This window comes from Chiloscyllium plagiosum, unplaced genomic scaffold (assembly GCF_037043375.1).
Source record: "Chiloscyllium plagiosum isolate Xiang-an unplaced genomic scaffold, Cpla_swu_hap1 HiC_scaffold_17, whole genome shotgun sequence".
In the NCBI taxonomy this organism is placed as follows: Eukaryota; Metazoa; Chordata; class Chondrichthyes; order Orectolobiformes; family Hemiscylliidae; genus Chiloscyllium; species Chiloscyllium plagiosum.
The window spans coordinates 19961611-20026000 of NW_028270155.1; the positions used below are offsets into that span (position 1 = coordinate 19961611).

The 64390-nt window shown below is 39.3% G+C and overlaps 1 protein-coding gene and 2 long non-coding RNA genes across 3 annotated transcripts; 2 read left to right on the forward strand and 1 right to left on the reverse strand.

The window, feature by feature from the left end:
- The first annotated feature begins 12523 nt into the window (after positions 1 to 12523).
- Positions 12524 to 31489, forward strand: LOC122558247 (uncharacterized). Its single transcript, XR_006314083.2, has 4 exons — positions 12524 to 12654; positions 17754 to 17808; positions 22277 to 22446; positions 25971 to 31489. It is a non-coding gene; the product is annotated as an uncharacterized LOC122558247 (long non-coding RNA).
- Positions 28071 to 53109, reverse strand: LOC148147288 (uncharacterized). The gene is made up of 3 exons (XR_015759917.1): positions 52247 to 53109; positions 31869 to 32366; positions 28071 to 28194 (listed from the first exon to the last, which is right to left on the reverse strand). It is a non-coding gene; the product is annotated as an uncharacterized LOC148147288 (long non-coding RNA).
- Positions 53110 to 53324: 215 nt separating this feature from the next.
- foxf1 (forkhead box F1) lies at positions 53325 to 58872 on the forward strand. The gene is made up of 2 exons (XM_043706618.2): positions 53325 to 54611; positions 57023 to 58872. Exons 1-2 carry the CDS (start codon positions 53630 to 53632, stop codon positions 57181 to 57183), a joined length of 1143 nt encoding a protein of 380 aa, XP_043562553.1. The 5' UTR covers positions 53325 to 53629; the 3' UTR covers positions 57184 to 58872.
- The last annotated feature ends 5518 nt before the right edge of the window (positions 58873 to 64390 follow it).

Below are 64390 nucleotides of genomic sequence, written 5' to 3' on the forward strand. Positions count from 1 at the left end.
TTTAAGTTTATTACCAGTCCTGCTTCTCGTAGTTGTTTAACTATACCATGTGATCTTTCCAGGATCACTATATCGTCCAAGTAGACTGCACAGTTTCTTAACACAGCCACAATTCTGTCATGAGTCTTTGGAATGTGGCAGGTGCATTCTTTATTGCAAAGGGCATCACTTTGAATTGATATAGCCCATTTGAGGTTACAAACACAGAAATTTATTTTGCCATCTCTGATAAAAGTACCTGCCAGTAACCAAGCAGTCAGACAACTTGGTGACGTAACTGGCTTGTCCAACTTTCTCGATACAATCCTCTAATCTCGGTATTATATATGAGTCCAATTTTGTAATGTTGACCTTCCGATAATCCACGCAGAATCATTGAGTCCTATCCGGTTTGGGAACTAAGACGATTGGTGAACTCCACTCAGTCTGGTTTGGTTCAATAATATCCTCATTGAGCATGGCCTCCACCTCCTTCTGGACCTGTCTGGCTTTGAAAGGATTAAGCCAACAGTGGTATTGTTTTATTGGAGAAGTATTCCCTACGTCTACTTTATGTACAACAGCATTAATTCTCCCCATCTGGTTCCTACATATGTCCTCATACTGCAGCAACAAATCTTTTAAATGCGTTCTATGCTCCTGAGACAGATAGTTTACTAACCTATCCCACTCCTCAAGGACTTCTTCATTTTTAACGTATTTTGAGGCACATCAAAATCCACCTGTATTTGATTCCTCTCTCTGTGGGGCAGTAACTAATACTTGGTTCTCCAATTCTTTCTCTCCTCTGGTTCTCTGGAGGGGACCTACAGTCTCATTTATAAGCCATGTGAAAAGTCCTTCAAATGTGGGAATTGGCAACAAAGGTGCTGGCTTTATTACCACCTGTGGCTTACCTACCATTTGGCATGCATAGCACATACAGCAAAGGTTAGCCACATCCCTGCATTCCAGGCCAGTAAAAATGTTTTTGTACCTCAGCCTGAATCTTTCATATCCCTAGGTGACCTCCTAGAGGTAGTAGGTATGTGCTACCTGTAACACTTTCTGTCTGCATGCTATTGGCAACACAATCTGGTGGAGTTCAGCCCATTTCTCCTCTGCAGTAACCTGCCATGGTCTCCATTTCCATCTGAGAATTCTACCTTTCAGGTAATAACCCTCCGGAATATTCTCTGCCTCCTTTTTGGAGTACGCATTCATATATCTTTTAATATCTTGTCTTTCTGTTGCAAGTCCCTTAGCCTTTCAGGACTAAGCACTTCTGTCTGACCCTCTATCTGTTCAGGTTTTTCCTGCACCATTACATCAAACAGGGTGTCTGCTAATTGAACCTCAAATCCTTCAGCTTTCTCTTTAGTTTTGGCTTCATGTGTGAGTTATGATGGTGGGTTCTGGTTACTGCACAGTCTGGAAAAATACCAAGTTATTTTTGTTTTATCTCCTCAGTTCCTTGGTCTTCCTTGGGCTTTTCCACAACAAAGGGTGTCACTCCCACTTTGGATCCTGTTAAATCATTCTCAAGAACAAATTGAATTCCTGGAATTGACACTCTGTCAAGCACTCTTATTGTTACTTCACCAGTCTTGAGGTGGCACTCCAAACTGATCTTACATAGGAGAATGCTGAACCGTTATTCCACAAATTACCACACTCTCAAGTTACAGATCAGAAAGAGTGCAAATTCACTCATCTCTTACTATTAGAGACTGGTTAGATCTTGAACTTCTCAAAATTATAACTTCTTGTCCTTTTTCCCCCTGTTCTTTCTGAATAAGCTTTATTCACAGAGGCACATTCTTTGTAGAGATCAGGCACTAACTCCATACCCAGTCCCTGCCTAGGCTGTGCACTCTCCTGCAGCTCCTCGGCTCTTCTTGGGGTCTCCTTTACTACCTTCACTAATGCCACTGGCTTAGCTTCTTTTCCCACGTCTTTTCCCACAGTGCCTTTCTTTAACGACCAGCACTGTGTCTTTACATGTCCCACCTTCTGTCAGCAAAAGCACCTTTTTCCAGTGTCCTTCTGAAACTCCTGGCACTGTAAGTTTCTGTTTCCTATTCCATTACAGTGAAAACACCTGACCCTTTTCACCTCATTTCTACGCTCTTGGGCTTCTTTAACCTGTGGTAAACACTTATCAGTGCTCTCTACTCTTTCTTTCATAGTGTAGGATTTCCTCTTCTCCCAACTTCTATCCCTCACAGGAAGAAATTCTGGCTGGAAGCTTGTCTTACACACTATCATGTCATCATCTGCTAATTCTGCTGCCCTTCTCACTTCCTGAACTTACTGTTCCTTCACGTGAATTCTTATCATCTCTGGAAGTGAGTTTTTAAACTCCTCTAGCAGAGTAATCTCTCTTAGAGCCTCATTGGTCCTATCTATCTTTAAAGCCCATATCCATCTATAAAAACGACAATGTTTAATTCTTTTGAACTCAACATAATTCTGACCTGGTTCCTTCTTTATGTTTCTGAACTGCTGTCTATACACTTCTGGTACCAATTCATAAGCACTTAAAATAGCCTGTTGTGGTGAAACGGTTAAAAATTATGTCCCAATACATGTGTGAATCTAACCGGAATGGAGGTGTTGCTTAGTCCCGTGTGAATCTTATTACACACCTCCCCGTGTGAATCTTCTTATCTGTATGTAACCAGAATGGAATGTGTTTTTTAGCCTTGCTCTGCTGTTCACATGAATGTTTATATCTGGAAAAGAGTATATCAGCTGGAAAAGTCTCCAGTTCGGTGAGTCTGCTCCGGGGTTACGTTTAACCGCCGAGCGTGGGTTGTTGGCAACCGCTCTACGAGAACTGACGGCTCCCAGTTCCGGTAACATGTAGAGTGAGTATAAGCCAGACCCGTTGGTTGTGGCGACGCTGCGGGGAATAAAATGCCCATATTCTAGCAGACTCGCCTCTTGGTCGTTTGTTCTGTGTCAGACTACTCTCCTACGAACCTGACCTTGAGAATTTTTTAAAACATTTGGCGCTGCGAGCAGGGTCAATCGCAATTGAGGAGAGATTTTGATACAGAACAATGTTTTGGAAAAAGACTAAGAAACCAGAAGAACAAACTGTGGAGGTCCCGACCGTCCCGGGATGGCATGGATGTGGGCATGTACGTGGCAGTTTGTTTGAGAGAGGATCCCAGTCCTGCCGAAGAACCCCTTGCCTGGGGTACAGCGGAGGATGTGGGCATGTCCAAAAAGCTGAAGCGGAGTTAACAGAATTGAATGGGATTGAACTGAACTGAACTGAGTGGAACTGAAGTGAATCAAATTGAACGGAACAAAATGGAACTGAGCTAAATTGAATTGAAATGGACGGAACTGAATTGAACACAATTGAATTGAACTGAACAGACCTGAACTGAGCTGAATTGAACTACACTGAATTGACTGAACTGAAATTAACTGAAACGAATTGAACTGAATTAAGCATAATGTAACACATGTATTGGGCCAAGCAGTGGAATGTGGTGTAAAATTATGTCCCAATACATGTGTGAATCATAATGTAACACATGTATTGGGCCAAGCAGTGGAATGTGGTGAAACGGTTAAAAATTATGTCCCAATACATGTGTGAATCTAACCGGAATGGAGGTGTTGCTTAGTCCCGTGTGAATCTTATTACACACCTCCCCGTGTGAATCTTCTTATCTGTATGTAACCAGAATGGAATGTGTTTTTTAGCCTTGCTCTGCTGTTCACATGAATGTTTATATCTGGAAAAGAGTATATCAGCTGGAAAAGTCTCCAGTTCGGTGAGTCTGCTCCGGGGTTACGTTTAACCGCCGAGCGTGGGTTGTTGGCAACCGCTCTACGAGAACTGACGGCTCCCAGTTCCGGTAACATGTAGAGTGAGTATAAGCCAGACCCGTTGGTTGTGGCGACGCTGCGGGGAATAAAATGCCCATATTCTAGCAGACTCGCCTCTTGGTCGTTTGTTCTGTGTCAGACTACTCTCCTACGAACCTGACCTTGAGAATTTTTTAAAACACCTGTTTAACCTCTTCATAATCTCTTGTCCCCTCATCTGACAGCACGGCAAATACCTCACTAGCTCTGCTGACCAGTTTAGTCTGAACTAGCATTACCCAGAAATCCTCGGATCACTCCATCTGCCTAGCCGCTTGTTCAAATGAAATAAAGAAGGCTTCAACATCATTCTCATCAAAATGTGGCAGAGTTTTGACATATTTGTATATATCACCATCTCCTCTTTTAATCTCCATCTTATTAACTTGACTTTGCTGACTATGTCACAACTTCTCAAGTTCAAATTTTCTCTCGTTTTGCGCAGTTAATAACCATCGCTCTCTTTCCTTTTCCTCTCTCTCTCTTCTCTCTCTCTTTCTCTGTTCATTTCTTCAGCTAAGAACCTTCTCTCTCTCTCTTTTTCCTCTCTTTCTCTTCTCTCTCTCTTTCTCTTTCTCTCCCTTTGTTTATCTTCTAACTCCATTTTCCTCAATTGTAATTTAAGTTTTTCTACCTCTACAGCACTTGTCTGTTTCTCTGATGCACTTAAGCATTAGAGTAACTCTCTTACAATTTCAGCTTTACTTTTGTCATTGGTTAAACCCAAATCTAACTTGTTTGCTAATTCTAAAAGTATGGCCTTTTTCTTTCCTTCTAAACTTGTTTGGCAAATTTGAGAATCATCTTCAAACCCAGAACCTCTTTAGCAATTTTAAGAACCATTTCTCTCACTTTTAATTTAACCAACCACAAGTCACTGAAATTAAACAAATTTTATTTGATAATTACATTTAAATTGCATTAAATTACATTTTATTTGAAGTTCTAGGACACTAACCTGCAACCTAAATCTACTGGGCTTTTACATACCACAAAGCTATTCAAATTTGTCCAAATCTCAGGCTGGATCTGCCTCAACCTGTTCAAATCATGGGCAAAAGACCCCAAGGTATTCAAATCCTGGCAACAAAACCCCAAACTGTTACAACATGGGCAACCTCCCCCCCCCCCGCTAATTTAAACTAGCCACACAGAAAAAAATTCACCTCATGCCGTAATCTGTTAAAATTTGAGAGGCAAAGGACTATCCCAGAGGTCACTATTTAAAGTAAAAATTAACAATTTTATTCTCTAGGTCCAACAGAGAATATTAAAACCAACAACTATATCCAGCTCCTTTCTCTTAAAACTATCTTTTACCTTCCCGTCTACAATACTGGTCCCATAAAAATCCCGATTATGATTTACAAAAAAAAAATCATGTTTCACAAAACCAATCAGCTTTATTGATTCTTCTTTGTAGATTTTCCTCTGTAGATTTCCTCTAGGTCGGTTTCGATGTTCTGCTGCACAACCATTTTATAGACAGGTACCTTTCAGAGAGCTCTTTAACTAGCAGTCTATATTTGTGGATGACCTTGGCTGTTCTTCTTCTAATTGTTCAAAATGTCTGGTTTTATAACCCAAAACATTGAATCATTTCATTTATTTAAATATTACCAAAGTATTAAATTCAAATTTGATTCGATTTTGGTATCTTGGGGCATAATTTCAACTGATTGGCTAAATTTGAATTTGTTTTTGCTTCATGGCAACCCAGCTGCTGCTATTTGTTTCAACCATGTGTTACATTTTACTTTCTTCGGGATTCTCTGTGCTTTGTCTGTCCTTGCGAGCTTTTCAACTCTCTTAAAGGTACAGTACACCTCTACACTTTCACAACACTTTCAGTACTATTGTTGACTATTGTTGAAATGTTGTCAGAACCCATAGCACAAGGCCCTAGCAATATCCAGTAGATCCAACTATTTTTGATATCACAGGGAGTGAATCAAATTGGGCGAAAACTGGTATCTGTGATGCTGGGGACCACAAGAGGAGGCTGAGATGGATTGTCCACTCAGCACTTCTAGCTGGAGTATGCTGTGAATATTTCAGTTTTACCTGTATCCAAAAGGAAGGAAATATTTCGGAGAGAAGATTGGAGCAGAGAAGATTAAGAAGTGACTTTATTGAGGTGTTCAAAATTATGAAGAATTTTGACAGGATTAAAAAAGGATATTCTGTTTCTACTAGTTGGAATGTCAGTAGCTAGGAGTCACAATTTCAAGATTGTCAGCAAGAAAGCTAGGAATGAGGATGAGGAGTAAAGTCTTTGCTGTTTTGGATTTGCTTGGGAGAATAATGGTGGCAAATTCCATCAGAGGTTTTAGAAGAGAGCTGGATATATATGGAAAGTGATAGATTCACATGGCTATGGAGATAAGTGAGACTCGCTGGGTAGCTCATTTGGAAGCTGGTACAAACATTATGGGTCAAATGGACTCTCTGGTGCTGTTAAATTCTGTTTATTCCATGATCTTTTGCACTGATATACTGGGCCCTTCCATCTTTGTGGAGCCTCCTCCTCCAGTGAGTTGTTAATTGTCCACTGCGATTTATGACTGGTTGATGCAAGAATAAAGAGCTTAGAATTCATCCTTTACTTGTGGGGGTGCTTAGCTGTGTTTATCACTTGCAGCGTATGCTGTTTGGCATGCAAGTTGCCCCATTTGGCAGCTTCACCAGGTTGACACCTCATCTTTAGGTATGCCGGTTCTGCTTCTGGCATGGCCTCCCGCACTTTCCATTGATCCAGGGTTGATTCTCTGAGTTGATTGTAATGGTTGAGTGGGAATGTGTCAGGCCATGATGTTGAAAATTGTGTTGGAGTACAATTCAGCTGTTATTGATGGCCCACAGCACCTAAGGGATACCCAGGCTTGAGTTGTTAGATCTGTTCGAAGTTTGTTCCATATAGCTTCGTGATACTGCCACGCAACATGATGGAGGGTATTCTTAATATGAAGGTCAGAATTCAGCTGCCCAAGTCTGTGCGGTGGCCACTCTTCCCAATATTGTCATGGGCAAATGCATCTGCAGCTGGCAGATTGTTGAGGATGAGGTCAAGTATGATTTTTCCTCATGTGGGTTTCTTCACCACCTGCTGGAGACGCAGTCTAGCAGCTATGTCCTTTTGAACCAACCAGCTCAATCAGTAATACTACCTCCGAGCCACTGTTGGGAGTGGCCATTGAAATCTCCTGAGTACATTTTGTGCCATTGCAATCCTCAGTATTTCCTCCAAGTGTTGATCAATAGCTAAGGGGCTATGGTACTTGGTAATCAGCAAGGGGTTTCCTTACCCTTGTTTAAGCTGATACTATGAGACTTCATGGGGTCCGGACTCAATCTTGAGGAGTCCAAGGGCAATTCCTTCCCGATTATATAGAACTGTGCTGCCACCTCTACTGGGTTTGTCCTGCCGATGGGACAGGACATATCCAGGAATGGTGATGGTGATGTCTGGGATATTGTTCGTAAAGTAGGGTTCCATGAATATGACTATGTCAGGCGCTTACTTGACCACTCTGAGACAGCTCTCCAAATTTTTGCACTAGGCCCTAGATGTGATTAAATAGGACTTTGAAGGGTCAACAAGGCTATTGTTGTCATGGGACGGAGGTGGATACTGCAGATGTTGGAGGTTAGAGTCAAGATTAGAGTGTGCTGGAAAAGCACAGCAGGTCAGGCACCTGCTTAAAGGCCATTTGCCCGAAACATTGATTTTCCTGATCCTTGGATGCTGCCTGACCTGCTGTGCCTTTCCAGCACCACTCTAGTTTTGCCATTGTCATTTCCTGTGCCAAGATTGATGCCAGGTGATCTGCCTGGTTTCATTTGCTTTTTTTTTTGAGACTTTGTTACGATTGACACAACTGAATGGCTGGCTAGGCCATTTCAGAGAGCAGCTGAGAGTCATCCACATTCTCACCTGGTCTGGAGCCACATGTAGGCCACACCAGGTGAGAGTGGCAAATTTCCTTCCCTGAGGACATTAGGGAGCTGGATGTTTTTTTTCTCCTGATAATAGTTTCATAATCATCAGTAGATTCTTAATTCCAGACATTTTAATTGAAATCAAATTCCACCATCTGCCATGGTGGGATTTGACCCTGGGTCCCCACAACATGATCTGAATTTCTGCATTGATAGTTTAACAATAATACCACCAGGCTAACGCCTCCCACAGCACCTCTTCATTCCACCTTTAACAATTCTGTGACTTAACAATTTGACTGTCATTATTGTAAAATAATGTAATAAGAATCACCAGCATTTCTTTTTTCATATTAGTGGGTATTTCTGAATGGAAACACACTTAGCCTGCATCATCCAGACCAACTTTGAAATGGTATTAGTGTCAAGCACAAATTATTTTGTACGGCAACACACATTCAAATAAATGTGCCCCTGCGTGACTATATGCATGTTTTGTTCCTGGATAAATAAAGCAAGTTTATTTCTCTCTCGACCTAGATTGCTCTTAAGACATTTTTCCAGTGGAGAATGCGTTGGTGTATTTATGGAACCCAATGCTTGATACTCGTTACTCATGCGTTCTTGAGGTCTGTGTGTACTTTCATTATGTGCTTTTGTATAATCAGTTTCAAATGAGTAAACCACTCTCATACCTTCATCAGTTTCAGTAGTGTCCTTGACATTGAATAACTGAACTGAAAATGTGCAAATCCTGACCTCCAAATGCACTGAAGTATGCATTAGGGAACTCTAAATGAGTAACCATTTCTTCTTCTTGCCAGGAAGCAATTTGAAGCTGTAAAACAGAGATTTATTTTTCAAAAGCATTGAGCTTACCTCAAAATAATCAAATTATGAAATCTTATAAAAAATCTAAAAAATAAGGCATCTATGCTTTAGTTCTGGATTAGAGGTGCTGGAAAAGCACAGCAGTTCAGGCAGCATCCAAGAAGCAGTAAAATTGACGTTTCGAGCAAAAGCCCTTCATCAGACTTTTGCCCGAAACGTCAATTTTACTGCTCCTCGGAAGCTGCCTGAACTGCTGTGCTTTTCCAGCACCTCTAATCCAGAATGTGGTTTCCAGCATCTGCAGTCATTGTTTTTACCATCTATGCTTTAGTTCCAACTATATTAATTAATGTTTTAAAGGAAAGCATTGTGTTGAATTTGCATTAATATTCATAAAGGCTTAGATTCATCAAAACATAATTGCAGTATTGCTTTCTACATCAACTCAACATGCTGAGTCAACTAAGAATTGTAAAACACTTTGGGACTTCCTCTGGTCATGAAAGGTGTTATATAAATACTGCAGATGTCTTTCTTTTTATACTGTTTCAAGCATTTTCTAGACTTTAAAATGGCATTACCTCCAAATGTGCTATGGATGTACTCAGAGCTGTCTCATTCTAAGATGTGTGAAAGATCTTTAAGGTGCTTCAGGATACTTCTTGTGAAATTGCCATGATCACATTAGGTCAAGGTAAATTTTAGATGAGCTAACCATGTAAATATTCATCAAGATTGGACAATCATTTTTGCATTCAAAAACAATTTTGTGTTGACAAATATCACTGTGCCAATGTGAGGTTATGGGAATGCAACTAATAGCAGGCTCCTCTGGTTCCTATTAGCAGCTATTGATTCACCCAGGCTGACCTTTACCCATTCCTTTGTCTGCTCAACTACTGTTCTTTTTCTCTGGGCTCCATCTCCACCTACCATTACTCCTCCCTACCATGCATCTTCCACATGTACATTCCTGATGAAGGGCTTTTGCCTGAAACATCAATTTTCCTGCTCCTCAGATGCTGCCTGATCTACTGTGCTTTTCCAGCACCACACTCTTGACTCTAATCGCCAGCATCTGCCATCCTCACTCTCACCACATGTGCAATATACCAACCTTTTCCTAGCTACAATCAGTTCTGAGGAATCACAGGACCTGAAAGGTTAATTCTGCTCTGTCTCTACATGTGCTGCTCGACACGCCGAATTTCGTCAGTAATTCCTGTTTTTGTTTTAGATTTGCATCATCTGCAGATTTTTGGGCTCCTTTTTCCCCTCTGATTCTTTATTTTCCTCATAATAAGTTTTCAATCTTTTAAGTAAAGAGAGGGGTTGATTTAAACGCATACACCTCACTTTAACCTAAAATTATTATTAGAAGATTTTTTTCCCATTTATGTTTTAAAAGATGCTTGCACAATGTTGTCACAAACATAGAAAATGCAGTTGGAAATAACATTGTGAATGTATGCATACTGCCGAAGGATTGTCTCAAACACTCTCAATCCATTGCAAGTACATATCTTTATTTTCTATGATTGATTGCTTGTGACTCCTATCATTCAGCATTTTTCTTCTATTGAAATAAATTTATGATGAAAGATACTCAAAATTTGACCTCCCTGGTGGAAAAATATTTGATCCTGATCCTACAAATGCAAGCTTTTTAAATTGCATGTCCTTCAATTACTCTTTCAGGTTTTGGAATATTTAAAATTTACTTCTGTAGATTTTGGACACTTGACCTGAAAGTAGTTGGATGTATTTGTGAAATACACTTCACAGAGGCATAACAGTCAACATTTTTATGAGCTGAATAATAGATGGTAAATAAAATTATTCCAGATTCAATATTATTGTGTAATAAGAACATGCAAATTTATTTTAATTTGGATTGATGACAGAGGTGATCACTGCCTCCATGTACTCATGAAGGACAAAATATGTCATCCCCAAACATCCCTCAGGAAAATCAAACAAAACAAGTAAATCTTCAAGAATTAGTGGTATTTATCCTGCAGTGCTGAGAGAGGTCATGGAGATTTATGAAGCATTGACAATTATTGCAAGTGAGTTACTGGATACTGATAAAGTGCAGTCAGATTGCAAACAAGATAATGTGGTATCCATACTCTAAAAGGATAACAAAATAGAGACAGCCAATGACAGAATATTAAACATATCATGTAAACCGAAGGAATTTATAAGAGGGTTAAAATTAAAGCTTGTCTATGAAATGATACCTTATAAACAGCATTAACATTAATTTAGCAGGATTATACAAGGCTTGATCAACTTTCTTGAGACTGTAGAAACGAAAACACATGGTGTACCTAGATACACAAAGATATTTAACAAATTTCTTCACTAAAGGTTATTAGTTAAACTTAATGGCCATGGTAAATCTATGATCATATTACAAAGCACAAGTGAGTTGGATTCAGCAGCTTGAACCAAATTGATCAGATTTTCCAATGATAAAATGGAAACAGGAATGGAATCACACAAAATTATAGAACAAGCTGGCTAAAACATACAAGTGAGCACTGAATTGAGCCAGGAAGTTGAAAATTAGCACAGATAAATATAAATTCCACACATAAGAAGTCATGATTTGGAGATGCCGGTGTTGGACTGGGGTGTACAAAGTTAACAATCACACAACACCAGGTAATAGTCTAATAGGTTTATTTGGAAGCACTAGCTTTTGGAGAGCTGCTCCTTCATCAGGTGGTAGACAACCACCTGATGAATGAGCAACGGTCCGAAAGCAAGTGCTTCCAAATAAACCTGTCGGACTATAGCCTGGTGTTGTGTAAACAAATAAGAAGTAAATAGTAAGTTGAATCTTTACTCCATGAATGGTGATGACAAAATCAAGGGAAAAGTTAATGGGAATCTTCAAGTTTTCATAGACTTAACAAAGGGTGGGCACTAAATGCTGCCTAACCATCAAAGTCCACATCCTCTGAATGACTGAAATAGAACTCAACATGTACTATATATATATATATATATATATGCAGCAGTAATAAACAAAGCCAGTAAAATGGTGACTTATACAACCAAAGCAGTGGAATAAAACCAAAGGAAATAGTGCTCCATTCAGACCGCACTTAGTTCTGGTCAGTGATATAATGAAGACATTCAAGTAGTAGAACTACAAGACTCATTCCTTTGGGAGAAATTCCTGATGCGGGGCTTATGCTCGATTCTCCTGCTTCTCCGATGCTGCCTGGCCTGCTGTATTTTTCCAGCACCACACTCTCGACTCATTTCTTTGGGCCAAATTTGCCGAGAGCTGTGGAAGTAAACACAAACTGTGGGAAGCGTGCAAAAAAATTATCTACACAGTCTCAGCTGTTCAAAGCATATCTATCAAGTGACTATTCTTGTCGTTTACAATAATTATCTTATAAAAGCTGTTGGAAATTGAGATCCTGTTTAAAACTGAAAGTTTTTTCATTACTTCATGTTTGTCTTTTCTAGTTACTGTGTTACAGCATTAGCAGGCCTTCTGCAAATATAAACAGATCACTGGTAAATGAAAAAAAAGAAGAGGTTATAAGATTCGGTGAGGTCATAACTCACGTCAAAGATTTACCAGCAATGTTTTGGAAAACAAAAAGGTTTTCTTCTTAAAGGAATGAAAACTAACCTTCAAAAGGAGGTGGCAAAATTTTTAAGTCTATTGGCTCACATTATGAGTAGCTGCCCGTGGTTGTTGGCCAAGAGGGTTCAGACAGGTGATTGACACAACATAGATAGACAGCCTCAAAATAGGCCGCAACAGGGATAGATGGTGAAATAGGAGGAGCAAAAAGGAATGAGTCATCATCCTTTTGGAAGAGGACCAGGAATTCCCCTACATCAGACGAGGGAAGAACAAATACTGCTGCTAATGAAGAATACCACCAAAGCTGAGAAGATGTCTTACAGCTATAGGGATCCACTGCCCCTGCTTCTCCATTTCACGGAACAGCTTCAGGATCGGTAAAGCATTCTCATCTGACACAGGTCATAAGTTTCCTTTCTTTGTCTAACCAATAATGTATCATATCTAGACTGCTGTTTCTCAACAAACTATAAGAACTTTGCGACAAATTGTTGACTATGTATATTAAGTAACAAGGATCACAAATGTCTCTTCCCAGCTACTTTAGCACATGGAACTAAGGAGATCTCATCTAACATAAACAATGTTAGAAATAGAAACAGAAGAAATTATCATGGGGAATAAGGAAATGGCACAAATGTTAAGCAAATATTTTAAGTCACAGCACATCAAAGATACAAGTAGTAGTGGGTAACCTAGAACAAATAAGAATGAGGAAATTAATGTAATTAATATCAATAGATAGAAAATACGAGAAACATGGGGAACTAATATCAGCTAAATCCCCTACAGCCTAGAGTTGTAAAAGCTGTAGAGAAAATGTTTGCATTGGTTATGATTTTCCAAAATTTCCCAGCTTTTTATTTGTACATGGAGTGTGGGCATTGTGGATAGGCTTGCATGTATTGTCAATGTCTGATTGCTCTTGCTGAGATGGTGTTGCCTTCTTGAACTGCTGAAGTCCTTCACTTAAGATGTTGTTAGAAAGGTTGTTAGGAATCCAATGATGTTCACCCAGCAAAACTGAAGGAACATCAATGTAGTTCCAGGACAGGATGGTGTGTAAGTTGGAGGGAACTTTGCAGCTAGTGGTGTTTCCATGCTTCCACTGCTTTTAACCTTCTCGGTGGTCGAGGTCACAGATTTGACAAGTGTTCTTGAAGGAAACTTGCTGCAGTGCATCTTGTATTTGGTACGCATTTTCCCTGAGCATTGGTGGTGAAGGGAATAAATGTTGAAGATGGTGGATAGGGTACTAATCAAATCAACGGCTTTGCCCTAAATGGTGTTGAGTTTCTTGACTGTTAGAGCTGCACTCATTCAGGCACATTGGAGGTATTCCATTATACTCCTGACATGTGCTTTGTAGATGGTAAATGGGTATTGGGATACAAGAAGTTAGTTACTTGTTGCAAAATACTTTTACCTCTGAAGTGCTCTTCTAAGCATAGTATTATTTAGTTTAATAACAAAAACAGAAGTTGCTGGAAGAACTCAGCAGGTCTGGCAGCATCTGTGGAGAGCGAAACAGAGTTAATGTTTTGGATCCAGTGACCCTTCTTCAGAATCAATGTGTTTCTCTCTGTTTCTCTGTCCACAGATGCTGCCTGACCTGCTGAATTTCTCCAGTAATTTCTGTTTTGTTTCAGACATCCAACATTCACAGTTCTTTGATTTTTCTTGTTTGGTATTATTGGGTTTGGCAAATTCAGTTTCTGGTCAATGGTAAATTCTCATTTAAGAAAGGAAAGAGGGACAAAACAAGAAACAAGGTTCTGACATAAGTCATTGGGAGTGTGCTGGAATCTATTATTAAGGAACTCTGAATAATGTAGAAATCACAGCATGACCCAACAAAGAAATATGTTATGGTTGAAATGGAAATTGTGTTTGATAAATCTACTGCAGTTTTTTGAAGATGATGTGTATATCTGGATTACATAAAGCATTCGGTAAGGTGTTACACAAAATGTTAGCACACATGATAAGGGCTTGTGAAATTTGGAGAATATATTAACACTTAATATACAATGGATTGGTTAAGAGGAAGTGAAGTGTAGGAATTAATTGGGCTTTTTAAAGTCCATAGCCTCTACCTAATAGAGAGCAGTAATGATCATTACTGGAGCCTCAGTCATTTTTAAGTTCTGTTAATGATGTAGAAGAAGATTCAGGGAGTAATGTATGTAAGTTTACTGGTGGTACAAAACTAGGTGGAAAAGTAAACAATGAGGACAAAAAGAGGCTGTAAAATTGATAGACTAAATGCATGCACAACAAGATAGCAGATAGAATAGCATGCAGTGTAGTGTGAGGTTATTCCAATTGGAAATAAGAGAAGAAAATTGGAAATTTTTCAAAGGCATGAAATTTATAAATGTTAATGTTTTAGAGACTACAGATCTACTCATAATAGGAAACAGAATGTTAGCATTTAGGTACAACAAGCAATTAAAAAGGCTGATTGCATTTTTCTAAAAGAAAAACATTTTTTTGCAGATGAGAGTGTCACTGGCTAGGGAGACTTAATTAAGAAGGTGATGGTGAGCCTCCTGTTTCAACTTAGCTTATGTGATGTAGTTGCACCCACAGTTCAGAAGATAGTTTAGGCTAACTATAATAATAGAATGATTATATCATTCCAAGTCAAGCTGATGTGTGGATTAGGGGCAAGTTTACAGATGGTGGTGTTCTCATGCATCTGCTACTGGAGATCAGCATTTGGAAGGTGTGCCCAAGGAGCTTGGTGAGTTGCTGTGATCTAATTGTAGATGATGTACATTAGTGCCACTATGCACCAGTAGTGGAGTGACTGAATCTTTGAGGTGTTGATGAGGTGCCAATCAAATGGGCTGCTCTGCCTTGGATGGTGTCAGGCTTCTTAAATGTACTCATTCAGGTAAATGGAGAATATTCCATCATACTCTTGACTTGTGCTTTGTAGATAGCAGATAGCCTTTAGGTAATCAGGAGATCAGTTAAATACCAGATTTCCCAGCATCTGACATTTCTGATGGAGGGTGCTGTCTCCTCCAACAAAGGGGCCTCTTTCTATTGCAACTAAGATACAGTTGCTTGGAAGGGACTCAAAATACCAAGTCCATCAGCTCTGTTACAATGATTCCAATGTATTTTGCATATATCATGACACTGAACCGATCATTCTATTGGCTGTTTTATTACTCCAAATTAAAGGTGAGAGTTTGTTTTACTGGAACAACCAAAACAAGAGGAATACAAAAGATGACAGGTCTAGAGATAGTGACTGGGAACAACATTGAAACTGATGTTTAAAAATATATTGTAATTAGAAGGGAAAGGTGAAAAACATTACATTTCCAAGTTTGACATCTTTGGAAGATGTAGTAGAAGGCAATACAAGACTTCTTGGCTTCAACTCTGTGAATGTACAGGACTGAAAAATGCTTATTGGACAACACAAAATGTATGCACAGGGAATAGAAGCATATGATTCAGAACTCTGAATCAGGTTGATTTTGAGAAATACATCTATGTTTGATTTGCAATCCAGTTATGCAATGTTTATTGTCATTTACTATTTAATTATATCCGAGTCAAGATACGAAAGTGATGTATGAAATTTCATGAAGGGACATCACATCCTGTAGGGCAGTCAGAATAAATGTGGTGTGCTTCCCTTATTTATACTGCATGTTGTACCACTGACAGCCTTACTAGTTACATATATATGCAGTTCCTGACCCAAACCTGACTTCCCTCTGGGACATGCAGATACAGGATCAAGGCACTTCTAGAAATAGCTTGAACTGCTGCACTAACAGCCTCAGCTGACTGATGGGATACTCACCATCAAATTATATCAGCAGACTGATTACAGGATAAAGCACCTGTTGCTGACTCCTTCAGGGTAGGCATGGTGCTGACAGATTGGCTAAAAAGATTAATGTTGATTATTAGAGGTGTTTTAGGTCATTAATGTTCAGTCCATAGAACATAAGAACCACTGTCTTTAAAAAAATGCAAGTACTTAATTCTTCAATCACTGATATTGATAACTTTCACAGCATATCAATTTGGTGTTGTCATATCAAACTGCTGTTCGCTCGCAGGTTTTGCTATGTAAAGTTGCTGCTTGCATAGTTTATTCACATTAACTTTACACAGCAATATTATTCTGCTAACCTCTACTGTTTTTGCTCATAAAATCCTCGGATTTCTTTAATGCAGTATCATTCACTGAAGTCTTCACAAGATAAGAAAATCCTCATGATAATGTGATCTCTGGTATTACAAATTTATATGCTTAACTAAAACTAAAAACAATGAATGTTGCATATCAGAGGTTGCTTTTGCTTCATAACTCATCCTGCTTTTTCAATCAGATGGCACGGGGTTTATAAATATTCTAGATTCAAACTTCTGCAAAATTCAAAACATGAGGATACATTGTAAAAAGGAAATCTTCTTAACATATTTTTAAACAAGTTAAGGCCTTTGAGGATTATGAAGCACCTTCAAATAATCTTCCTAAATTAAGTATACCAGAGAGAAATCTGGAGAGCCACTTAATACACTACTTTATCTTAAAACTGTATTTGTACAGCTCCTACTATTCATTAATCCAGATTATTTAATTGCAATTGTTGTTCCTATGCAGTGAACAGAGAACTGAAGCTAAGCATTTGTATATATGGCAATTCATTCTCCCCGTGTCTGAATGGGTTTCCTCTGGGTGCTCTGGTTTCCTCCCACAATCCCAACATGTGCAGATTAGGTGAATTGGCCATGCTAAATTGCCCATAGTGTTCAGGGATGTGTGTGTTAGGTGAATTAGTCAGGGGCTAATGTAGAGTAATAGGATAGGGGAATGGGTCTGGGTGGGTTTCTCTTCAGAGAGTCAGTGTGAACTTGTTGCGCCAAATGCCTGTTTCCACACTGTAGGGGTTCTATGATTCTATGGCAATCTTTAAGTCAATTCTTTAGCTTTATTTCAGCATAACGATATTTTTGCCATTTATTAACATGCAGTTTATATGTCTGACACATCAGTCAAAATGGTTAGAAATTCTTTGTCGCTGGCTCAAAATCTTAAAACCTCCCTTTCAAACAATGCTATGTGTGCCCTTATGCCCCAAGGACCATGAGAGTTTAAGAAGGTGGCTCGCACCAGCTTCTCCAGGGCAACTAGGAATTCACAATAAACATTAACTGAACCACCGATGTCCACCTTCCATTAATGAATTTTTAAAAAATTAATATTGTGAGGCAGAATTCTATCAGAACATTTTTTTAAATTAATGCAGGTGGATTGGAAATCTGTCTTGCTGACTACATTTCCTGGGAGCAGACAGATAATTAAACTTTTCGCCTTTAGTGCAGCATATCCCAAATTATCTTCCAATGTGGCTCCATTTTGACAGCTGAAAATTAGTGCAACCCCAGATGCCAAGAGAAAGAAAACAACAATAAAGCAGCATGATAACATGCAGTGTATAATTATTAAAGTCTTGTATTACAGATCAGCATATAATACATTAAAGATGAAAACCTCTAATCAAAATCACCGACTGTTGGTAAGTAGTCTTTTGATGGTGTTGCAATCTATACCTGCCTTCATCATTGTGTTCCAAGAAGCTGTCAAGCGAGCTCGATGTATTTACATAGATACACTGGCACATTATAAATGCACCTAATCAGAGCTGCCACTGCCAATCTACTGTAATGCTGGGTGTTCATACTGCATTCCCACTACTGAAATAATGCATAGAGTCTGAAAATAAATTTCTCCTGAGCTGGTTATGTGATCTCAATTGGGATTGCAAGCCACAGTTGGTAAACACAGTCTTAGCCTTTGAATGTAAGATTAATGCAAACTGAGACATGCTGACCTGAATTATGTCCAATAATATCTTCCATATCTCATCCCGGGTATGTATATAATCATTTGTATGACCAAATGCTTTCACTTCTACTATTTTATTTCTGCATATTTTTCAACAATTTCTTCCAATCATATCCATAAATATTTGTAATATCCTTTGTGCCATTTTTCAAGTCATTCTGTTTCTATTGAACTTTCCATGGTCTTTTCAGTTACATGTTACTTTGTTTGTTAATTCTTTTACATACTTTGGAGGTCAGGCAAGCCATCTTCTCCAATGAAAAAACATCTTTGGTTTCCCATTTTTCTTCATAGGATTGCATTGAAATGTAGTCCATGAAAACTATACTTGTCCATGGTGACTAAATACTTTACAAGTGTCAAAGAATCAAATTAAGCAAATAACGCTTAACAGGAATTGGAGGAACTGCACAGTCCTACCATGCTGCTGCTTTGTTGTAAATTCAGCACAGGAATAGGACAATGGATATTTGATTGAACTACAGGGTGATTTCTTTTTTCTTCTTGCATTAGTAAATATGTGGAATCAACTCAGCAAAAAGCTCAATAAGAATCCAAAAACAATGGCTGGATGGACATCCAGTTACTAACCAGACTAAAGATTGAAGGACATGTATGAATGTATGGAAATGATCATATTTTATAGATAATACAAATCCCATTCTCCAGGCTATCTTGATATTGCCAATGGAATGCAGGCATTTAGTTTTACTGTGCTAGAGGCTACATTTGGAAATAATTTCGGATTAATGCTCTAGAGCTTTGTTACATTACAAGAGAAAATTATATCCTTGAAACATTGACCTGTAATCCAAAGGAAACACAATTGAGTCACGTTTATTTAAATTAATAGGCCTACTTGAAGGAAAAGGCCAAATGGACCAAATAGTCCTCTTCGTTCTGTACTTTCTTAGGAAATGAGAGCTTCACATATGCAGGTGAAAATCTTCAGCTAACCATTAAGTATTATACACCTGAAAACAATTTAAAAGCCATTATTTTTATGTAGGAGTAAAATAGAGATGTTAGGATTTTGACTTCAGTTGGATGAAATCAAACCAAAAGAAAAATCCACAGTTTGGTATTTTGACAAGGGTTAAAGTTAAATAGTAGATGCAATGCCGGCCATTTAACCCCCAAACCCTAACTTGCTTCCATCATCTAGGATCTTAAATATTCTGTACAGGTGAACAGTGATTCATTTGCACTTCCTTCAACTTAGTATACTGCAGTCACAGTTCATGATGCTGCTTCCTCTACTTCAGGAAGAGGATAGAATCCCTACAGTATGGCAACAGTCCTTTCAGCCTAACAAGTTCACAACAACCCTCCGAAGGGTATCCCACCCAGACCCATTCCCCTACATTTACCCCGACTAATGCACCTAACCTACATATCCTTGAACACTATGGGCAAGTTAGCATGGGCAACTCGGCTAGCCTTCACATCTTTGGATTGTGGGAGGAAACCGGAGTACCTGGAGGAAACCCATGCAGACATGGGGAGAATGTGCAATCTTCGCACAGACAGTCGCCCGAGGCTGAAAACGAACCTGGGTCCCTGGCACTGTGAGGCAGCAGTGTGGTTAGCTGCCATGCCGCCCAGATCTAGTAAAATTTAGTGATTAATTTTTGGAACACCTCCATCCACTTCAACAACATGACCCTGTTGACTCCCATTTTTATTGCTTGTCTTACTCCCACTTTGACATCTCTATGCTTAGTTTACCACACATTTCCATGGAGCTCAACATAAGTTCAATGATATCCAGACTCAACCATTTTACCTACATGGTTTCTAACATTTTAAATCATAATCACTTTCCATTATTTTTCCTTTTTCCTGCCTCTGTGCTCACTTAAAACCTGTTACGTGTGTAACTTCTCCAGTTCTGACGAAAAGTCGTCAGTTCTCTTATCCCTGATGCTGCCCGACCTGCTGAGTACTTGCAGCATTTTACATTTTCATTTCAACTACAGTGTTTTTCATTTGTGTTTAATAACTGCCTTTTGTTAAAATAATCAGCAAAGTAATTTCATATAGATATAATAGTATGCTACCAGCATCTATCATTAATTTAACGCAGAGTTGATTTATAATACTGAATAGGTGAACTTGATGGGAATTGGATGTACTAAAGTACAAGTGGTAGAGGAACCTACACATTGATCCCAACAGATTCAATATTCTTTCTCTTACATCATGTTTGACTCAACCTCACAGCTATGCTGATGCCCAGTATTTAATAGAGAAAAAAAGTGTTTTTTTAAAATTTCCTCAGATTGTGTTTGCGTGGAGAATAGAACATGTAATGCAATATGAGGTTTCAGATGACATTTACATACTGCTCGTGCTGTGTTTTCATTGTTTATGATATCATTTGAACTCCTTGAGTTGATTACAACCTTAGTGCATTCTGAATTAGTTTTTTTAAAAATATGATATCCTTTTACAGTGGCAGAGTGGTACTGGGCCAAGATGGTAAAAAAAATAAACTAGTCAATCACTAATGAGTTGCTTGGTCTAAATATATGATGTAATTTTGCATTCTAAATTACATCTTTTAAGTCTGATTTAAGGGTCAAATGAGGCAATAGATTTTAGCTACTTCTGGCAACAATTTGTTAAATACATGTCACACAGTCTAGAATTTTTACTTTTACTTCAAACCTATACAGTCTAATTTGTTTTGCACTCATGTATAGATTACAAAGGTTAAAATCTAGGTGGTCTGAAGTAACACTGTGATAATAAAGATTTGCAAATAAGTATTGGGTTCCTACTGATAAATATGTGCAGCCACAAAGTTTTTCACAAATGCTTAATTTTCTCATCAAATTTTGAAAGTTAGCACTTTTATTTTAGCAGTTCAGTGCTGAATTGGTGGTATCTTTCCTAGGAAAATAAAAGAAAAGATTATCATTTCACAAACGCTGCAACATTTTAGTGCTCTGATATCAATCCTATTAAATGAATGGTATATTAAAGGGACACTCGAATGGAATTTTAGAAATGCAATCATACATTACAGAAGAGGTCCATTGGCCCGTTGTGTTTCTTAAGCCAAAAATATACTAGCACATGGACTGCAATGGCTCAAGAAGGCAGCACATTACCATCTTCTCAAGGGCAACTAGGAATGGGCAAAAAACCCTGGCAAGTCAGCAACAATCACGTCCCACAAGAGAATGCACTACACTAGTCCAACCTTTCCACACTAGGCTCATTGTTTTGAATGTTATGACACTTCACATGCTCATCCAAGTACTTTTTAAAGGTTGTGATGTTTCCTGCCTCAACTCAGTTCCCAGGCATTGCATTCCAGATTCCCTCTCAGTAAAACAACTTTTCCTCAAATCCCTCCACATCGCCTGCCCTTCTCTTTAAAATTATGTTCCCTTTTTATTGACCCTTCAACTAAGGGGAACAACGTTTCCTATCCACCCTGTCTGTGTCCCTCATAACATTATGAACCTTTGTCAGGATCTCCTTAATTTTCAGTGCTCTAAAGAAGCCTGTCCAATCCAAAGCTGAAATGCTTATCCTAGGCAACACCCTGGTGAATCCCCTTTGCACTTCTTCCAGTGCAATCACATCTTTCCTATGGTGTAGAGACCAAAACTGCATACATTACCCCAGGTGTTGCCTAACCAAAGTTCTGTACAGCTCCAATATGACCATCCTGCTCTTAGAGTCTAAGTTGTAAACTGTAAACTAAAATGTCACAATAGTTAATTGAATTTATTTCTTAATAAATAACAATCTAAGCTGTCATATAACTTTAGAAGTAGAGGGAAAATAATTTATCTGATCATAAAATCTTAACAAAAACAATGATATTTAATCCCTTTCATTCTGATTTTTAAAAATATAATTTGCACTGCACAACCTAAGATGACAGCATCAAAGAAGTTGTTACAGAGGTGATCTCTTCTGGTGTATGAAATTGTAGCTGTGTGGGAACCAAACTGAGAACGGGCTCAAACACATTGTTCTGATGACACAAGGAACCTATTGCTTCTACCATGTTGCAGAGTTCTGAGAAAGACTTTTATCAGCAGTCTATACCCTGAACATCAGTCTTCTTCTCTGATATCACTGGGCATCATGATCTTATTTCTTTTTCCACTTCCATCCAGACCTTCCAAAACAGGCTGATTATTCTGATGACTGAAAGAAAAAGCATCTCCTGCAAATATTCTTGAAACCTGATCTCTTGGATTGTGCAACTGCTGCTGAGAGTGGAGGGAGAGCAAGGGAATGGGAAGCTTCTCATTGAAAACTCACTGGCATACTACAAAAGATAAAGGTCCGTTATATTACTCACACATCTGCCACCATGTCAACTGCCCAATAGATTTGATGGTCATTTTGATACACAACTTCTAAATAAATCAAAATGCTTAGAGGATATATGGTTCACTATCAAAAGGAAGTGTTGACCTAGACAAACTTGTATGTTTTATAAGTTTACTGGTTTCTATTTACTTTTGTATCAGAGCATACAATAAAGAAAGTCAAGGATTAGTTGACACTTCTGTTACACTGCAGTACATAGATACCAGTTTACCTGCTTGCAATAATTTTAGTTCATTTTAAAATATTTATGCCCCAGATTAGAGCAATGAGAATAGATCTGATCCCACTATAATAACATGTAACATTTTGTACAATGGTAATTTTGAGATTTTTACAACTTGGATTTTAAAATGAATGTTAATAGAACATAGAACATTACAGCGAGATACAGGCTCTTCAGCCCTCGATGTTGCGCTGACCCGTGGAACCAATCTGAAGCCCATCTATCCAACACTATTCTATTTTCATTCATATGTTTATCCAATGACCATTTAAATGCCCTTAAAATTGGCAAGTCTACTACTGTTGCAGGCAGAGCGTTCCACACCCCTACTACTCTCTGAGTAAAGAAGCTACCTTTGACATCTGTCCTATATCTATCACCCCTCAATTTAAAGCTATGTTCCCTCATGCTAGCCATTACCATCTGAGGAAAAAGGCCCTCACTGTCTACCCTGTCTAACCCTCTGATTATCTTTTATGTTTCAATTAAGTTCCCACTCAACCTTCTTATCCCTAATGAAAACAGCCTCAAGTCCCTCAACCTTTCCTCATAAAACCTTCCCTCCATACTAGATAACATCTGAGTAAATCTCCTCTGAACCCTTTCCAAAGCTTCGTAATTTTTCCTATGATGCGGTGACCAGAACTGCATGCAATACTCCAAATGCGGCCGCACCAGAGTTTTGTACGGCTGCAACAGACCTCATGGTTCTGAAATTCAGTCCCTCTACCAATAAAAGCTAACATGCCATATACCCTCTTAATAATCCTATAAACCTGGGTGGCAACTTTCAGGGATCTATGTACATGGACACTGAGATCTCGCTGCTCATCTACCCTACCAAGAATCTTACCATTAGCCCAGTACTCTTTATTCCTGTTGCTCTTTCCAAAGTGAATCACTTCACACTTTTCCACATTAAACTCCATTTGCCACCTCTCAGCCCAGCTCTGCAGCTTATCTATGTCTCTCTGTAACCTGCAACATCATTCCGCAATATGCACAACCCTACCGATCTTAGGGTCATCCACAAATTTACTAACCCATCCTTCTATGCCCTTATCCAGGTCATTTATAAAAATGACAAACAGCAGTGTCCCCTTGTGGTACACCACTAGTAACTGAATTCCAGAATGAACATTTTCCATCAATTACCACCCTCTGTCTTCTTTCAGCTAGCCAATTCCTGATCCAAACTATTAAATCACCCTCAATCCCATGCCAACATATTTTCTGCAATAGGGAACCTTATCAAATGCTTGACTGAAATCGAGTGAGAGGGGAAAAATATAAAAGAGACCTACAGGGCAACTTTTTCACACAGAGTGTGGTATGTGTATGGGATGAGCTGCCAGAGGAAATGGTGGAGGCTGGTACAATTGCAACATTTAAAAGGCATTTGGATGGGTATATGAAAAGGAAGGGTTTGGAGGGATATGGGCCGGGTGCTGGCAGGTGAGACTAGATTGGGTTGGGATATCTGGTCGGCATGGGCGGGTTGGACCGAAGGGTCTGTTTCCATGCTGTGCATCTCTATGACTCTATGACATCAATCACTTTACCCTCATCCATCTGTTTGGTCACCTTCTCAAAGGGTAAGCATGACCTACCCTTCCCAAAACCATGTTAACTATCCCAAATCAACATATTCCTTTCTAGATGATTATAAATCCTATCTCTTATAACATTTTCCAACACCTTACCCCACAACTGAAGTAAGGCTAACTGGTCTACTCCCCTTCTTGAACAAGGGGACAACATTTGCTATCCTCCAGTCTTCTGGCACTATTCCTGTAGACAATGACGACATAAAGATCAAAGCCAAAGGCTCTGTGATCTCCTGCCTGGCTTCCCAGAAAATCCTAGGATAAATCCCATCCGACCCAGGGACTTATCTATTTTCACACTTTCCAGAATTGCTAATACTTCCTTCCTCATGAGCCTCAATCCCGCCTCGTCTAGTAGCCTGTATCTCAGGATTTTCTCCAACAACATTGTCTTTTTCCAATGTGAATACTGACAGAAAATATTCATTTAGCATTTCCCCGATCTCGTCTGACTCCACTTCCCACTACTGTCCTTGATTAGCCATAATCTTACACTAGTCATTCTTTTATTCCTGATATAGCTATAGAAACTTTTAGGGTTTTCCCTGATCTTATCTGAAAACGATTTCTTAGGTCCCTTCCTGGCTCTTCTTAGCTCTCTCTTTAGGTCTTTCCTGGTTAACTTGTAACTCTCAAGCACCCTAACTAAGCATTCACATCTCATCCTAACATAAGTCTTCTTCTTCCTCTTGACAAGAGATACAACTTTTTTAGTAAACAATGGCTCCCTCGCTTGACCACTTCCTCCCTGCCTGACAGGTACATATTTATCAAGGACATGCTATTGAATAAGCTTCACATATCAGTTGTGCCCACCCCCTGTAGTTTCCTTCCCCATCCTAAGCATCCTAAATCTTGCCTAATCGCATCATAAATGCCTTTCCCCCAGCTGTAGCTCTTGGCCTGTGGTATATACCTGTCCCTTTCCATTGTTAAAGTAAACATAACCGAATTGTGGTCACTGTCACTAAAGTGCTCACCTACCTCCAAATCTAACACCTGGCCAGGTTCATTTCCCAGTACCAAATCGCCCCTTGTTGGCCTGTCTACATACGGTGTCAAGAAACCCTCCTGCACAGATTGGGCAAAAACTGACCCATCTAAAGTACTCAAACTATAATATTTCCAGTCAAAATTTGGAAAGTTAAAGTCTCCTATAACAACTACCCTGTTACTCTCACTCCTATCCAGAATCATCTTTGCTATCCTTTCCTCTACACCTCTGGAACTATTTGAAACGCTATAGAAAACTCCCAACAGGGTGACCTCTCCTTTTCTGTTTCTAACCTCAGCCCATACTGTAGTAGTAAAATCTTCTCAATAGCATGCTGCCTGGGCAGAGGACTGCAAATGTAAAATGAATGAATTAAAAGAAATTGTAAGGTAAATTACATGTAAAATATAATACACATTTCAAAGTAAATTGTTAAGTCAATAACTATTATTGTAAGTGAGTGCAAAAACCACAAGAAACAAAGTTTTACACATGTAAATGTGCACTTTATTAGTGTCACAAATGATAATATTTACTTACAATCACATGATATTATGTACATGGGGTAAAAGGGCAGTTATAGCATGGATAGAAAATTGCCTAAGGGATAGGAAGCAAAGAGTTCTGCTAATTGTGTATTTTTTTTTCAGGTTAGAGGGAGAAATGCAGTGAAATTGCCTGGGATTCACAACAGGACCAGGGCTGTTTTTGATGTACACCAAGATTTGAATTTGAGAATATACGGCCCAATTTCAAAATTTGCAGATGACATGAAATTTGGAACTATATCAAAGACGGAGGAAGCTGGCAATAAGGTTCAAAAGGACATTGCAGACCAGAGGAGTGGTTGGACATATGGCAGATGAAATTTAATATGCAGAAGTGGGTTTGATACATTTTTGGAAGAAGAATGAGAAGAGACCACACAAGCTAGACAGCGCAATTTTAAAGTGGATGCATGAAAAGTGAGAGCTGCAACTGTTTGTACATAAAGCTGTTACATGCCAGGTTAGCATTTGAACATATGGGATAGCGAGCTTTTCAAATGCAAGGTTAAACATCCATAAATCCTTGATCCAGCTGGAATATTATGTCCAATCTGGGCACCACACTTCAGGAAGGATGTGAATGTTTTGCAGAGATTTGCTAGAATAGTTGCAGAGATTTGGGAGATGTAGCCTAAAAACAAGGCTAACTGCCTTCCATGGAGCAGAGAAGGAGAAGGTTTAGAGAATAGATTACATGGACCATATAAAGAGAAACTGCATCCAGTGGCTGACGGAACAGTAAAGTACAAGCAATGAAAGATTTAAGCTGATTAGCAAAAGAAAAATTGATATGAATTGTTTTCCCTCAAATGAAGCATTTGACTTCTTCTGTCTGATAGGGTGATGGATATAGATTCAAAAATAGCTTTCAGAACATTATTTGATAAATACTTGAAGGAGAAAAATTTGCAGAGAAATGAGGGAAAAAGTTGGGAAGTGGAATTAACTGGATACCTTCTAAAGTTTAAATGCCTGTTTACAATCTTCACAGACAGTGAATTAGAGAGGGAAAGAAGAATCTCATGGCAGCACAATGTTGGATGCTAAACAAATATTTTTATCTTGTGGGAGGCATAAGAACTAGTTGAGGAATAAAAGATCACCAAATGAAGATGGAGATGAGAAGAGCATGGCATGATTTTGGAATTCTCCACCCCAGGGAACAATAGCAGTAGAACATTAAATCATTAAATTAGACAAATACTTAACTAATAAGAGAGTCAAAGATGCTCAAGGGTAGGAGGTGTGGCCACAGCCATTTCAGCCATTCTTATTAAATGGCAGAGCAAGCTCAAGGGCTTTCAGGGCATCTCAGAGTATCGATCTGAAAACTCAAGAGTCAACATCAGTATCCGGCACCTTCAAAATTACAATGACCACTGTGAAAAATTGGACCAACTACACTTAAGCACACACAGAACATAGCTTCACAGTTTAGCAATGCCTTCTTGCTTTTCTTCCTCTGGGCAGTCTGAGGACAATGGGAATTCTTGATGGAAGCTGACAGAAGGAAGGGACCCACCTGTCTAACCATGGGAACCTGGACAGAGATTTTAGTGAAGATAGGCATCTGTGGGGTGCAGGAAAGAGATTGGGTCCAGTTCAGGAAGAGATTGATTGAACACATAGGTGAGTTTGTGTAAGTGATGTGCATACTGTTATTACACAGGGAAGAAGTGAAGGGTCATTAACTTGGAAGGAATCATAAGGGCAGTCATGGATTAACTTGTTCCTTGCCAACAGATGCCTTAGCAGATGAGGAGTCTACATGGATGAAAAGTCTCTTTTTCTCAGTACTTCAAGTCCTATGATAGTGGATGTGAGAGAAGAGTCCACTGTGAAATGAAGGATGACAGCTGACAAAGGATAGAACAAAATATGTTCTGGAGACCTATACTCACCTTCTACCTGCAGGGAAAAGGGACAACAGCAAGTATAAAAGGGCAAAGATAGGAGGAGGAACTCCAGACAGTTGAGCTCTGTTTCCTTTCCAATATGCTAACTGTATTAACTCGGGACTGACATGATTTATCAACTGGCGAGTTTAAAACAATTTCTTCAAAAGATTAGTGGCATATGTGAAGGCAATCAAACCTTACAAGCCGGGCAACAATTTGCACAGCAGCACGAACAGTACATGTTTCAGTTCTCCAAATATTTCGCTTCTCATGCCATAGCCGGACAGCAGACAGTATTTTTACTTCTCGGTCAGAGTTTCTGGTCTTCACCTACTCTGCTGTCTAGAGGGTCTGAGAGTTCGTCTCTTCTCCACTATCCAGATCCAGGAGGGACAGCTCCTTTTATGTCAGTTCTCTCTTCGCTGATCCTGCACATGGAAGTCAATCCTAAATTTCAGACAGATGATTCATGGACAATGCTGATGTAACACAAGCAACAACCCCACGAAAAGCACCTTCCTTTAAAACACATCTTGAGCAGGTTTTTGATTTTCCCAATTCCTTTGATCCTTTAAACTCATGCAATTGGTTAATTTTAATAACTCCAATTCATAGCTGGCTTAGAGTCATAGAGATGGACAGCACAGAAACAGACCCTTCAGTCCAACTCGTCCATGCCAACCAGATATCGTAACCCAATCTAGTCCCACCTGCCAGCACTTGGCCCATATCCCTCCAAACCCTTCCTTTTCGTGTACCCATCCAGGTGCATTTTAAATGTTGCAATTGTACTAGCCTCCACCACTTCCTCTGGCAGCCCATTCCATGCATGCACCACCCTCTGCATGAAAATGTTGCCCCTTAGATCTCTTTTATATCTTTCCCCTTTCGCCCTAAACCTATATCTTCTCGTTCTGGACTCCCCCACCCCAGGGAAAGGCCTTGTGTATTTATGCTATCCATGTCCCTCATGATTTTATAAACCGCTATAAGCCTCTGATGGTGCAGGGAAAACAGCCCTAGCCTATTCAACCTCTCCCTATAGCTCAAATCCTCCAACCCTAGCAACATCCTTGTAAATCTTTTCTAAACACTTTCAAGTTTCATAACATCCTTCCGATAGGAAAGAGACCAGAATTGCTCACAATATTCCAAAAGTGGCCTAACCAATGTCCTGTACAGCCACAACTTGACCTCCCAACTCCTGTACTCAATACTCTGTCCAATAAAGGAAAGCATACCAAACATCTTTTTCACTATCTTATCTACCTGCAATTCTAACTTCAAGGAGCCATGACCCTGCACTCCAAGGTCTCATTGTTCAGCAACACTCCCTACGACCTTACCATTAAGTGTATAAGTCCTGCTAAGACTTGCTTTTCCAAAATGCAGCACCTCGCATTTATCTAAACTGAACTCCATCTGCAACTTCTCAGTCCTTTGGCCCATCTGATCAAACTCCTGTTGTAATCCAAGGTAACCTTCTTTGCTGTTCACTACACCTCCGATTTTGGTGTCATCTGCAAATTTACTAACTATACCTCTTATGCTCCCATCCATATAGTTTGTATAAATCATGAAAAGTAGTGGACCCAGCACCGATCCTTGTGGCACTCTACAGATCACATGCCTCCAATCTGAAAAACAATTCTTTACCAGCACCCTCTATCTTCGACTTTTGAGCCAGTTCTGTATCCAAATGGCTAGTTCTCCCTGTATTCCTTTGCTAAACAGTCTCCCATGGGGAATCTTGTCAAATGCCTTACTGAGTTCCTTATGGATCACATCTACCGCTCTACCCTCATCAATCCTCTTTGCTACATCTTCAAAAAATCCATCAAGTTTGTGAGACATGATTTCCCCCACAAAAAGCCATGTTGACTATCTCTAATAAGTCCTTGCCTTGCCAAAACATAAAGATCCTGTCACTCAGGATTCCCTCCAATAACTTATCCACCACTGATGTCAGGCTCACTGGTCTATAGTTCCCTGGCTTGTCCTTACCACCTTTCTTAAATAGTGGCACCACGTTAGCTAACCTCCAGTCTTCCGGCACCTCACCTGATACAAATATCTCAGCAAGAGGCCCAGCAATCACTTCCTGAGCTTCCCACAGAGTTCTAGGGTACACCTGATCAGGTCTTGGAGATTCATCCACTTTTATGTGTTTCAAGACAACCGGCACTTCCTCCTCTGTAATATAGACATTTTTCAAGATGTCATCATCTATTTCCCTACATTCTATATCCTCCATGTCCTTTTCCACAGTAAATACAGATGCAAAATACTTGGTTAGTGTCTCCCCCATCTCCTGTGGCTCCACACAAAGGCTGCCTTGCTGATCTTTATGGGGTCCTATTCTCTCTCTTGTTACCCTTTTGTCCTTAATATATTTGTAAAAACCCTTTGAATTCTCCTTAACTCTCATGTCCCTTTTTTGCCCTCCTGATTTCCCTCTTAAATATACTCCCAAATCCGTTATACAGATTCATTTGATCTATCCTGTCTATACCTGGCATATGTTTCTTTCTTTTTCTTAACCAAATCCTCAATTTCTTTATCCATCCAGCATTCCCTATACCTACCAGCCTTTCCTTTCACCCTAACAGGAATATACGTCTCTGGACTCTCATTATCTCATTTCTAAAGGCTTCCCATTTTCCAGTCCCCCCCTTTACCTGTGAATATCTGCCCCCAAGACAGCTGTATTTCTAAAACTGCATGAGCAACAAAATAATCAGAAACAAGAACAATCTACATTAGCAGTAACAAGAACAGCCATTATTCATATTCACTTTTCACACAATGAAAAATCCCAAAGTGCTTCACAGGTGCATTATAAAACAAACTATGACACAGTATAATTATGAGAGGAGTTTGTTTTGGGTAAGAGGCAGAATTCAAAGCGAATTTGGGGAAAAAAAAGTTTTTCAGTCAGTGGATAAAGAGAATCTGGAACATACTGCCTGGGGAGGTAGTGGAGGCTGGAAGCCTTACACTGTTCCAAGAATATTTGGATGAATACTTCGAATATCATAGAATTAAAGGATGGGGGACAAGTGCAGGAAATTGGAATTACCACAATTTTAATGTCAATTATGTTGGTGCAGACTCAATGTACCGAAGGGCCTTTTCTGTGCTGTATGAATCTGTGAACCTATGAACCAAGTCACATAGAGAAAATTCTGTCAGATGACCAAAACTTGGTCAAAGATATATGTTTTAAGATGTGCCTTTAGGGAACAAAGTGAGGTGGAGAGGTTAAGAGTTGTGGGGCAGCAATTACAGGGCTTACAGGTTAGAAAACTGAAAGCACAGCCATGAATGATGAAAGAATTGTGAATGGCAATGCTCACATATCAGGAATAAAATGAAAGCAGATCTCTCAGAGTGTTCTGTGGTTGGAGGATGCTGTGGAAAGTAATAGTTCTGAAGGAGTTAATGTTCATGTTAAATTGACTCCATCCATTCTACAAAGTCTGTGGGTGAAGACATGGAGTTCTTCTCTAGCCTTCAGCGAAAACAGATGGATGCATGTATAGTCATAAACCAAGGTCCTAGTAATTGTGCCTGACCAAATAAAGTTCAACTTATTGCTGTAGGCAATAAATCATTTTGGTATATTTTGTGTTCATTCTTGGCTTGTACATGCTGCTGGATAGGACAGAACATATTACCTGGATGTGATGGCTGACTAATGGTTGAGGCATGGAAAACAAACATGTGCTGCAATGTCCAGGAACATATTTAATTACAAATGGCAACCTTAAAATTTACACCGTTGCTCTCTTTTCAGATGCTGCCTGACCTTTTGAGTATTTGAAGCATTAAAGTTTTTTTATTTCATGTTTCATCCGCAATATTCTCTTCTCCAAATTGAATTTACCTCCTCCATTTTTCACCTGCTCTTTATATACTTATCTTTGCTTATTTTCCCTCCATTCCAAAATCCCTAACTGCCCTGCACCTTCTTGAAGGGTGAAGAAGTCTCTGACTACCTCACGTACTAACTGACCATTGTCCTAAAAGCAAGGGAACAACCCCAAAAGTAATATGATGTGAATGTGGATATGTACAGCCACTTGTAAGTGTGGGTGCTCACCAATCCATTCATTAGTCCCATTCTTATTGTGGACTCCAATTTTATTCTTTTCTCTGACTTCTATAAATTCTGCCAGCCCATATGTATCATTTCTCTCCTTTCCTATTCAAGGAAGAGTTCCTTTATGTCATTTATTCATCTGTGAACAACTAAGTGTGTTTGTAAGGGACTCCTGGTCTTACATCTATGAAATCACACTAAGGGATAGGTTTGTTTGGGACATCTGTATTATACCATCTGAATTTTGATCTCTGCTTTTCTGACTCATCCATACGTTCACATTCTGATTTGATTCCCTTTTCTTATCCACAATATTGACCTGGATGAATCCAATCCACAATTGTGAGATTTAAACATTAAATTAATTTGTCACGGTTCCATCTTTTCATCATTCCACTGGGCGTTGGCAGGGTTGATCCTCGTTGATGATGATCACACTTCTTGTTGGATGATCAGGAAACATATCATCACTACCACAATGAATAACTATTCACGCATCTAAGAGTAGAAAAGAACAGTGGACTATTTAAAATCTGAAAGTATTTGACTGGCTATACATATAAATCCTTTGCATTTGGTTAACTATTGGGCTGACTCGATTCACATGTGGTATGATTTTATCTTAATTCATTTACAGGGCAAGGACATCACTGGCTGGACCAGCAAGTATAGCCCATTCCTAATTGCCTCGAGGGCAGTTAGGGGTCAACCACGTTACTGTGGGTCTGGAGTCACATGTAGACCAGACAAGATGGCAATTCCCTTCTCTGAAGGACATTAGAGTCCTAGAGTCATAGAGATGTACAGCATGGAAACAGACCCTTCGGTCCAACCTGTCCACGCTGACCAGATATCCCAACCCAATCTAGTCCCACCTGCCAGCATCCGGCCCATATCCCCCTAAACCCTTCCTATTCATATACCCATCCAAATGCCTCTTAAATTTGCAATTGTACCAGCCTCCACCACATCCTCTAGCACTTCATTCCATACACGTACCACCCTCTGCGTGAAAAAGTTGCCCCTTAGGTCTCTTTTATATCTTTCCCCTCTCACCCTAAACCTATGCCCTCTAGTTCTGGACTCCCCGATCCCAGGGAAAAGACTTTGTCTATTTATCCTATCCATGCCCCTTATAATTTTGTAAACCTCTATAAGGTCACCCCTCAACCTCCGATGCTCCAGGGAAAACACCCCAGCCTGTTCAGCCTCTCTCTATAGCTCAAATCCTCCAACCCTGGCAACATTACTGAACCGGATTGGCTTTTCCAACAATTGGCAACAGTTTTATGGTCTTAATTGATTTTTTTTAATAATCCAAATTCCACCATCTTCTGTGGTAGGATTTGAACTGAGGTCCCCGGAACATTGCTTGGGTCTCTGGAATAACAGTCCAGTGAGAATATCACGAGACCGTCACATCCCCACAAAGATTGTTTTCACCTTGGGTCAATAACTTGCTTATTTTCAGATTAACATAGCACCATGAACATGTCTCCCATCTGATGTTCAATTAGTTGTTTCTTTCATCAAAGTACATTTTGAATCTGCTTTTTAGACTTATCCAAGTTCACAATAGCAAATTGATTTGTTTCATTTGCCCATTCCACCACCTGACCTGACCATTTAGAATTACATTACAACAGAAGCCTTGAGAAAATAGGGACAGGAGTAGGCATTCAGCCCACTGAGCCATCTCTGTCAATTATGCTTTTATGGCTAATCAAACATTTACAAAACTGAGCTTCTATAGAAAATTCAAAGGATTCTCCATCCTCTGAGTAACTCTTGACTGCTTTCTGAAATAGCCTAGTGAGCCAGTTGGTTCAAGGGCAATGAGAAATGGGCAATAAACTCTGGCCTTCCCAGTTACACCCTCATTCCATTGGCCTTCAGGGAATGAAGGACCTACTCCAGCTTTTATTTACTATATTCCTTGGTCTTTTTTTCACTTCAATAAAAAAGGATACAACTCATCATGATCAATGCATTCTGAATCCTATTGTAACTGACAAAGTATTTTTTTTCTATGTTGATGTAACCATTGATATAATTTTGTTGAAAAGGAGTAGTGGAACTACCATTATGCTTAAGAATTATATTTTATCATCTTGTATAGAACTCAATTTACTCCATACTCAGAAGAAATTAATCTTTCCACCATTTCAATCCCCAGCTTCAAAAATAACTGATATTTAAGAATTAAAAAAAGGAAGTAGTCTAGTTAAATTATCAAATTCTGATAAAAATAAGAAATCTTTTCTTTAGAATTAAACAAAAGTGACAAATTAATTCTGCAGTTAAGTTATAATTTATTTCCAAGTGCTCACAAGCTAAGCAGTGTGAGACATCTTAAGTTGAAACTTTATTGCTGGAACAGCACAGCAGGTCAGGCAGCATCCAGGGAACAGGAGATTCGACGTTTCGGGCACAGGCCCTTCTTCAGGAATGAGCAGAGAGTGTTCAGCAGGAGAAGATAAAAGGTAGGGAGGAGGGACTTGGAGGAGGGGAGTTGGAAATGTGATAGGTGGAAAGAGGTCAAGGTGAGGGTGATAGGTCGGAGTAGGATGGAGGCGGAGAGGTCAAGAAGAAGACTGCAGGTCAGGAAGGCGGTGCCGGGCTGGAGGGATCTGGCTGAGACAAGGTGGGGGGAGGGGGGATGAAGAAACTGGTGAAGTCCAAGTTCATCCCCTGCGGTTGGAGGGTTCCCAGTCGGAAGATAAGACGCTCCTCCTCCGACCGTCGGGTTGTTGTGGTTTGGCGGTGGATGAGTCCAATGACCTGCATATCCTCGGTGGAGTGGGAGGGGGAGTTGAAATGCTGTGCCACAGGTTGGTTGGGTTGGTTCGTCCGGGTGGCCCAGAGGTGCTCTCTGAATCGCTCCGCAAGTAGGCGGCCTGTCTCCCCAATATAGAGGAGGCCACACCGGCTGCAGCGGATGCAGTAGATGATGTGGGTGGAGGTGCAGGTGAATCTGTGGCGGATATGGAAGTTTCCCTTGGGGCCTTGGAGAGAAGTGAGGGGGGAGGTGTGAGCGCAAGTGTTGCACCTCCTGCGGTTGCAAGGGAAGGTGCCGGGAGTGGAGGTTGGGTCGGTGGGGGGTGTGGATCTGACAAGGGAGTCGCGGAGGGAGTGGTCTCTACGGAAAGCTGATAGGGGAGGGGAGGGAAATATATCCTTGGTGCTGGGGTCTGTTTGGAGGTGGCGGAAGTGACGGCAGATGATGCGCTGTACATGGAGATTGGTGGGGTGGTAGGTGAGGACCAGTGGGGTTCTGTCCTGGTGGCGGTTGGAGGGGCGGGGCTCAAGGGCGGAGGAGCGGGAAGTGGAGGAGATGCGGTGGAGGGCACCGTCGACCACGTCGGGGGGGAAAATTGCGGTCCTTGAAGAAGGAGGCCATCTGTGTTGTACGTATTTTGAACTGGTCCTCCTGGGAGCAGATGCGGCGGAGACGAAGGAATTGGGAGAATGGGATGGCGTTTTTACAGGGGGCAGGATGGGAGGAGGTGTAGTCCAGGTAGCTGTGGGAGTCGGTTGGTTTGTAGTAGATGTCCGTGTTGATTCGGTCGCCTGAGATAGAAACAGAAAGGTCTAGGAAGGGGAGGGAGGAGTCCGAGACTGTCCAGGTGAATTTGAGGTCGGGGTGGAAGGTGTTAGTGTAGTGGATGAACTGTTCAACCTCCTTGTGGGAGCACGAGGTAGCGCCGATACAGTCATCAATGTAGCGAAGAAAAAGATGGGGGGTGGGGCCAGTGTAGTTGCGGAAGACATCTTAAATCCTGTGGGTTTATTATTACGAAGGGAATGTGTCCAGTGTAGTCAAATAGGTTTAAACATTGCTCAGGTAGCCAGTTGGATTTGTAAGACATTTATAAACATAAACAGAATCCCTTTTCATATCATTTGGAAGAATTGGATCTATGTGTGCATGTAAGGCGGACACATTGAGATTACTATCAAACAAAAAAAAACAAGACATCCACTGCAATGTGCCCTGTATGTAACTCAGCCTGGAAACTCAGTGCATCAACAGTGCAAAATAAAAACAAATTACACCCATCAAATCAACAGAATAATGCATTCTAATTTGCATAATTTTGTTTCACTTTTTAGAAACAGCAATGTTATCCACATTGCCTTTTAAATTCTTAACTGCTGGATTATATTATCAATCTCTGTTATAGGATGAATATCTGTAAAACCCTTTAACACTCAAAAGTTAATTTAATTGAGTAAATGTTATTTGACTGAGGTACTGGTAGTTTTAAAGAAAACAATGGTAAAAACGTTATTGTGCAGAATTAAATCAGGATGTGTCGTATATGAGTCATAGAATTGGTACAGCACAGGAGAAGGTAATTCAATCCATTGTGTCTGCACCAGTTCTCCAAATTAGCATTTCACTTACTGCCATTCTCCTGCCTTCTCCCTGTAATCCCACACATTGTTTTCAAATAGCCATCTAAGTCCCTTCCCAATGTTTCAATTGAATCTGCCCACAACACATTTGCAGGTCATGAGGTTTAGACCCTAAGCACAGATTGTTTGAAAAAAGCTTTTCATTATATCACAGTTGCTTCTTTTCTGACCAACAACACTTTAAACCTGAGCCCTCTTATAGTCGATTCCTTTCATGAGTAGGAATTTTTTTTCCCTCTTTACACATCAAGATTTTTCATGAGAGATCTCAAACTCTAGTGTGTGTGGTTCATTTTTGGGCCTTATTACCTCCCTGATTTTAAATTAACAAACTCTTATAAACCTGGTTTTCAGTACTTATTTTCCCCCATTAGCTTCTTATTCACCATGAACAGCCTTAATAATTTTAAAACCCTGTCTATCCAAGGCCAGATTACTGTAGTCATATCTGAGGAGTTGTGTAATATATGCTTCAACATGTCAGCGAGAGGTATATGAGACTTTTATTTGCTTTATGAGTATGGTCATAATCTTTTCCATTCACGTCGCTTCTCAACAAGTTCTCTCAATTCTTCCATCTCCCTGCACCTGGCCTTTGTTGACCTGGGCTTACTGAGTTATTGCCTATACTAATGTGTTCATTCCCAGAATCTCAAGCATGTAAAGTTCCTTATTTTTCTCATTTGTCATCTGAAAAACTACATAATTTTAAAATTCCAAAAATGTATCATTCATCTCTTGATTTTTCACTCTTTTCTCAATTATCTTACTTTTCCAGTCCATGTTAATTATTCCTCCACATTATTAATTCATAATGCTACAAATTGGTAAGTGAAGATAGACAGATGTATATTCCTAATGTACAGTAATTCAAATCTTAATTTTATCAGTTTTCCCATTCAAAAGATACTTTATTGATTACTTCCAAAATCTATTGAAAAGATTAATTTCAACACATACAATTTACTTCTGTTGCAGTTCCTCCTGGATACATATTGAATATTATTTTGTTTCAATGTTCACATTTAACACAAACAATATTCCAAGCACTTTTCATATCAAACAATGAGTTCAGTTGAAAAGTTATGGAATAACATTACATGTTTTCAACAAAGTGATCCATCGAATGAAATTTAAACCTTGAGGTATTACCAAGGCAACTATCTGAGAAATATAGGAGAAAGTGAGGACTGCAGATGCTGGAGATCAGAGCTGAAAAATGTGTTGCTGGAAAAGCGCAGCAGGTGAGGCAGCATCCAAGGAGCAGGAGAATCGACGTTTCGGGCATAAGCCCTTCTTCAGCCCTTCTTATCTGAGAAATATTTAAAGACTGCAATACTTGGCTTAACTTTAATAAAAATAATGGACAATTTAAAATGAAACATATTGTAGTTTATTGTTTACATATTCTTGCAGACTAAATAAGATTATTTAGTTTGGGCTTTCTAATCACAATGCTTAGTCAGTTTGTATCTTGTGAACATTCTTTTTAGCTTTAGAAGGAAATAATCCGTTTGTTAACCAGTATGACAGAGTAGCAAAAAGACTAATGTTCCATTCCAATACTGCACTACTCTCTAAGATATGATATGTTCTTCAAATCACTGAACTTTCATTATCTTATCACCTATCAACATTTCACTACATTCCCTAAAACTGGGCAAGTTTATAAAATTGAAACATAGTTACCTTTTCTCATAATAAATTATCACAGATATTGTGCAAAAAGAAGGAACCTAACTTTTGCCACATTGTATGTACTTTTTACAGAGGTTCCTTTCTCCAGAAGTTACAAAAACTGTAATGCTGCTGTTTTAATGATGCTTCTGTCAGTTTGTGTGGAGGGAAAGAGCTGTATATCTATGACATATGAATGTTTCCCTCTAGTAAGGATTTAAAATTTGCACATTATTGTAGTTCATTGCATGAAAAGTTGGAATATAGACAATGGATTATATCACAGGATGAAGATTTTCATAAATCATGCATATATACTGAATGATCATAAGGTATAAATTCAAATCATACTATTGCTATAGCATTAAGTAATACCAAGTAGTATATCTAGTAAACAAAATAACTTGGAATGCTTTTGAGTTTTGTGTCTCACGATTTAAAATATATTGCATGTCTCATATTTTACTGACATGCGTAAGTGTATGCAACCATACAACTACACTCTGGAATGTCAACTTCTCAGAAATGTAAACATGTTTTAATTCTGGGTGCAGTATAAAATAAACACTCTAAACATTTAGTGAAAAGAAAATTTGCAAATTGATTTAGACTCCAAATGATTACCATTAAAATATGTTATGGCAGGAGATTCTGGAAAAGCTTCCAAATAATATCTAATAAACCAATCTGTAGTTATCATGCCACCAACACCAACCATCTTTGCCCCCTTCTCCCAAAAGCTGCTAACCTAACCTTTCACATACAATATACATACTTACACATCCTTATACATTATACCCCATTTTGAGTAGCATCATTGCTAGAATCATAATTAGCTTTGGTTTGAAAGTTCCATAGTTATTCATTATGCAATCTTCCTGAAAATATAAGGAACATTTTTTATAAACAAAAGCATTAAGATATCTCTTGTAACCTTGCCCATGGTAAGTCAAATGATGGTGTGTTCCATGAGCACAGGACCGCCATACTTGATAACGCATTGTGCATTTTGTGTTCATTTTAAAGCAACAAAGCCCAAGTGTTAATTGATCAGAATTCAATGATTGTTTGATCAGATTGGAATTTGATCAAACATCAAATTATCAATTTTTCAGATATAGCTGAAGGTAAGTTCATAAAGGGCCCAGGTGTTGAGAGACTATATTCACAAGAGCACCTAACATAATTTCAACATAGAATCAGGTTGGTTACTGACTTCAGGTCTATTGTGTACTGTATTGGCACTGTGACAGCTCATGGTGGAACTACCATTTATGGCATCCCATCTATCATATTCAACATTCACTGTCTTCACCACTGACACATAATGGCAGCAGATTGTACTATTTCCAATAAACAATATAGAATATCCTTCAACAGCACCTTCCAAACCATTGACATCTACTAGAAGGAGAAGGGCAGCAGATGCAGGTGTAATCATTTACAAGTTCCACACCAACTCATGCAACACCCTGACTTGGACCTGTGTCACTGTTCTTTAATTTTCACTGCAATCAAAATCTTGGAACTCCTTCCTAGTAGCACTGTGGGTATTGCAACATAACAAGGAGTGTTCTAGTTCAAGAAAGCAGCTTACCATCACCTTCTGCAAAGCAAATAGAAATCAGTAATAAGTACAGGTCACTAGACTCTTTTTAAAAGTGTAGGTGAATACTAAAAGTCTCTTATAGAGTCATAGTGTATATGGAATGAACTGTCAGAGGAAGTGGTAGAGGCAGGTACAGTTACAACATTCAAAAGATGTTTGGACAGGTACATCAATAGGAATGTTTTAGAGGGATATGGACCAAACACAGGCAAATTGGACTAGTTTAGTTTGGGAAACATGTTTGGCATGGATCAGTTGGACCAAAGGGCCCGTTGCTGTGCTGTATGACTCTTTTTTTCTGAAAGTCATTCGAATCATTCCAGAAATAATATATATGGCAATAAGAACACAATTTACATCTTCATTGATACTTTGAGGATGGGTAACAAGAGACACTTGTTATAGGTTTAAAGCTAATGTCCTACTTTTGCAACACAAGCAGACAGCTCCAAATACTTGTTCCTGAATAACTATGAAAATCAAAGCTTATCTTAATAAATATGAATGCATGTAAGATGCTTTAACTAAACAAAATATTGTTGATGATACTATCTTTCAGATGAAATGAAACACTGAAAGCTCAGATAGCTAAGAGGTTAGGTTAATATAAAATATTTCATGACACTATTTGAGGACAGACATTGGAGATACGCCTTAGTATCGAGGAAAATCTTTACTTCTCAATCCCTATCACAAAAAAAATCTGGTGAATATCACATTCCTGTTTGTGGAACCTTTCTATATGAAAACTGTTTTTTCATCAGTGAATAAACTTCAGATGTATTTCACTGGCTGTATAGAATGTTTGGAAATGGTTGCAAAGGACACTATATAAATGCAAGCATTTCTTTTTGGTACAACTTTTGTCTGTCATCTCATCATTAGCATTAACCCTTGCAATTTTTTTCTGGGGGATGAAGTGTCACTGGAGTCAGCACAGGGGACACCACAAAGTAATCAGCAATTGCATGCAACTAAATCAAAAGACTTAGATAAAGTGAATGGTCGTTTTGAATGTTCTTTTTACTTTGTGAAAAGACTGATTAATGGTTCACGACGAGACATTGTCATCAACAGAATACCTTTTCCATCGAAAGGTTGAAATTCAAACTCATTCCAGACTTCTGTGATTCAACACTACAGGCTAATTGTGTTTAACTTTATTCAAGTCTAAATTGCAATGGTTTCGATGTCGGTTTTCATGGTGGGTTTGAACGGTGGAGCAATCTGACAGTGATAAATATTATACTTCGTCAATCAGATTTCAGGATGCGTTTGCAAAAAAAAAATCAAAGAAGGCGCAAAAAAATTCCCAGATGTTACACAGAACAACTGCAATCGCTCGTGTCGATTGTGTGGCATAAAAAGTAATTGCATCGATTTTGATGTGGCTTTTTTTTAAATAAGACTTGAGACTGCATTCGGGGTAAGAAGGATTACTATTTGTACATTATAAACTATGCGGATTTTAGTTGACAACACATGTCTTTTGAAGTATGCCGTGTTGGAGAACAAAATACAAATGCATGGAGGAGTGAAAAACATGTCTCGGCATAATACCTCCGTCACTCACAAACCGTCTTGTCCTCCATTCTGGAGAAACGTTCAGTTCAACAAATGCAGAAATTGAAACTGAGCCGAATCACTAGCTGTGGCAACTTTGACCATGATTAATCGAATGTGTGTTATATGATTTATGTTCTTTGTGACTATAGCATCGATTTATCAAAGCGTGAACTTAAGAGTAGCTGCAGTGAGTTGCACAGATACCACCCATCGAGAGAATGATTGGCTTATTTAGCTTTCTGCAATGTGAGTCATGAAATAATGAAGTTTTTGTTAAACCCACTGAACCCCCAATTTCTGAGCCGCTCTCAGCCATCTCTCTCTAAACAAACAGTGCCCTGAGAAGGCAAAGTCGAGTTCCACTGAACACAACAGATTGTAAAGACGAAATATGTCTTCTTTAAAAAAGTAACTCAACTGTGCTGTGTGAGCTTTGGGGATGTGGTTGGCGAATGTCGCCCCATACATGAGAAGGTTAAATCCAGATTGTGGTCTGTTTTCGTGCAGCGTGCAGGAAGCAGAATGCATCAGTCACGTTTGTTTTTCTTCTGCTGGTTGGAAAACGCTTTCTTCAAACAACTTAGAACATGAGCATTTTGCTGATTAGATTGTATGCGAACAGCACGAGTAAAGCAGAATTTCTCATCCAGAAGGAGTGGTGTAGGTTAGAATCCCGAATTATAGTTGCAAACATCATCGTATCCCAAAGTCTCCATGAAACTGTGAACATTAAAATTGGGATGTCGCTTGATTTATTTTTCAATTTTATTGAACCCCTGAGAGTAGTAAATTGCCTGTTTGTGCGGGCCTAGAAATAATTAATTTTCTGTAAGATGGGGATCGCCAAATCATTTGATGATCAAGTTTGCTCGCTTGAAATTATTAAAATGAATACGAATTATTACAACTGTACGCTGTCCACGCGAGTAATATTGTATCCCATGAGAGTCGGCACGGTGGTTCAGTGATTAGTACTGCTGCCTCACAGCGCTAGGGACACGGGTTCGGGGGGCTGTCTGTGTGGAGTTCCCTCCGGGTTCTCCGGTTTCCTCCCAGTCCAAACATGTGCAGGTCAGGTGAATTGGCAGTGCTAAATTGCCCATTGTGTTAGATGCATTAGTCAGAGGGAAATAGGTCGAGATGGGTTACTCTTGGACTTGTTGGGCCAAATGCCTGTTACCACACAGTAGGGAATCTAATGTTGACTGGAATGTGTCCACTGGTTGGTGGGCAAACAATGGCACTCTTCAGGCGTTGATGTTTAAATATAGCTTGCATTTTGTTTTGTGTGGTGGACTTGGTATTCCCCAAATTGATAAATGAGTCAGTTCTATAGTTAGACTTAGAGAATGCATTAATTTTGAAAAATAAAGTTGCATGCACCAGTGATTGGAGTAGTTTGGTTCCAGCTTGTGACAGCAAATCATAATCTGTCATCTTGGTCATTTACATGAAGAGATGCAGTTGCCGCACACTTAAGAACCCTCGTGGAAAATGTTGGCCGATTTGGAGTACAGAGTCAGCTCTGTATAATAACATCGTTATGCTCTTTTTTCAAAAAGTCCCCGTTGAAGCGTGATTTTTTTTGCCACATATTGATCAACATAAAGTAGCCTGGAACACTAAGGGTTTGTATCGTTCGCTCATATCGTGCAATCACTTCCAATGGGAAAGGGCGGGATAGCAGTAAACTTAACAACAATTTTACATTACTGATTCCACTTATCAACCCATAGTGTTTCTAAAGAGATTTCACTAGTCAACAATGATAAGACGAATAAGCAATTATTCGTGGAAGCAATTGAACCCACGTTACTAGAAATCCAAACTTATGGCTTCTGACCAGCATAAATTGGCTTGAACTGTCTAGAATTATTTTGGAACAGCAGTGTATGACATCACTGAGAAGGCTACAATACCGTAACGTATCACTGGGAAGGATACAGTACTGTACCACATCACTGTAAAGGATAAACACTGTAACATATCACTGGGGAAGATACAGCACTATAACATAACACTAGAAAGTATGCTATACAGCATTTTAACACATCACTGGAAAGGATACAGCACCTTAGCACATCACTGGGAAGGATACTGTACAACACGCACAGGGGAAGGAGACAACACTATAGCAATCCTTGGGAAGGATAAATCATAAGTGACAATCTACCGCAATTCCTTATTTAACATAGAAACAAAATAAGCCTGCAAGAGGCATAACGTATCAATTCATGAATAAATAAATATTGCCAGTTTGGTCATTTGTAATTAAAATAGCAATCCGAGGTTAACAACGATATTAATAAAAATATAAACGCTTTAGCAGACAAAATACAATGATAGATATATATTTCACGCAGCATTTACATTTTTCGTTATTTGAGTATCAAGCAAAAGACAGCAAATATTACCTTTAGTTTCCATGTACTACCAATAAATGAAAAATACAATTTTGTATTAATTCAACACCGAATTGTCTGCTCTTGAATATAACACAACGAAAATTGCTGTGAATTGCATTGTATCTATTCTCAGAATAACTAAATTGCAACCTTATAAGAATCATGTGATCAACGGCTGAGGAATTGAAATTGTAGCATTTTTATTCTTAATCTAATGTCGACCTAATTTAATGATATTAAATTAAGTTGTAAAAATCTAAATCAGGATTTCCTAGCGAATGAAGACAATGTGCCAAGTCATAATATAACTAATTGAATCACGAAATCCAAAGCACGGAAAAACGTTTTCTTTAAAAGTCAACACATTAAATTCTTAAAACCTACACTAATACATTTCAAAGAAATTGTTTGTAAACGAAATAAGTTGAACCCCGAAGCGGAAACGCCTAATGATTATTTTGTTTCTGCTGTGCCATACCAAGTTTCAAAACTTTGCTGAACTCAGTGTACATGTGTCCTTTTGGTGCTCTCGGGCCAACATAGATACAAGTCAATGATCCGAAATTACAATTCACTTATGATGTATAATCCATCTTAAATTACATCTAAGATTTCAGGAGATTAAACGTGACAACAAATTTTGCATCATCATATTTTAAAATATTTGTTTCCAAGAAGTATTTGTTCCGATTGATCTGATACACCACATAGCTTTTGTTAAATTCTGACAGCAAATCCATGTGATTTTTCATGCGTTTCTCTACTGTCATTTTCCGCACCGATGCAAAAGAAACTGTCTATGTGGCAAATCGAACAAGACAGGACGACGTTGTACATGACTGACATATAACAAATTGAGTACAATCATCACTTATACCATGATGAGTTCTGGACATTTAACCAGAGCTTTCTCATTGAGACGATGAAACGTTTTCTAAAGCAACAAGCCTTCCTAAAGGTATCTCTAATGCGAGAAAGAGCAACCTAGAAATTGAGAAGAATGTAATTTTTCGGTTCTCACTCAACTGTTCAATCACCTGCTTCGTGCTACTAATCCAAAACTTCGAAACTGCCTTGGCATGAGCCTATACAAATGATTTTCCATTTAAAAACTGGTGTGCATGTATTACCGTCTGTTCTAGTGTGGAAATTGACGATAAGTTGCAGCTATTCTGCAAGAATGAAGAGTAATAATTATTTGGAATTCGCTGTCAGGTCGATCCTATCATCGGATGGCTATATACTCGGTCATCTCTTTCTCAGATACAAATCTCCCATTTTCTCGTTAATGGTAACACACGTATTTCTCCAACCCTATTCTTTACTTCCGTCCATCCACTTCAAATGAACCATCCTTTCAAACAATTTTGACCGATCTGCTATATCTTTTAATATTTTCAGAATCTGTTTCAATTTTCTTCTGGCGCTCCTTAAAAGAAAACGACTGAGTAATCTTTGCACATAAATAAATTCGAGAAATCTGAAATGAAAACTGAAATTGCTGAAAATGCTCAGCAGGTCTGGCAGTATCTGTGGAGAGAGAAACAGAGTTAACGTTTTGAGCTGAGTGTGACTTCTTCAAAACGTTTTGCTCATACTATGGGATGGAACATTCAATAGCTACTATAATACCATAAGATAACAGGAGGAGGTCGTTCAGCCCCTCGATCCTGCTCTGCCATTCAATAGGATCATGGCTGATCTAACACTCCTCACTTTCCTACCCATTTTCCACAATCCTTGATTTCTCCTACTGACCTCTCAGTTTTAAATATACAGGAGGACTCTGCCCTGCAGCTCTCTGTGACAAGGAATTCCAAAGAGTCATAAACCTATGAGAGAAGAAATTCATCCTCATCTCAGACTTAAAGTGTTGCCCCTTAATTCTGAAGCTATGCCCTCTGGTGTGAGATTCTGCCGTGAGGGGAAACATCCTCTTAGCATTTACCCCGTCAAGGCCCTTTAGAATCAGATGTGTTTAATGAGATCACCTCTCATTTTTCTAAATTCCAACGAGTAGAGTCCTAGCCTATGAGATATATGTTGTGTGCTAGGTGGGACTGTTGTATTTTTTTCTCCGGATGTATTTACTCTCTTGTAAGATCATTGACACACACACAAAAAAACATGTATTTTTGCTTACTTTCTTAATGTTGACATTATTTTGTTGGTATCTCCATTGAGTGTGGATGTAACTGACGCTTAAACTGGCCAAAGTTCGCTAAACGACCACATTGAAACAACAGCAAATATGTATTTTTTAAATTCTAGTCTCTTGACAGTGATAGTCCCTTATCACGTGTGTTTATTTCAGGTCAAGTCGGCCATGTCCTTCAGTGTTCAGCGCTGCTTTCAATCAATGAAGAACCTCGAAGAAAGACCTCTAGTGCTTTATTGGAGGAACTGCAATTTCCGAACACAATAACTATCATCCTCAACACCATGCTCCCTTAAAACAATGCACTCTGTAAACAATTGACATTTACAACTTTAGCATCACTATTTTCCCACCCGCATGCATTTTTAATGGGTCAATCTCTTCTCAAAAAGTCACTCCAACAGGAGTAGATCTGGAAATCATTATCTCGAATTGACCTGAGCTGATAAAAGTGACAGTTTGAAAAATGGGCAAAGATAGTGCATTTTGATACTAATTTAAACTGGATTGGAAATAGGAGTAGCCACTAATTCACGAAAGTCAAAATTATATTGCCACGTTGGGGTAAACATTGAAAGTGACTTGGTTTGAGTTGACAGTCAATCGGGGCTAAACTGGGGTGTTCTATTTAGAGACACATATTTGCTTGCACCAAGTCTCTGCAGATGGATTTATTGGTATTTTTCGAAAACCCTGCGTAATATTTTGAATTTTGCGGGGAAGAGCGGAACTGAAGGCCATCAAGATAAGATAATAGCCAAAAAAATCCAATAGGGGATTCAGAAGGAACTTCTTTTGGTAAAGAGTAGGGAAAAAAATGTGAAATTGGCTACTGCGGAGAATGGCTAATGCCCACAATATAGATGCCAAAGATCCTTCATAATCCTGTGTAAACAAACTAACATTTTTTTTGTCTGTAGCGTCTTGGTCATTTTACAAGACAATACATATGCTTTGCTGGTTCTGGCTGAGATAGGCGCGTCCGTTAAATGCCTGCATTTGTGAGAATTACGTAAGTCACTGTCTACAATAAAACACCAATACAGCCTTCCCCTGCCGTGAGGTTTGAGTCGAGGAAGATTAAACTTGTTTATCACCACTCCAACACACCAAGTCTGGTCCTTTCCAAGTCTAGTTGTGCGAAGCACGAAAAAAAATTCAATGATCTTAAACATAGTTGGAAATCTTGCAGAGGGTGCCTAATAAATTAGAGCGTTAGCGATCGAGATGTTTCGTTTTAAGCAGAATGTATAGTGAAAGTAATCTATCTAATCGGAAAGCAAGCTCGTTGTGCACAGAGTCTCTGTAAACAGTCAAAAACCAAATCCGGTCAGATAGCTATTTCATTGGCCAAAACATAGGCGAACGAATTTTAGTTCCTCGATGCTTTTATTAAGGATATTGTGTATGGAGATTCAAATTTGGATTCATACTCTATTTCGCATGAGAATAATGAAACCAATTACCCCACCCCCACCCTCTTAATTAAATAGGCAATTAAAAATACAATTAGAAAGACAGCGACAGCGATGATAAAATATTTGACTGAATTATGCCCAGGATAATCTTACCCTACATGCATCAACTTGGATTTTTTTTAAAAAAACATTTTTTTTATCTTGAAACATCCATGGAGAAAAATCTCTATTAACATAAATCCTATTTTGTGGAATTGTATTCTAAAAGCTTGGTTTGTTATTTATTGACAGTGATTGCGATAAAAGCTAGTGTCCCTTTCCAGGTAAAGAGTAGTTTCAGGTTAGTTTTACCAGACTTTGGTCTGCCCGAGAGATATGGATAGATTCATGGTACCTTTAATGCAATAAGCTCAGAGTCAATGAGGAAAGCTAATCGCCGCTCGGCATATTGGCGCAGACGCATGAAACCCATTGAAATTTTCATTCAAAAATCGCAATGCCTTTGAGCAGGTAAAGGGACAAATGGGCTGAACATGTCTTACAATCATAATCACGCAACCTATTCGTTTCCTTTATAATAACACGTATATACTTGGACGTATTCCTGCATTTTATTACTTGGAGGTTGTCAACACGCGATTCCTAATACTTGAGTTTCAGAGTCAAGACTGATACTGTTGTATGGGCTTTAACTGGCTTTCCTTCTTACAGTTTGGAATTCTGATAGAAAAACTGCCAGTAATTACATATTTTGTCAGTTGACTGACGTGCCAATGTTTGTGTTAAAGCAGACTCGAATTGTACTTTTTGTTTAATGCTGGCGGTACAAGTTCAGATCATAAAACTGTGGAAGAGGCTGTAAATTCCCTCAACTACAGAGTTGTCACATATTTTGTGCAATCACGTCATGGAAAATCTGTCCCTTTGACTGAAGAGCCAGCCGGAATAAGTCGATCGAGGGACGCCACAAAAGTAATTTTGATTTTCTGAGCCAAGACGTTATAGCCGGGGCTTTTGTTGTTAGTGACTGGAAAATAGCGTACAAAGTTAAAAGTCACACAACACCAGGTTATAGTCCAACCGGTTTATTTGGAAGCACTAGCTTTCAGAGCGCTGCTCCTTCTTCAGGTAGTTGTGAAGTCTAAGATCGTAAGACACAGAATTCATAGCAAAGGTTTATAGCAAAACTAGAACCTGGTGTTGCGTGATTTTTAACTTTGTACACCCCAGTCCAACACCTCCAAATCGTAAAATAGTGTGAACGCTCTGCTGAACTCCATCTCCTTTACACAGTACAGGGTTCGACCAAGCCTCCTTGTTAATTAAATCATGTGACATGTTCAGGAGTCACAAAATAGGGACTGTGGAGCTCAAGAATGTTCAAGAGAAGCCCATGTGAAGAAGCTTAAATTCTAGAGCAGCTAACATGTATATAATGAGATACCCGTTCTTACAACAAGGTGGAGTAGCAAATGCACCTATCACCCAGTCAATGTATTTTATCCATTTCAATCCGTTTTATTTCAAATGCTTGCTGTACCTTGTTTAAGTAACTCTTGGCACGCATCTGCTATTTGTATGGTTATTGCAAATATTGTGCCCCTGCTCTATTCGAGATTATAATTTACAACATGAGATAGATCTTAGGGCGTCGCCTCACTCCACCTTCAATTATGTGGCATACTTCTTCCGGGCATTTCAAGTGTATTTGACATTTAAAGTTCAGCAACGAGACCCCGTCAGTTGTGGTTGCCGCACAAACTTAAATTGTATTAACACGTCAGTACGTTTGCTCCCCTGTCAACACACCCCTGATTCTACTTCAGCAACAGAAAACACGGCTAAACTGGGAAAGCATTTCCTCCACGTCAGCCGGTACCCTAATCTCTCCCATCCCATAAAGTCCATTTAAGAGAACATCATGCGCCATTAAGCCTTTCCAGCCTAATGCATGGTTCGCTGGAGCCAGGTTGCCAGCCGTGTTCCTGCTTAGATAGTACATGACTAAAATAAGCAATTACTAACAGTAATCCCCAATAAAGCAGCCAGAAAAATACGTTTACCACTAGCTTTTCTGTGTTTTGTAGAATCATTTACAACAATGTACATCAAAATAACGACCTTGTACAAAATGAATAGAAAGTGAGGACTGCAGATGCTGGAGATCAGAGTCGAGAGCACCGCACCGGCACCACACTCTCAACTTTATAAAAAATGACCCCCTTTTGTTTTGATAGTCACACGAATTGGCAAAATGCACGGGTCCTGCCTTATCCTTTTGCTTCACGTGCCTCCTTCATTTCAATGTTTCTCATGGTTTCGGGCTTATCAACTGAATATAATGATGGGCAATTGTATGGCTCAAAACATATGGCGAAAAGCGGGGAGGGGGATAAGGCCAACTCAAGTTCCAAATCCTGGGTCCCTCTTTCGAGGTGGCATTTGCAAGTTTTGTATGTGTGTGCCTGTGGATATACTGTATATGCTGCTCATGAACCGTCCTCGTGCCTTCATTAAGAAGACACTACATTACTCTGTCACCACCTTGTAGGGGTGGGGGGTAAGAAACTTATAACAGTTGATGGAATTACTCCTGTCACTACCCCCTTGTCTTGTGTAAACGTTGAGGGATCAATTTCCACGGCTTTCCTCAAGTTCTAACTTAGGGAGGGTTTTCTATTTAAATACGCGCTGTTAAAGGTGATCGGTGTGTGTGTGTTTGTGGGGGTGGGGTTGGGGGTTGCTAATTAAACTCAGGGAGTGGAACGGGGCACACGCGTGCCTTCATTTCAGCGAGGTGGGTGGTCTCGGCACCTCTCTCTACCTCAGCCCCCTGAGCGCTGATAAATGCCTGGCCCTGGCTAACAGGGTCACTGATTACGCAGTCTGTTTACAATAGCATCACCAAACCTGGGTCTCCGTACAGCATAATACCCCTTTTATTAACGTTATTTGCACCTCCCATGCAATCTCGAATATAATCAACACGGCTCGGTCGGTGCCGAATTTGATCTTAAACGGAAACTGCTTTTTAATGGGCGGTTGTGGGAGGCGGGTTGGGTGGGGGGGGGGGGGGCGTTGGTCAAATTGGCCCAGGAGGATGTGTTGGGAAATGTAAAACGCTGACTTTCCAAAAGAGCTGGTTTTATACTTGACGATGTTTTAAAAATGCATATTCTAACACCGATTGTTAAAATTCAATAAGCGATGTATTAACTGCAATATTGACTCAGTAGATCCTTTTGTGTCATGGGCACGAGGAAATGCTGCACAGTCAGTTCAGCATGGTGGTATTTGAATCAGATTTTGTTAAAACGAGTTCACTCGTCAACTGTGATCTCAGACCATGGGTTTTCAAGATTTTCTTTAAAAATCATTTTTTTTTCTCCACAGATAAATTGTACAGCTTTTTTATTTGTCGATTCTGTACTTCAAATGGAAAGGTGGAGCGGATTTGTAAAACTATTGCCTGTCACAGAAAGTCGAATTTGTCAAGTATAGGGCTCAATCCACGCAAATCAAACTGTACATTCCAATATGAACTTTCCGTTCAATCCACAAAGGCTGAAATCTTCTTTGGTACTTCGATAAAGTACTGAACTGTCGTATATTTTGTGTTTAAATTATATATGATTGGAACTACATGCATGAGATCGCAATATATTTTAACATTGATGTGCGCAAACAAATCCTACGCGTTTTTCTCTTGTCTGGATATTTGCTTTACTTACTCGAAATAAACATTTTCTAACAGTTCTGCTGATGGTCAAAGTGTCTATGCATATGAATGAAGTGTGTGAATATCATCAAAGAACAGCAATTCAACACATTATTACAAAAAGGCGTTGATGTTCAGACAATCAAAACAAGGAATTTAAATAATGGAAGTATAATAGATCGGAAGACAACTTGACAAAAGTCCGTTCAATAATCAACCTCAAGCATTAACAAAAGAATCTCTAAACTGTTTAGGCAAACGTGTCATTTGAATGTAGCATGTATTTATAACTTTCCAATTTGTCTTATCCATTGGAACACACAGATCGGCTTCCGAACTCTCACTAAGGTTTAAAGAGGAACTCAAAAAATTTCATAGTTTTGCTTTTACCCTACTTGCCAGTGTGTCTAAAAACAAAAACATCTCCAAGTCTCATTTTATAGTTACACTGCACCAAATCTTCCTTGCAATATTGTGAGCTTTTGCGTTTCATTTTCTTTTTGAGTTTTGCTTTCCTTTTGCTATGACCAATATTGTGTTTTTTTGCCAAAGCTAGGAGACACTATCGCTTAAGTCGGTAAGTCCAGTATACTCCCGATTTCCATCGTTTGAAATAAAACGAATTAGCTCTCTGCTGCCAGATTACATTAAGGATGTGATCTTGTAAACCATGACTTTGTTTTAATATTGTGATGTGATTCTGCTCTTGCGAGAAACACAACTCGGACCCACAGAAAATGTTCAGTGTTGATGGGACAACTCTGAATAGGTCGGCGCATTGACGAGGAATATAACACATTTGCTGAAAATCGCTGATACAAGTCAATTGGCGGCTTCTTGACGGTCGCGCTATTTTGGAAAGTATGTTTCGTGTAGTAAATAATATTAAACCTCATACTATTCGGTAAATCTTACTTATCGCTGCAAAAAGAGAGCCAGTCGCTTACAGAATCTCTAAGGTGCAACACATTTAATTTGAAGTTAACTCTCGGGGGAAATTAGATGCAAATTCCCTTGAAGATCAGAATTTGCATCAAGATTTGATTTACAAAAGTGTAGTCCTCCTAAGAGTTAAATTTTATCGGTATTAAACAACATTTTCTCAACATAATCCCAGCCTTATTAGAAATCTGGCGTTATATAGATATATTACTTTTTGAACAATTTTGTGATCTTACCAGAGAAAGAGAGGGGGGGAAATTAGGGTTACAGGCGCCGTCTGGTCGTGTCGCATATATTTGCTTTTGTAGTTCATCTTTTTGAACTAAGGCAACCAGCAGTAAGAGTGGCACTTTCTAAAACCAGGACGCCGATTGAAAGCAAGTCTTTCTCACCCTTGGCTTCTAATCACACTAAAATCTTTCACACTATGTGGAAGAAGTGCGGAGATATTTCTGATGTCTCTTACCTTGGAGAGTGTTTTTTTAAAAAAAAGATACGACACGTTATTGCAAACGATGCCAGGCGCCGAGGCTGCTGGTTCACGTCGCTGCTTTTCCCTCTCTCTCTCTCTCGGAGTGTGTGTGGCAAAGTCTGTGCAGGGCCAGAAACTGGGCACAATTCAGCTTGCAGTGACTTATTTATGTATACATATATAAAGAGAATATCTAAACAGTCAGGCGTGAGGCTACAAAGAACATTTTATAAGTAACAGAAAAGAAAGTATTAAATGGGATTTCACTGAAATTTCTTTAAAGGAGCAGATTGCAGATGTTTACATTGTTTTTGTATAAACATCCTGTACATGTTCCTGTCTATTAAACATCAGTTTTCAAACAAGGGGTGGAATGTGTATCTGATCCACATTCTAAATAGCAGAAAACCTAATCGAAATTTATTATCACCGATTTCTCAATATATATATATAAACTGATTCTTAAAGTCCACTATCCTGCCCTGTTATGATATTTAGTTTTGTGTCTTTAAATAAGACAAGCCTCATCAGACCACCAGTTCTGCACCTTCGCTTCATTTTCGCCAACCTGAAATCAACGTTCCTCACGGAAACACTTTTGCAATGATTGATTCTTTCAAATAACATACGTATTTTTGAAATAATTCTAGGTCAGTTTTGTGGCTCTTTTTGTGGCTTAGAATGGCGTTCATGGTTTAACATTTATATTTACTCAAGTTCCCTTTTAAATGAACTAACTGTATTTAATATTCGTGTGTGTGTGTGTGCGGAGATATATACGTCTATCTGCATAAAGATTCCCCCACCGCCCCCACCCATTACAGCTGGTTTGAACTACGTAGAGAAAGACAGACACCACATCAAATCGCTAATGAAGGCGGGTGTTGAGGAGCTTTCACAGCCCACCAGTCCTGACCGAGGTGGGAGGGGGGTCTGGGCGGGGAGTTCCTTGTTCCTTACGTCTTGACAGTCGAGAGATTCGAGACGCTGATGACAAGAGATAAGTAAACGCGATCTGTTTGGCGTGGCAGATCCCAGAACAACTGCGATGGAAAGTTGCTCCCTGTCCAGGCGACCAAGGCAAAAAGTAACAGAGTGGAAGAAATAACTGCGCCGAGGCTCCCTCCCCAGTTCAACTGCGTTCGGCTGACTGTGTGTGTGTTATTTTTGGTGGTGGGTGGGGGAAAGATCCGGTTTTTTTCTAATTCACTCTACAGCAACAACAACAGAAAGAGTTTTATTTTGAAACTTCTTTTTTTGGAGGGGGGGGGAGGAAATATTGAAGAAACGGCGGAGTTGAATCAAAGGACTATAACAAAAGAGGTTTAGTGCCGGCGAGTTTTCGGTGTTAAAGTGCCCGGCGACATTAGTTCCTTCATGACGGCCGAGATCCAGCAGCCGCCGGCTCACAGCACGGCCCAGAGCAGTCCCATGTCTGCAGCTCCCGAGAAAGTCAACAATCAGACCTCTGTGATGGAATCAGCCATCTCCACCACCAAAACCAAGAAAACAAACGCTGGCATCCGACGCCCCGAGAAGCCGCCGTACTCCTACATAGCTTTGATTGTTATGGCCATTCAAAGCGCCCCTACCAAGCGGCTGACCCTCAGCGAGATCTACCAGTTCCTGCAGAGCCGCTTCCCTTTCTTCCGGGGCTCCTACCAGGGCTGGAAGAACTCGGTGCGTCACAACCTTTCCCTGAACGAGTGCTTCATCAAACTGCCCAAAGGCCTGGGCAGACCCGGCAAAGGCCACTACTGGACCATTGACCCGGCCAGCGAGTTCATGTTCGAGGAAGGTTCCTTCAGACGCAGACCCAGGGGCTTTCGTCGGAAGTGCCAAGCGCTCAAGCCCATGTACAGCATGATGAACGGATTGGGCTTCAACCACATCCCAGAGACCTACAACTTCCAGGGCTCTAGAGCGCCCATCTCCTGTGCTCCAAATGGGCTTTCGCTAGATAGTAGCATCAGCATGATGAATGGACATCTGCCCAACAACGTTGATGGAATGGCTTTACCAGGACACTCGGTCTCTCACCTGTCGACCAACAACGGGCACTATATGGGAAGTTGTACGGGCTCTTCTGTGGGAGACTACCCCAATCACGCCGACAGCTCGGTGTCCGCCTCTCCCTTGCTGACCGGCGGCGGGGTGATGGAGCCTCACTCCATGTACACATCCACCGCTTCGGCGTGGGCACCCTCAGCCTCTGCACTCAACAACGGGGCTCCTTACATCAAACAGCAGTCTCTATCACCGTGCAACCCGTCGGCGAATCTAACTGCAAACCTGCAAGCACATTCCCTAGACCAGCCCTATTTACACCAAAATAGCCACAATGCGACCGATATACAAGGTACAGAGTCATGTATTACTGATAGCCATTACCAAAAAAATGCTCTTAAATCGCGGGAGTTACTATACATAGAAACTACAGAGCAGCAACATTCTGCCAAATGATAAACTAATATCGTAATTAATTTTAATCTGATTTTAAAAGAATGTACGTAGAATACAGTAGACACAATAGTGTGGTTGAACTTAATTCTGCTCCATGCTATTTGGATGAGTCAATCTCGATGTGAAGCCCATAATTTCACAAGCATTTTTTGGGTTCCCCCCTCCCTTTTATTGTATTGGAGCTGGTGGCCAGTCATTTGGGCTAAAGTAAACATCGCTACAGGAAGCAACAAAAACAGGGATAAGTTAAAGAAACCACTTGGTGCTCAAGCGGTTTAATGAAAACAAAGGGTTAGATAAGGTTTCAAGTAATTCTTTGACGGAGCTTCACTTCTAATGCAGTCATTCCAAAGAAAGTGATCTTACTTTTGGAGTGAGAGCAATTCTAAAACCAAGACTTGCTGCTTAAATTTAATTTGGTCACTGCTCATTTTATTTGAAAGAGAAACTATTAAAGAGAGAAAAATAGTGCTTTTCATGCACTTTGCCTCTGTATAAAGTGTTAAGAAGCTATACACCAGTAAGATTCATTAGGAATTTGATAGAGACTGGATTTAGAGCTGTTGTCTTGGAGGAGAGTTTCAGAAGTGTCATTAAGTTAAGGAAGTAAGTCGTTTTCGCTTCCGCGCACGTAATTGGTTACTGGGCTACAATTATAACAAACTAAAAAGAATATACCGGACTTTGTTTTTCCAACAAATTCCAAAATGTGGTCAAAGAAAACATCTCGATGCCATCCCCGCGGGGACAGTACTTGCTGTGGTGCCAACTCGACGGCAATAACAACATCAGAATGCAAAAGGGCCGACTCCCTGCCGCAGAGACCGTCTATTGGGGATTCATAGCGTGCAGTTCAGCCTCAGAGCAACTCGGCCAGGAGCCCGATTAACTGTGTGAATCTGCAGTGTGGGGGTGGAATAGTAACTCTCCAGTAGCCCAGATTCCCATTCCCAATTATCCCGAGAAAGATATGAGAAAGATATTCCAGTTCCTGGACATCTTCTCTGGGATACTTAATGTGTAAAAATGGACCGGGTAGCAAATATTCCGCGTTACAAAAAAAGAATCAAATGGGTCCATAATAGGAGCAGCTTTAAAAGTCTAACCACAAACGGTTTGACCTGGTCGATCTTTCTGCCACTCTGACAGACATCGAGTTAACGCTTGTGTACCAGTAACTGCAGTTACATTATGTCCCCATGTGACAGAAACAGATTCTCATTTTAAATGTACGCCAACTTTAAGCCCAGGTCTACTTTGTGAATCAAAGCAGCCACGAACTGATGGCGTAAAGTAAATCCGCAAATCATATTTTCCCCTGTGGAAGCATTTCCTTTGTGAAATGTTAGCTCATCCTGCAATAGCAGTAAATATGGTACTTGAGCTTTCCGAACAGACTCGGTTTAATTGGTGCAGCTATATTGCACTGTGAAAGTATATAGACCGAGAAAACTGGAGCAGGCGGCCAGTAGCAACTTGTCAAGACAATGGAAACAATTCATTTATGTGACCGCTAAGTTTTTTGACCGTGACAAATTTCAAAATACTAGACCACGTGGAGGAATTTCATTTTGAGATGAAGCGAAATAGCTTTGACGCGGTGTTTAAATGTGTGACCATGAGAACTTGCAAAACCTGGACTTTAGTTAACAACTAATCGCAATGTCGTGAGTCAGCCTCGCCGCAAAAATCATGGTGAGCATCTTTCATTGCAAGGTTTGAAAAAAAAATCAGGCCGGAGAAATTCAATTGACCGGTCGGCAGTTTTACTTGAGCAGCCTTTGAAACTATCAGAAAGAAAGAGAGAGAGAGAGATGTATCCTCTAATCTTAATATAAAACATGAGATGGCTTGATGAGACAAAGTTATAATATCAAATGATCCCTGAATGGCACTTTGTGCTTGGATAAGTTAAATATTGGTGAATGGATTGTTTAACAATGACAACTGATTCATTGCATCCAATTTATAAACATTGATTTAAAGAAAAAAATGATACATTATTAGGTGGTGACTTATGGTAGCATTTATTGGTCTCTGATAGACACATTATAATCAATCCTTTAGGTGAATCTATTATTTGAATTACTGATATCAATTAAAAAGTGTGATTTTCACAGTATTGGAAAGGATTCTGATGATTCGTTAACCATCGGGAACTTTTATTAATTTTATTCTTCACATCTGGCCTGAAAACAATATATTACTAGGCGGCCCTTTTAAATGTTTGATGTTTAAACATATTCTCTTGAATGACATTTCTTCATCTCGGTATGTTTTTTTTTCTCTTCCCATTTTCTTTAACAGGAATTCCGCGATATCACTCGCAGTCTCCCAGCATGTGTGATAGGAAAGAATTCGTCTTCTCTTTCAACGCCATGACGTCCCCTTCAATGCATCCATCAACTAATGGATCTTACTATCACCAGCAAGTGACTTACCAAGATATTAAACCGTGTGTAATGTGATCCTATCTAGAAAAACCAGTGGAATATGCTCTCCCTAACCCCACCACCCCCGGTCTTGCACTGCGATAGTTCGCAGCAGCGGTGCGTTCCTGCCCATAGAAACATTGTTTTGGATCCTTATTTAATACAATAAGCGGATCCAGACTTATTACTAGAGAGAGAAAAATACCATTTGTGAAGGCACTTTCAGCGAAGCTCAATCTAATAGTTCCTATTTATTCTAATTTTTAGCTACCCATCATAAAAAAAACACCGCATAGCCTCTGAAACTGATCAGTATTGTAAAATAAGTCAGTGGTGCAGTGTGATGGCAATATTTGCCATTCCTGTAGTTTTTTCATATAATGTAAACCAAGCCTTAACATGCATTTTAAAAAAAAAACAAAGTCATCCTAACCTTTTTAAAATTTGAATATGTATTGAAAAAATACATAATTTAATGTCTCTTGGCATTGGGAAAGATTTTCAAAAAAAATCGGTATTTTGACACCTGACTTTTAACGTAATCTTATGCACTGTATACAAATGTAATTCATGTGGATTTATAGACGAGGTGGTTTGTACCTTTTTGTAGATGACCAAAATGAAATGCTCTGTTAATCTGTGTATGAAGTCTACATGATATTGTACGTTTCAGTAAAAATAATAATAAAAAAAAGAAACAACACGGCCTGCAGTTTTAGGCCTGGAATGTGTAGTCTGGTTTATAGGCGGAGAGGTTTAATCGTGCAGACCCACCGCAGGTCGCATTACTCCTGAGGTTCTGGATAACTGAAACTGCGAAGTTTCAAAGTTGACATTTCAGACCTGTGGTGTAATTTATTTGAAAGCCTGTTCCTCTCGGATTATCAGTGTTATTTAATTCTGTAATTGTAGTGCAAATAAACAGCGACCCCCAAATGCAATTTTTAACCAAACAAAACCCCAGACGTTAGCAAGCAGAAAGATCCGAATTTGAAAACAAACCCGGATTAAAGTTTTTTTTTAAAAAGAACTATTTCAAATACAAGGAAACAAACTGACAGAACAAAACTCTGGTTCAGACTGTTTCTGAAATTCTGTTTTTATGCAAAATGGAGGCAAAATACCGCTGACAGTCACATCCCCAAAAGGCATGTCCCAGTGTTATTTTTGTGAAAATTGTGGTCAGTGGAATGCAATTGTTGCATTATTAATGAGGTTATCACAGAATTATAACTACTAAAGCAAGTGCATACCAAGACGTTCACGTAGGTATAATTTATATGTTTTACTTTTAAGAGTGTCGTGCCATTTAAGTATATTTTTCCCAAAGGATGTGGATGTCATTCTATTAAAGTTATTGTACTTATTATGCCCACTTCCATTTCGATGCGAGTTCTCTATTATTCCTCCTACTTTCTGCACATTATTTCCTCTTATTCCTTGACAGCGCAGATTTCACGTAGACATTCCATTGCAACTTTTTTTGTTATGGAGCTTGATTTTTTAAAAAGTATTGAATACTTTTTTAAAAAAAACCATGGACAGTTTTGCTGATGTAAATAGATCGTTAAATTCACACGTGAACTCATCATTTGTTCTAAGTTGCTGAAATCACACTCCAATCTCTCTCTATATATACATCTACATTTATGTCCGTGCAATTGTGTATCTCGTGTGAACAGACATGTAATCTGTATATGTGGACATTAAAAACTCTAAAATGGTTTACAGCTGAGAGACAACATTTTTGGGGGTGGGGGGATGGAACGTTCACAAACCTGGCCAACAACACATAAAAATGCAAATTATTAAAGTTGATCAATCTCCCTGTTGATTTGGGCGCACACTTGGGCGCTGGGAGTGAGCTGTGGAGGGTCGTGTGATAGAGGAACCGGAGACCCTGTGGGAGGATCAGGGAAAATATATTCTCTTGTAGCGCCATCGCGCGGTCCCTCTTTACTGGTTTTAAATAACCGAGCTCAGAATCCCCAATTCATTGTCCAAAATCAAAGCTTCACGCAGCCAGAAGAAATAACGCTAAGACTTGCATTTTGATAGCGCCTGCCACGATTTCAACACGTCCCAGCACATTTGCGTACATGCAGCGCCTTTAAAGTTCTAACGGAGCCTAATTTATTTCTTAAAAGGTCATCAAACAAACAGAAAATAAAAATCGACAGTGCATCAAAGAAGAAAGACAAATAGTTTGATCAAAGAGGTGGGTTTTGATGCGCCTTTTAATGGAAGAGGGGAGAGGGATGTGCAGGGACGGTGATCCAGAGTTTAATTTGCCGAAAACACAGCCATCAGAGGTGGGGCGGATTGAGGATCAAGCGATTCGAACTGCGAAATAGTAACACGTACTCAGTTGGAAAATCAACGAGAATTAGAATGATTCTGAATGCTTCTCTGCTGTTCAGAGGTCTGCTTTTATTTTTCATGGGGTCTGCGATGATTTATGTGATTTGCGGTTAATGGACTACTCCAAAGTTTGACTAACATTTCGAGTCCCGAAGAAGAGTTATACATCCGAAACGTCGACTTCTGCACCTCCTGATGCTTCCTGACTTGCTGTGTTCTTCCAGCTTCCTGTCTGTTTACTAAAATTTAAAGCAGAATGTGATACCTGAGGCACAAACAGGGGCCCGATGGATGAGAACTCCCTGAGTTGGCCAATTGCAATTTCTGCCAACTCCATTTGTATCATAGAATCATACAACGGAAAAGGGAATTGTTTGCCCCATCGACCCTCTCTTTCGCATGTATTATCCAATTATTCACTCTCCCGAACTTTCTCTATAGCCTTGCAGATGAATGAACAATGACGGGGGAAGACCAGTGCAAGAGCGGAAAATCCTTGTAGATTAATCTAGAAGTTTGTAAGATTTGTTCCAGTCTATCTACACTGCGTTAAATCATTTTTGTTTGCAAAAATATACTTTATTCATAAATTAAATATAAGTAGAAAGGTCCAAAACAGTTCCATAAGACTTTACAGAAAATACAGTGGTATTTGACATTCTTGTTAGAGTTTCCATTCAGCGGCAACTACACTGTATCAAATCAGTTGCCCTAACTAGAGTCCAATTGGATAGCGGAGCTCATGATACTTAATGAGCAAGAGATACATATGAGCAGATACACTATTAGCAAAGATGCATTTGGGAACACAGTTATTTAAATTCGACACAGCATTTTAACATCCTTGCATTGTTTACTTCAGTAATTCCTCCCAGACAATGTCCAGATGATGTAATGAATGCTACGTTTATTCTGAAATATATGTGTAGAGATATATATTTCAGTATCCAAAATTAGAATAAATTATTAACTTTGATTCTGAGATCTTGCAGTGCTGGATAAGTACCTACTTTAACTTATATTGAAAATCGTAACCCTAGTACAACTATAGTAGGAAGTGGATTTCTTAGAACCACAACATTTTAAACACATCTCACATATACACAATAGGGATTGAAATCTTACTTTATCATGAGGGTTGGCCTGCTGAGTTGCTAGGTTGTTGATTCTGAAAAAGAAGGTCCTAACTTTAAGTCTCACTTAAAGATTTCAGTATAAAATTTAAGCTGATATTCTCGTATTCACGGACATTGACAAAAGATATATCCTGGATGACAGAGTGCCTAATTGAATGTTACCCACCACAATACAATACTTGAAATAGAGGAGAAGGCTCACGGGTTTCCAAACCACTATTCTGCCTGCAAGCAAAATCAGATTAGCTGGTTATTCTAGTTCACTTAATCACAAAATTGTTACAATTTTGAAGGAGGTCATTCAGCCCATTATGCCTCTTCTGGTACTATTACCCATTACCAGTCTCCTGCCTTTTACCCATACCCCTGCACACCATTCATATCCAAATATCATCCATCGCCATCTTGAATGCCTCATTTGATCCTGCCTCCACCACATTTTTTTGGTTGCCTACACTTTGGCTATCTATGTTTTCATCAACAGGTGAAAAGTTCAAAATTTTAAAGCAAAAGGAAAAAACCAAAAGATGCTGAAAATCTGAATATTTAAAATTGAAATACACTGCATGATAACTGTTTTATAAAACAGTAAGAACTTGAAATGGTTAACCAATATCATGCAATAAGTTCTGCCAATCAGTCTTGTGGAGAATATCTTAACTCATACATTAGTGGTTGCTCTTAGTGTTAACAGCATGTAGCTAAGGTAGTAATATGTATTTACCCTTAAGTGTATCCTGATGTGACATAAGAGCCAATCATGCATTTTAGATATAATGCAAAGTTGCTAATAATAAACCTTCCTGTGTAATCAGCACCAAAATTATCTTCTGCCAAATATGTCATGTGGGCATCTTTTCCCACTAGGCATTAGTAGTTTAACAAATATCAATCAGAAGGATTGGTGGTAGCGAATTCACCCATAATGTATTGGTAGTGCTGGAAATTAACATCATGAAATTTATTAATACTTGAAGAGAGATAGAAAACACATGAATGCTTCTGGTCTGTTATGGTCAAAATTGAAGGGAATGAAATTGGTAGGGCATGGAGGGGAGGTGGTGGGAGTACACAGTGGTAGCCAGTTGGAAAACAGAATTACGGAAGTAATCAGATCACCCATGAGGTTATTGAAAGATCCACAGGCTCAAAGTATCAAGTGACCCACACCTGCTCCTTCTTATATACGCAAGATATGTACCAAACACTGAAGGAATTGTTATGTATTCCCAGAATTTCGACTTCTTATTTCAACAAAGATAATATTCCATGTTAGAATTTATGCAATTTACCAAAAAGTCATCTATGATAAGATACATCTTTCCAGCCCAGACACTGTCAGGTATTGAATGTTGCATAGGGAAATGGGTAGAAAAGTCAGGGGTAGGGCCATAAATACCTCAGTGAGTGAATGGAATGAATCCTTCAATAATAAATATCAGTAATCATGTCGGTAATCAATAGTTATAAATTCTAATTTCAGAACCCAAAAGCAATATAATTAGCACCTTCAAAGTAAATCTCTATATTTCCATGCCATGGTAGAGACCTATAACAGTTGCAAAGGCTCTTTCACTTGACTGCCATGCCAACAACTTTGTAAGCCAAAGCATAAGCAAATTCACTGAGCTGTGCCTAGCAGGAAGTTCTTTCCACAGAATCTATTGACAATATTGGCTGGAAATCCTGTCGCAAATAAACATCGTTGCACTACTTAGGCCTATTCTAGTGTTGGTAAATCCCTATGTAGCAGTAAACTTCGAGTGATGGAACACATTGCTGTAAATTTTACACCAAAATGCCAGAAATATGAGCATGGATCAAAGAGCTTGAATGACAGGCTATAAACAATCTCTTGGCCTACAAGATTCATTTCATAAGCTTTTACATATTCAAGAGAAACATTAGCTTTAACTGGAATCTCTTTGTTATAGTTCAGTTTTGAAAACATTTCTGTAGTTTGAGTAGTTATGCTCCTTGGACTCCATTACTTCAGACCAATTAGAGACCGGAGGGTAAAATATTAAAACATAACCAGGCACCTTGTGTCCCAGTAAATGAACAGATAGGAGTTGAAAATTGTGGCAACGACACCTTTGTCACAGTACTGCCCAAGGCCATATACAGGTGAGTTCATAAATGGTAAGCAACAGACCTACCTGCCTTACTATGCTAAATGGAGTCCTACACTTATTGTAGGACCCTGAAATGCTGATTTAGCATAATTAAATCTCTTCAACAGTTCATAGCTTTTCTTTACCTTGGCTCAATTCTATGCCTGTGCTTAATTTTTGCCTTAATAACTGGGTTAAAATCAGATTAGCAAAACCAGTAAAAGAAGTTGTTCTCAATGTCATTAGAAATTATGAATAACCACCGCCCTTTATAATCTTAGCTGTGAAATGATTTAATTAACACATTTACATATTTAAGAGGTTTAACTAAAACAACTTTTCAAAAACTTACAATGTTTATAAAAAACTGGCTATGAATCCCATGGTGTAAATGTTTTTATATTAAGCTGAAATATTAATACTTTTATATTACTTTATTCTTTATTCTTCAAGACTTTATTCTTTCATGGGATGCGGGTGTGTTGTGGGTCAGCCAGCATTATTACCCATCCATCATTTCACTTGAGAATGTGATGGTGAAGTGCTGCTGCCCATGTAGGGTAGATACACCCACAGTGCTGTTTGAAAGGGAGTTCCAAGATTTTGACCTCATGATTTTGAAGAAATGCTGATACATTTCCAAGTCAGGTTGGTGTGAGGCTTGGAGCAGAAGTTGCAGGTGGTGGTGCTCCCATTGCATCTGCTGGTCTTGTCCTTCTAAATGTGTCAGAGGAAATTTCGTGTCATGTGTCATGTAGATGGCAAGCACTGCTTCAATTGTATGTTTGTGACACTGTGCCAGATGTAATTGTGGTGACTGGAAGATTTTCTGTTGCCTCTTCTTCTGGTACACAGCAGCAGTGAACATCAAAAAATTGCACACCCATTCTTTGACTTTCTGGCATAATAGACAGAAAATTACAGGCCTGTGGTTGTGTGATTTTTCATGATGCATCAGGAGCACCAAAAGGTGAAAATCTCCGAAATTCTTAAAATCTCATAGATTCAATTTAATAGAAACCTTTTACACTAAATCTGCACTTTTACCATGTTGAGTTTTAATTCCAGTTGATAAGCTGCCAACAGAGAGAAATCAAGCCTGGATGCTCTATCAGGCCACTGTCGTAAAAAAAGCCAACACTTTTGATAGTGTTTACCATTTACAAAATGCACTACAGCAAACTGTCAAGGCTCCTTTGCCAGCACCTTCCAAACCCACAGCATCTACCATCTAAAAGGACAAGGGCAGAAGATGCATGTGAACACCGCTGCCTGCAAATTCTCCTTCAAATCACACACTATCCTGACCTGGAACAGTTTAAGTTGCCAATGATAGGATTTGATGAACAGCTAAGCAAGCTAACGACAGCGTTAAACTGTGAGTTAACATCTATACTCTTGGCATGCCACCAGCAATGAATAAATATCATTGTCAGAGTGTCATGTGTTAATAAGGGTGGAATGTTCATTCTAGCAATGTTTTCAGGCTGCACTTTGCTTAACAACATGTTCAGAAGAAATACTGAATAATTCCATGAAGAGACAGTGGAATGAGTTCATTCTGAATAAATTAAATTCAGTTTATGTACAAAAAAATATTCAGCAGGATGGTTACAGAAAGTTCATTCATTG

Coding starts and splice junctions, on each gene's coding strand:
- foxf1 (XM_043706618.2), top strand. CDS start 53,630: ATGACGGCCGAGATCCAGCAGCCGCCGGCTCACAGCACGGCCCAGAGC. Junction 54,612..57,022: donor CAATGCGACCGATATACAAG/GTACAGAGTCAT, acceptor TTTCTTTAACAG/GAATTCCGCGATATCACTCG.